Source organism: Eulemur rufifrons, chromosome 2, assembly GCF_041146395.1.
Source record: "Eulemur rufifrons isolate Redbay chromosome 2, OSU_ERuf_1, whole genome shotgun sequence".
NCBI classification, from domain to species: domain Eukaryota; kingdom Metazoa; phylum Chordata; class Mammalia; order Primates; family Lemuridae; genus Eulemur; species Eulemur rufifrons.
Window position 1 is genome coordinate 47,095,114 of NC_090984.1, and position 60,868 is coordinate 47,155,981.

The 60,868-nt window shown below is 45.0% G+C and overlaps 1 protein-coding gene across 1 annotated transcript; it reads right to left on the bottom strand.

The window, feature by feature from the left end:
* Positions 1 to 9,820: 9,820 nt before the first annotated feature.
* On the bottom strand, positions 9,821 to 48,950 carry SORD (sorbitol dehydrogenase). Its single transcript, XM_069483999.1, has 9 exons — positions 48,798 to 48,950; positions 36,859 to 36,892; positions 33,709 to 33,873; positions 23,255 to 23,414; positions 19,325 to 19,443; positions 16,451 to 16,516; positions 15,608 to 15,783; positions 12,550 to 12,671; positions 9,821 to 11,291 (listed from the first exon to the last, which is right to left on the bottom strand). The coding sequence occupies exons 1-9, from the start codon at positions 48,861 to 48,863 to the stop codon at positions 11,126 to 11,128; spliced, it is 1,074 nt and encodes a 357-aa protein (XP_069340100.1). The 5' UTR covers positions 48,864 to 48,950; the 3' UTR covers positions 9,821 to 11,125.
* Positions 48,951 to 60,868: the final 11,918 nt, after the last annotated feature.

Genomic DNA, 60,868 nt, shown 5'->3' on the forward strand with positions numbered 1-60,868 from the left:
ATTTTTAGTAGAGACGGGGTCTCGCTCAGGCTGGTCTCGAACTCCTGACCTTGAGCAATCCACCTGCCTCGGCCTCCCAGAGTGCTAGGATTACAGGCGTGAGCCACCGCGCCCGGCCAAGTTCAATTTTTTATTACTTTTTAATTATGGCTGATTGTGTCAAAATTTTTTTTTTTTTAAATTTATTTAGAGTCTGGCTCTGTTGACTGGGCTAGAGTGCTGTGGCATCAGCCTAACTCATGGTAACATCAAACTCCTGGGCTCAAATGATCCTCCTGCCTCAGCCTCCCCAGCAACTGGGACTCCAGGCACACACCACCACTCCTGGCTAATTTCTATTTTAAGTAGAGACGGGGTCGTCTCGCTCTTGCTGAGGCTGATCTTGAACTCCTGACATCAAGTGATCCTCCCGCCTCAGCCTCCCTGAGTGATAGGATTACAGGCATGAGCCACCACGCCAGCCAAAACTTTTAAAAATTAAAAAAAAATCAATATTTCACCACCAAAAGAGAAAAGGTGATTAAAAGGAACCCGAAGAAGGAAGAAACAATGGGAGAGATACTGAAGAATTACAAATGTCCATTGACTTAATAGCATTTACTCCGAATGAAAAAGAGAAAAATATATTTGGCCCCCCACCAAGAGATCATAGGAGTGATGCTGATAATTGTGTTAATAGCGCCTTCAGCATGGTATTCCTACTTCTAAGAATTCTACAGAAATATTTGCACTTATACAGAAAGATATATGTATAATCTTGTATTTATATTAATAAATACAATGAATTCTTCCAAAATATTGGAAGAAACCTAAACAATAACAGGAGAATGATAAATGATATATGATGATATGTGGTGCATCCATACAATGGATGATACGTTATGTGCAGTGGATGTTACATATATCCATTCAATGGATGTTATGATAATATGTCACCATTAAAAAGAATAAATATGACGTACATGCACTGACATGGAAATATGTGTAGTCATCCCTCAGTATCTGTGTGGGATTTGTTCTAGGACCCCTCAAGTTTAATAAAATCTGTCAATGCTCAAGTCCCTGGTATAAAATGGCATAATATTTGCATATAACCTGCACATATCCTCCAGTATACTTTACATTATCTCTAGATTACTTATAATATTTAACAAAATGCCTATGCATCACTTCATTTGCATGGATTCAATGTTGTACTTGGTGCATGGCAAATTCTAGTTTTGCTTTTTGGAATTTTGTGGAATTTTTTTTTCCTGACTATTTTCAATCCTCAGTTGGTTGAATCCATGGATGTGGAACCCACAGACATAGAGGGCTGACTGTGTAACTAGGATAGATCCCATTTTTGTAAAATTATATCTATGTGTATGTATATGTGTGTGTGTGTTGTGTGAGTGTGTGTGTGTATACACACACAGTGTTTGGTGTATATATCTGCACTCCAGATATATACTCCAGATATACTCCAGATTGTTAACAACGAGGCCTCTAGGAAAACGGCGGTTGAAGTAAGGTAGGGACGTTTTATTTTTCAGCTGAGTTAAAAACTCCATTAGAGGCCGGGCGCGGTGGCTCACGCCTGTAATCCTAGCACTCTGGGAGGCCGAGGCGGGTGGATCGCTCGAGGTCAGGAGTTCGAGACCAGCCTGAGCAAGAGCGAGACCCCGTCTCTACTAAAAATAGAAAGAAATTACATGAACAACTAAAATATATATATACAAAAAATTAGCCGGGCATGGTGGCGCATGCCTGTAGTCCCAGCTACTCGAGAGGCTGAGGCAGTAGGATCGCTTAAGCCCAGGAGTTTGAGGTTGCTGTGAGCTAGGCTGACGCCACGGCACTCACTCTAGCCCGGGCAACAGAGTGAGACTCTGTCTCAAAAAAAAAAAAAAAAACAAAAAAAAAAACTCCATTAGAGAGAAGAGCAAATAATTGGCAATGCCAAGAATACTAGTACAGAAGATCTAAATAGAGCCAAATTAAACAAAAAGTTGATCATAATGTAAAAAGAAAAAAGCCCTGATGGGTCCAGCAACTACATAAAGAGAATGACAAGGTACAAGGGCAACAGAGTGATGCCGAATATTGTGAAGAAAATACAGTGTCATCATGGCTGAGGGAATGGCCTTTGGAGCCACCAGCCTGGCGCTCAGATCCTGATGTGCCAGTTATCTTTATTTAGATTCCATTACTGCTCCGAGCCTCAATTTCCTGCCGAATGTGAGGGTAAAATGATGCAATGTTTGTAAAGCTCAGAGACCAGTATGATCCTTCGCGACACTTCTCTACATACCCACTTGCCAACTCTGTGAATTCAGAGGTGAGATCAAATAGTACCATGTAAATGTGAGAATTAGTACTTAGTGAGCAGTGACAGGGGCTGGAAAGAGACCTTTTAGAGGCTAGATTAAAATGTCTTTGGATATCACTTGTCAAGCCTTGAAGAAGAGAGTAGTGTGAAAGAAAAGCCCATAACCTGAAGGAAAAGAAATGAGCACCATAAGGTAAGTACCTGGGTTGATTTTCCCCCTTTGGAAGAATATTTGAAGAAATGGAAGCCTTGAAAGAATTCATCAACAAAAGTCCTCAGGTGCAAGAATCATCATTAGGAAAAGTGGGGCCAAGAACACAGAGGAGTGATTGGAAAGACGAGCTGAGGACTTGTCTGATGGCGTGAGGTCGAATTAAATGGTGGATCAGATATGAGGCTGTGACGACCACTACAGGAGCAAATAGGCAGCGCCCACGGGTCGTTAGACGGGTTAACACCAAAGGGTGAGTAAGGCTGGAGGAGGAAACGCTTAAATCCATATTTCCCTAAAACACGATTCAAAGATAATTGTGAGTAGAAATTCATAGTAGGAATGATTAAAGATATTCTGTTAAAGCTTCTTGTGGTAAAAACCAGTCTGAACACTAGAAAGAAAAAAAATCAATAAAAAATAAAAATTAAAAACTAGAAAGATGAGGTAATGTTTTCTTCTGACCTAATTTAAAAGGACCCAGAAAAGAAAGTCCTCTATAGAAATCACATATAGGGGAAAGAAGGCAAAATAAGAAGTAACAAAGCCCAGTCCAAGAGATGGTGGAGGTACAGATATCAGAATAACTGCCTTAAACGAGTACCAGCTCGGCCGGGCGCGGTGGCTCACGCCTGTAATCCTAGCACTCTGGGAGGCCGAGGTGGGCGGATCGTTTGAGCTCAGGAGTTCGAGACCAGCCTGAGCAAGAGCGAGACCCCACCTCTACTAAAAATAGAAAGAAACTATATGGACAGCTAAAAATATATATAGAAAAAATTAGCCGGGCATGGTGGCGCATGCCTGTAGTCCCAGCTACTCGGGAGGCTGAGACAGGAGGATCGCTTGAGCTCAGGAGTCTGAGGTTGCTGTGAGCTAAGCTGACGCCACGGCACTCACTCTAGCCTGGGCAACAAAGTGAGACTCTGTCTCAAAAAAAAAAAAAAAAAAACGAGTACCAGCTGAATTCCTCTGGCTTGATTCAAAAACAAAACTCACTGACACAGAGTCCATAAAACATGGCTAAGACCCACAGTGCAGACACACCTTGGGAGGTGCCAACGTCTTTCCTGCTGTGGGTATTAATAGTTTACCTGCTGGTCATCAGGTAAAGTGGAGGACTAGGTAAAAAGGTCAAGAGCCAGTGAGAGGATGCAGCTGACTTCTCGGAACCAGTGTTTACAGGGTCTGTTTTACTGTCCCCCCTCAGTCCTTGAGGCTTCACAAGGGACCTGTGAGGTCCATGATCTAACAGAGTGCCCTGTCCAGATGCTGTAATTGTAAGCATGTGGGTCCCTGCCTCCCGCTGTTCCTGGGAAGTGGCTACACCCAAAGTCTTTCTGGAAATGAAAAGTGTCCTCTGCCTTGGGAGCTGCTGTCACCACTCATAATGCTCTGCATTCGTGCCTGAAAGCCACAGTGAGTTGTGACTTCCTTATTAATTTTCCTAACTTATAAAAGTGATACATGATCATGGTAAAAAAATAGTTTTGAATGATAGAGAAATTTATATTATAAAAAATGAAAGTCCTCCTGCTCCCCTCCCCTCAAACAACACAAAACCTCCAGATCCTTTCCTCCAGAGTTAACCACCATTAACACTTTGGTGTCCATCCTTCTAGACATGATCTTCCACACATTTTCAAGCATATGTATGTTGGTGGGGTGGCATCTGGGGCACATTTTTAATCCCTCTGTACTTCAGTTTTCTCAGCCTTAAAATAGGAACAATGATATTACTGTCACAGGGTTACCGGGAGGGTCAAATGAGGTAGGATGTCTACATTCTCACAAGCATGTCCGGCCCATAGTAGGCACTTGGGGTTAGCTGTTATGACTGCTCCCTCATTCTGTACCACAGAATTTGGTATTCTGTTGTGTAGACAGACAACAATTCTGAGAGAGGTTTTACTGACTCCCATTGTGGATGCTCAAGAACATACACAAATGAAATGGCTCTCCTGAAACTAATGGAGTGGGATGGCCTGGCCTAAAACTCAGAACTCTGCCTCTGGCTGGCATTATTCTAACTACACCACAGGGTTCCCCACAATCTGCCTCACAAGCCAGAGAGGTGTGGGGGGAGCAGCTGGCCCCACTCCTTTCCCCTCAGGGAGATCCAGCTCTGTTGCCCCATCTTATTTGGTCTGGGCTGTCTCTGATGGGCTTCCGGGGAGGGGGGCTCTAGGCCCAGGTGACCCCTCCTCTTGCTGCCGTCTCTGGACATGCCCCTCCTGGTCCTTGAGGCTTGCCTTCCCCTTCCACACAGCAAGTCAACAGTATTGAGACAGCTCCCTGAGGACTCCCAGCCCCTCTGGGGTTAGCTCAGGCTGATGGACAGGATGGGAACGGTTCGGCTGAGAGCGAGGTCTGGTTGTTTATTGGGCTACAGATGCTTCCAGAGCTCCTTATATGTGTGCCAGGCACTGTGCCAGCCAGTGAGTGATATCTCCATAATGTAGGCATGAGGCTTGGCCATGGCTTCTGGGAGTTCCTGTCCAGGGGGAACCAACCAGCAGGGCTCCTAGGTCCAGGGGCCCCTCTGGGTGGCCGCAGGGGGCAGAGCAAAGCAGGCAGGTAAGAGGCAGCTCCTGAGTACGGTTACCTGGCTCCTCCCCTCCTACCCACCTGGCCTCCAGGTCCGGTGCCATCTCTCTTGCCCTGGTGGGGTTTGTGGAAGAGCTGGGATACTGGGTCATGGCCAGGCTGAGGCCTTTTCTGCCACCCTGGAAACTTCCCACATACTTTCAAAGCACCTTTGTAGAGTCAGGGCTCAAAGATGGAAAAGTCTTAGGGATCATCTATCCAACTTACTTAACAGGCAGAAAGATAAGATCTTAAGCACACTCAGAGTGCCATTTGCCAAACCAAGAACTTCAAAATTCTTTCATTCTGTCCCTATGACAACCCTGAGATAGGCATTATTTTTCCCATGTAAAGCACAAGGAATCCGGGGCTTGAAGGAGTCAAATGAGTTGCTCAAAGTTCTAGTGAAGTGGCGTAGCCTGATGTGGACCCACCTCTTTCTTACTATGGGGACCCCAGGACATCCAACATCCCACCGGCTGCCTCCTTTACAGAGCCTTTTCCAAATGCAGGCAAGCTTTTCCTCCAGTCAGCCACCGGCCATGGCAAGACACAAATTGATGAAACTTCCCCAGCCAACCACACCGGCAACGCCTGTCTTCCCCTTGGAAACATCACTGTCTCGGGAGCCCTGTGCTGGGAGAAAGCAGCATAGCCAGAGCAAGGGCCTTCTTCAGGTCCTAGGAGTTTTTTGTTTGTTTGTTTGTTTTTTTAATTTTTTAAATTTCAGAATATTACGGTGGTACAAACGCTTTGGTTATATATATTGCCTTTGCACCGCCCAAGGTGGAGCTACCAGGTCCTAGTTTTGCTGGGTGTGCAGTGAGGTGTGGGCATTTAGTATGTGGTACAGGGGAAGCCAAGCTGGGGTTGGCCGGAGAGCTCTGCCGAGATCCCATCTGTCCTTGTGGTGTGTTGAACGCCTGCCTCGCCGCTTCTCGCAACAAGCAGCCCCAGTCCCCAGAGGCCACGGCTGAGTCACTTTCTTTACTCTGCCCTAGATTACCAGTTTCTTGCCTCAGCTTTTTCCTCATTACTCTCCTTCTACTTACTGATAACAGTTTTTCGATAATAAAAGTTCCTGGGAACGACAATATGGGAACTATATACACTGACAGACGCATACCGTCACCAAGCAGATAGCACAAATATGCAAGCACATTCAAAAATCTATACAGTGCAGGGCTGGGCGTGGTGGCTCACCCCTGTAATCCCAGCACTTTGAGAGGCCCAGGCTGGAGGATAGCTTGAGCCCAGGAGTTTGAGACCAACCCGGGCCACATAGCCCAGGAAGTTGAGGCTACAGTGAACTATGGGCCACTGCATTCCAGCCTGAGCAACAGAGTGAGACCTGTCTCCCCTCCCAAAAAAGTATATGTGTGTGTGTGTGTGTATATATATATATATATATATATATAAATATATATAAAATATATACAGTATTGTTAGGCTATATAAGCACAGCAGTAAATATATGTATGTGGCAAGACAATAAAATAGCAACATGACAATTGCATTTGAATTGCTCAGAAGACAAAATTCCTTAAGGGTTGTATGAATTGCCAAGGGTCCTATAATTGCCTTGTCTCTTGGGGTCTGAGAATCCAAGATTTGCCTATTAATACCTGCTATGGTTCGAGTTTATCCCCACCACGTCTCATGTTGATATTTGATCCCTAGTGTGGCAATGTTGGGAGTGGGGCCTAATGGGATCCCTCATGAATGGCTTGGTGTCGTTCTCACAGCAGTGAGTTCTTGCTCTGACAAGACTGGCTCATTCTTGGGAATAGATCAGTTCCACAAGAGTGTGTTGTTATAAATCCAGGACGTCTCTTGAGTTTTACTCTTCCGCACGTGTCTGCTTCCCCTGTGACCTCTGCCATGTTATGGTGCAGCACAAAATCCCTCGCCAGAAGCCAGGGCCATGCTGTAGAACTTTCTAGTCTGCAGAACTGTCAGCTAAATTAATCTTTTTTCTTATAAATCACTCAGTCTCTGGTATTCTGTTATAGCAACACAAAAGGGACTAAGACAATATCTACTCCAATTCATTCTATATCACATGGATTTGCACCTATTTAAGAGAGGCCAGAGCCAAAAGGGCACATTCCACACACACCATCCTTACTTCTTCCTGGTGACTTACTAAAGTCTGGTGAAGAGTCCCAGGTCCCCTGGCACTGAAGTGCCGGGAGGTGTCCAGCACAAGTCCATCAATGGGGGCCCACTGGTTCCCAGGAGCTGGGCCACAGTGCCCTAGGAAGTCCATGCCAGCCCTTTACACGGGTGTTTTTTTGTCACGTCCTAGAAGTAGTCTCAGAGCTGAAAGGGACCACCAATTTTATTAATAAGGAAACTAAGGCCTGGAAAATTTGTGACCCGCTTTCCCAAGGTTAGTCTGAAGCCAGAGAGACAGTGGCTTCATGGCCTCATCCTCAGCAGCTGCTGAGAACCCCCCGGGCCCCAGGATCCTCCATGTCATATGTGACCTGGGGCACTCCCTGAGATTTTCTTGGTAGTAGATTTTCTCAATATCAATATTTGTCTCACCAGTCACCTTTAAAATGTGTCTACCCTTTAACCCAGTTATTTTCATTCTAAAACACAACTTCAGGAAATAAGTCAGGAGCACAAAAATGTATGCGCAAGGGTAGTCATCGCAACTTCATTTTAAGAGCAAAACCCTGTAAAGTACCCAAATACCCAAAATATTGTTATTTGCTTTATAAATGATAGTATACCCAAACAATGGGATATGGTGTTTTAAAATAATGATGTGCATAATCATTGACACAGAAAGACATTTAGCCACTTATTAAATGAAAACAAGCAGGATTGCAAAACATTATCTAGAAGACAAAGGACTCAGTTTCTTCAACATAACAAAGGCACTTAAACCAAAATGGAGTGGGGACCTATAATAGATTGAAAGAGGCTTAGGAAACATATCAATCACATGCAATGTGTTTAGATCCTGATTTCAGCAAACTGAGGGTAAAAGTAAACTTTCCTTTTTTTTTTTAGATAATTAAAGAAAATTTGATATAGATTGATTGGGTTTCAGATCATATGAAGGAATTATTAGTTTTGTTGGGTATAATGTGAATTATTTAATAATTGTGATTTTTTTTAAAAAGTCCCTATCTGGTCTGAGTGAAAATGAAAAAAAGTAGGTGAAGAGTATTCCCATTTATGTTTATTAATATACGTACATGTTTTCTATGTGTAGAAATGCATGGAAGGGGCTGCAGAAAGCCCAGGAATTCACTCCTACCACCCCACCACTTCCACTAGGAGCTCAATCAACATTGATTAATTCAATGAATCAGTCCCGGAACCAAGAATATGAATTCCCCACAGCTCCCCAACCTTGATAGGTCAGGGTGCCTGTGTGCTCTGTCACCAATTCCTGGCACCTGGTCCGCTTTTAGTCAACACTGAGAGACCCACCCAGCCAGTACTACCAGCACTAGGGAGGGGGTGCAAGGGCGAGAGCTGGGAAGGACCCCGCAGGAGACCTGGATGGTAGAAGGGGAAGGCTGCCCCATGCACCCCAAAGGACAAAGGAGGCACACTGGATCCTGCAATTTCCTCCTGTGGTCCACCTTTGGCCACAGCAGGTGGTGGTGTGAAATAACTTCTGGACTCAATCCCTGGTTCTCTGGCCATCTTCTCCTCCCAGACTCCCTTGCAAAGCACAGCTCTGCCTTTTCTCTCCTGTTTCCTATTTTGTGCAATGGAGACTTATCAGGGAGTTGGTGGAGCAAGAGGTCAGGAAAGGCGGAAGCAGACAGGGCGTATTGGATATTTGCCTTTCCCCAGAACTATCCTCTGCTCATGATGTCAGCCTAGGCTCAGGGCTCAGAGGCCAAATAACAGGGAAGCAATGCCCATCTAGCACTGCTCAGATAGCTAGGACCAAGGCTGGGCCTGGCTACAAATGGCAAAGTCTGGTCAAGGCTATCCCTGGGTGGCAGGCAGGTCTCTGCCATCCTCGTCACCCTCTACACACTGAATCATTCCGAGGGCTGAGGGAGGAGCAGGATGGAGAAGGGGCAGCAGTGAAGTGGCTTGGCGAGGAGCTCAATGCCCACTGAAGTGCCTCCAAGACATGAGATGTTCCCTGGTGTAGCTGCTGCCCCTTCCCTCTCCTCTACTGGCTCAGACACTGAACTCCTTCCCTGGGCACCTGAAAGCAGGTACATGGGTACAGGTGTGTGGATGGTGAATGGTGCTTCTGCCGAGACCGATCAGTGCACCTTCCGGTCAGGAAGAGCTGCTTGGTGGGGGTGGTGGGGTGGGAGCAGGCTCTGCCCTGTGTCTGGACTCATCAGGCCTGCCAGAGGCAGCACAGTGTAAAGGATCTGATGCCAGGATTCCTGGGTTCTACCTAATCCTGAGCCAGCCACTAATTTACTGTGTGATTTGCCAAGTCACTTCCCCAATCTGAGGCTTGGTTTCCTCCCTTGTTAACTGAAGGGTTGTGCTAGACAGTCTTAAGTTCTCTTCCAGCACTTACATTTTCCTTATCTGCAAAATAATCATATGTATTTGGTTTCCTAGGAGGATTAGAGATGATTCATGTAAATTTCCAATAGTCAATGAAATTATAGTTGGTGAAGAAAATGTGTCACCTTCAAAAATCCTGGGATCCTTCCCTTTATGAAACAGGTAACCTAAGTCTTTTCTTCCTTACATAGGGGCATAAATGCAGCAGGAGTCAGACACCACCGACAGAATTTATTACCCAAAGCAGTTTGAGAAATTCCAGGCACAGGTCTCATCCAGTTACAAGAAAACCAGAACCTCTTTAAGCTCACCCTCCACCCGCAGCTGAAGTGAGGGATTAAAGGCTACAGCCCAAGTTATGTCACGGCTGTTATATCCTCATTCTTCATTAATAATCTCAAAGTCGTAAGTGGGCATGATGTAATTTGGATCCAAATTTTACACAGAAAAACCCAACAATTAAAATAAGACAAGTTCAGAGATATCATTCCAACAACAGAAAGACACTGAGAGCCTTAACTGGCTACGAGAGGGGGAAAGATGTTCTGTTTATAATAACCAGAATTAAATGGAACTGTCTAATAATCAGAGAGTGTGAGCTTACCAGCGGATGCTAATCCTGTGGGGTGCGGGGGGAGTTTGTGAGCTGACCAAACCCTCCTGGGCTAGTCAGAGGCACTATTTAAGGTCTTCCCATAAATGTCCTCAGCTGGGAGATTCCTGGCTGCCTAGTGACAAGGGAAGGTGCCTAAGGGTAGGGGTGGGGGTGTTGGGTGGGCAGGTGGCTCTTCACCTGGCAAATGAAATAACAATTCTCAGCAGCTGAAGAGCAGGCAATCTTTAAGTGTTGAGGAGTCCACTCATTATTTCCACATTTGGGGAATACAAGCTGGTTTGATCTCACATGAAATTTTGGTTTTATTCATTTCATTGTTTTTAAAATTATCCCGGACCCAGGAAAGTTAGTACCTTTTCTTATTCTCCTTTTATCGTCAAACCAAACAGCACTTACCTCTAGAAACATTGCACTCTAAGCTAAAACTGCTGACAATCCCTCATCCCGGACACTGAGTGGCAGATTTTTACGAAAATCAGTTTCTGGGCCAGTTAAGTCTTGACAAAGTTGTCTCTTCATAACTCAGCCTCCATGTGCCTCCTGGCTGGTCGTGGTGGAACCAGGAACCCAAGAGCCTGATTCCTGCCTTTACTAAGGAAGGCACTCCAGGAACAAGGGCCTTTCCCAGCACCTGCCTGCCAGACACTGCTCTACTTGCTGACCTTTCCTCCGCATGAACAGGTCATTCAGGCTACAAGTTCCCCAAAACTATCCCTACTTGTGTCTTTAAGGAACACTAACTCCTCTGAGTAAGGCTTTCTGTTTATAAGCAATTATTTTAATTATTCCCACCATTCAAAAGAAACTTCCCCCACATCAAAACCCACACCTACCCCTGCCCAGCCTGTTAGCCCTGAGGTGCTGAGAGGTGAGATGAGGGCGAGTCCAATTAACATCAGGGATTCTGGTCATCGGGGTCACACTTGAGCATGACTTTCAACCCCAACCCCTTTTTGGATGTTTCAAAAGCCTCCAGAGCTTTCTCCAGAGGAAACCTATGGGTGACTAAGGGCTTTACATCCACAGACTTGGACGCCAGCATCGAAATCGCCATGGGCCACCTGGAAAAGATCACAAACATTACAAATTCAGCCTTCAAGATGACAAACCCAGGTTCCTCAAAACTACCAGGCACAAGATCAGCTTGGCCGTATTTATTTATAGCACTGTGGTTCTGCAAGGCCAATTGTACAGACCAACACTGGAGGAAAGGACCTCATGGCTTACAGGGGTACAAGCCTGTTTCCATTGCCCCCACATGTCTGCCGTGGCAACCACAATTTCTTTGGCATGAAGGCATATTCCAGAGGCCACTGAGAAAAGGCAGATAAGCTATGGGGAGGTGACACAGGATAATCCAGTCATACCCATTAGCAGCTCTGTTTGGCAGAGTTTGCTAGAAAACTGGCGCTCTGCTGAGGGCATGGAGATGCAGACTCTAACCCTGGGAATAAGGGACACTGCTGGGAGGGATGTCCCGGACAGAGGGCCCCAGCAGGGGAGAGGGTGGAGCTGCAGAACATGGGTGGGGTGAATTCAAACCCCCTGGCTCCCCTGGGTGGGCCCTGGGGCTCCGAAATGGGGGCCACAGGACTTCATTTCTTACTTTTGTCCTCCTTTCCCTCTTCCCTTTAAAGGGGGAAAATGGAGACCTGGCCACTTAAGGAAATGGAAAAGAGAGGGCCTGGGTGATGAGTGGCAGACACTCAATAAGAGCGTGCTTCAAAATCTTCCTCCCTCCCTGTCCTTTCCTCCATCCCTCTTTCCCTCCCTCTGTCCTTGTGTCCCTCCCTTCCCTTTTTTTTTTTTTTTTTTTTTTGAGACAGAGTCTCCCTTTGTTGCCCGGGCTAGAATGCCATGGAGTCAGCCTAGCTCACAGCAACCTCAAACTCCTGGGCTCAAGCAATCCTTCTGCCTCAGCCTCCCGAGTAGCTGGGACTACAGGCATGCGCCACCATGCCCGGCTAATTTTTTCTATATATTTTTAGCTGTCCAGATAATTTCTTTCTATTTTTTTAGTAGAGACGGGGTCTCGCTCTTGCTCAGGCTGGTCTCGAACTCCTGAGCTCAAACGATCCACCCGCCTCGGCCTCCCAGAGTGCTAGGCTTATAGGCGTGAGCCACCGCGCCCGGCCCCCTCCCTTTCTTTAACCAGGAGTGAAATGTTCTCTCTTTGGATCCCTATCATATCACACAACTGTCAGCGTGGCCAAGGAGTGAGTGACCCTCATGAATAAACAGGCAGGGACTCTTGGTCCCAGAGGCAGTGTGGGGTCTGACTGGAGGCTCTCCACGTGGGCTCACCCACAGCATACTCACGTGTTGCAGTATCGGAACACGCCCCTGATATCCACCTCCCGGATGGCTGCGTGCAAAAGGGGTACAGTGGCCATCTCAGAGCCCATCCCCACAAGCACCAGGGTCCCACCGGAATGAGTGGCCTGAAGGGGAGATCAGAACAAGAAAACTCAAAAGATAAGAAAACACAGACTTCCCGCTTACAATAGCACACTGTTGTCACACAGACTGTCTTCTGGCTGCGTCTGTTGGGTATCCAAAATTCCAGAGAATAGGATTCTTGCTGTACTGCTGAACTCATCAGCAGGTCAACCAAACCCACCAGAGCAGCAGAGTAAACATTACCTGCTTTAAAGATCCTGAAATAATACACTTGACCAATGGAGAACCAGGCACAGTGGGGGCACCTTCCAAAGCTTTATAAATTCAGTACCAGGTACCGGCTTCAGCCACTTCCACGTCTCAGCACCCGCTCCTCCTCCAGGGCGCCGCTCCACAAGGCAGGGCTTTCACCCACCTCTAAGGAGCCACCCTCTTAGCTCACCAGTGGGGAGAAACTATCCCGTGCCATATAAATGGGGAGGGCTACCAGAAGTCTGTGGTTTAAAAATGGCTTTATATGTGCAGGTTGGCAGTTAGAAATATTTTTATTCCAGAGATGTTCATCCCAAACATAATGGATTTTGTCTTCCTGGAATGTTTATCTGCCTTATCAGTTCCCGCAGGGGTGGCAGTGAAATTCCCCCTGATGATTTCCACATAACTCCATGTGACTGTTGTCCCAGCTCCAGAGCTCTCTGGGTATCACTGTGCTCAATGTTGTGAGAGACAGAAAAATGGGCAGTTCATTCATGCTGTTTTCATCATAGGCAGCAGCAGCAGCAAGCACTTAGCAGGACCATTCCAGGACTAAACGGTGGAGCTGTGAAAAGGTACCCGTCACAGACTCCCTCGCTGAGAGGAAGCATACGCCGTGGGGAGAGCCCTGCAGTGCAAGGCACAGAGGCAAAACTTGGGGCGTGACTAGTGTGGGGGGACTCCTGGCACTGCTCCTTTTGAGCTGTGGGACCCTGGGCTTGCCCTCTCTGCCAGTTTTCTGGGGGAACCGTTTCCCCATCAGCACTCCCTCTGTACCTGGGGATGAGGAGAAACACCACCAACTGGCCATCCCAAGCTGCCAGAAGGCCAGCAGCTTGCTAACCACAGGCCAAGGAGTGCTCAGGCTACCTGGCCATCATCCTGTGGGTGTGGCCTCTGCACCAAGGAGATGACATCAATTTGAGCCCAAGGCATCTGCCACGTCTCCTCGCAAACACTATTCTGTCATGACCTGGCAGGAAGGTGATGCTCAGATTTGTCCATATTTGGTGCTGCTGTCTGACCTGCCCACTGGTGGCCTGTAGCATTCTACAGCACCTGTCATGCATGGTGGCTCCACTCCCCACGTCAGGAGAGATGCTGCTTCAGACCCAGTGAGGCCCTTGGGTCATTCACTTCCACACCCACCTCAGGCAGCCTGGCAACGAGGCCCCCATCATCAACAGCTGGAGATGCCAACTGTTCCAAGTGCTCTAAGGAAGGGCAGAAGAGGAAGGAAAGCTTGTCCTTTAAGTCCTTCGGCTTATACTGCCTCTCTGTGGAATGGAGGTCACTGACCTACCAACCAACAACTTGAAGAAAGGAAGAACACCTCACTCGTTGCTGTAGCCCTCAAAGTGCCCAGTACAGAGCCTGGCACACTGCAGGTGCCTGTGACATGCCATGGGTAAATAAACCACGCATAGACCTACCATCCCTCTCTGAGTTTTGGGTTCTCTTTGCCCCTTCCCACAGGGTGGCCCCTGTCTGTGGCTCGAGCTGAAACTCAGGATGGGGCCAAAGTGTCAACTGCTCCCCAACCTCTACCACTTCCTCAGCCCCTAGTGCCACTGGACACCTTGGTAGGAGGAGGCCAGGCAGCTCTGCAGGTGCCAGGCCTGAGGGCGTGCTACACAGCTCGAGGGCTAGTGTGCCCAGACGGCCTCGAGTGCTGCAGAGTGTCCTCGAGCATGAGCCAGCTGTGACTCAGAAGGAAGGAGGAAGCCCATGCTGTTGTGGGATGCTGCCTGGGAGGCAGGGGCGGGAGTCCCTTGTGGTGGCAGCTGCCTGCTACCCCGCCCTGCCCAGCCCTTCCCACCCTTGCACAGTTGTGGTTGGGGCTCAACTCGTAAGCAGGAAGCTGGGGAAGCTCAGGCCCTGGGGCCAGGCAGGGCTGGGCTTCAGCCCAACTCAACTTATGGTGGTTTGCTCCGGGCAGAGGTTAAGGTCATGGTGACTCGCCTCCGGCAAACCACAATTCTCCTGGTGTAAAATGATAACTGATTTTCAGAGCTATTGTGCAGATTAGGCATCATGTTTACAAAGTGCCCAGCAGAGCACCTGACATACAGTAGGGCTCAGAACCTAGAAGTTATTCTTTTTCCCCTCTTTTCCTCATACCTTGACCTGTCAATGACACTCCCTCCTCCCACCCACATAACTCCCTGCCAACTTCCCATAAATTGCTGGTGAGCAGCTGAGGAGCAAATCGGGCACTGGCAGCCCTATCCTGAGCCATGGGAGGGAGCACAGCAGTAGCCAACTGTGACCCTGAAAATTCACCTCATCTTTGAGACTAACTGAATTGACAGCTGTCATTTTTGCATCAGGACTCAAAGACTGCAGTTTTCCCTAATAAAACAAGAAGGATTTCCCACATTTAAGGGAGGCAATGGTTTCCAGTTCTTCCTGTTGTCTTACCAAAAGGAACACACTTTTATGATCACAGATATAATCATGAAAGCAATCCCATCCCAAAGTTGTGGGCCACTTACCATTTTTCAAGGCCTATGTATATTTGTTATCTTGTTTGACAACATCAAGATAACCCGATAAGGATGTGAGGTACACAGAGATAAGAAAACAGGGCGCCAAGAGATGAATCAATTCTGCTTAAGACTTGCACAGCAAGTCAGTGGAGAAGCTTGATTGCGAAACTCCTTACTTCTGCCCTGCCCACTCCCCTACTCTGGCTCCCCAAAGCTGCCCTTGTCCCACTCACGTAGATGCCCGCCTGGATGGAGGCTTCCACCCCGGTACACTCAATGGTGACTTCCGGCTTGCACCCCAGCAGACTTTCCACTTTATTGGCGATGTCCTGAGGGTTCTCCTTGGAGATCTGGAGGACTAAATCAGCCCCGATTTCCTTGGCTTTGGACAACCGAGAAGCAGACAGATCTAAAAGTGAAAAAAAGTTTCTTTCAAACCAAGAAACTGATGACAGATTAGGAAGAAAATAAAATGGAGGTGCAAGATCTGATGGCAACAAAGCTCTGGTGCAGTGAGTGGTGTTGGTGAGTCCAACACACGTGCTCACACCCTCACATACTGCCATACATACCACACAGCCACAAACACACGCACACACACATGCTCACAGGTAATGACTCCTCACATGAAACGCACACTCATACCTTCCACAAACCGCACGACACTACTCACCTCCCACTTCTCACAGATAAGCTCTACTGACATGTACACACTCACATCCCTCTTGTGTCTCCCACTCATGCCACACAACACCCCACCTTCATCCATATCACACACGCCACCACCTCCACAAGGGCTGAGCCCCCTCTTAGGACCAGGGGGCAGTATGGGCACCTGAGGACCACCCAAAAAGAGCCACGGCCTTTTCTCCATAGCAGCCAGCCCCGCCCGTCACAAAAGAACCTCATCCTGAGCCCTGAGTTGGTCATCCCCTGGGTGGGCTTTACAACCCTGGGACCCAGGAGGGAGGAGGAGGAGCCCCTTTAGAAATCCAGTACCTCATGCCCCTGACTCAAACTGTAAGTCCCGCTGTTTCCCCCTCAAAGGAAATTTAAAAAGAAGAAAACCTTCTTACCAGTCACTACAACTTGAGCTGCTCCCATTGTTTTGGCCACAAGCAAACTGACCAGTCCTATTGGCCCTAAAGAAAGCAGAAAATGGGACATGTCTGTGAAATCTTAATCATCGGCTCTCTCCCTTGTCCAGGTTGCAGATAGGCACTGTATCTTTTGTATGTCACTGGCATCTATCCCAGGGTTTGACACACGGTAAGACCTTAACAACTGTTCATTGAGGCCGGGCGCGGTGGCTCACGCCTGTAATCTTAGCACTCTGGGAGGCCGAGGCGGGTGGATTGCTCAAGGTCAGGAGTTCGAGACCAGCCTGAGCGAGACCCCGTCTCTACTAAAAATAGAAAGACATTATATGGACAACTAAAAATCTATATAGAAAAAATTAGCCGGGCATAGTGGCGCATGCCTGTAGTCCCAGCTACTCGGGAGGCTGAGGCAGTAGGATCGTTTAAGCCGAGGAGTCTGAGGTTGCTGTGAGCTAAGCTGACGCCGCGGCACTCACTCTAGCCTGGGCAACAAAGTGAGACTCTGTCTCAACAAAAAAAAAAAAAAAAAACAACTGTTCATTGAATGCAGAAGAGAATGAATGCATGAGGAATTACTCTCTACATAAACTATGCTCCTAGTGCTGGGTTCTATTTAATCCTCTCAAACCTCAGAGCTAGAAATTTTCCACTTACTTTTGGGTACTGCTTGGAGATAATCTCAAAGAACCAGAGGATTCGAGGAAACATACTTATTCAGAGAATAAGAAGCTCAGAGGGTCTGGCCTCATTTTCCTGTTTTCTCTTTGAACCCCAACTTAGTGAGAACCCATCACACCTGCCTAAGGAGAGATACCTCCTTCCTGGGTGCCCTCTGAGGATCACCCTGGAGGGTGTCCTCAAGGCGGCTGGCCCCTTGGGTTGACCCAGCTGCTCAGGCAGCTCCGGGATACCCAGGTGTCCAGGAATTAGCCTGAGACCATCTACTTCCGCACAGCATCTGTGTTCTAGGTGACACTATGGTCTTAATATAAAACCCAGACCCACAAAATGAAGCAATGCAGAATATATTTAGGGATTTGCTTTTTGTACACACACCTTGAAAACAATTTTGTAAGTTCCCTCCAGAAAACAAAACACTGGAAAATAATATTTCAAATGTCCAAAAAGGGTGATTGGTTGAACAAACTACAGTGGGATACTACACAATTATTAAAAATTATGCCATAACTCTTTATCTCTTGGCATGAAAAAATGTTGACAGTATATTGATCTTTTTAAAAGAGTAGATAAAAAAGTAAGCATATTTAGCATGGTCTCATTAAAAAAAAAAAAACAACTAGGCTGGGCGCGGTGGCTCACACCTGTAATCCCAGCACTCTGGGAGGCTGAGGCTGGCGGATTGTTTGAACTCAGGAGTTCGAGACCAGCCTGAGCAAGAAGGAGACCCCGTCTCTACTAAAAACTAGAAAGAATTTATATGGACAACTAAAAATATATATAGAAAAAATTAGCCGGGCATGGTGGCACATGCCTGTAGTCCCAGCTCCCTGGGAGACTGAGGCAGGAGGATTGCTTGAGCCCAGGAGTTTGAGGTTGCTGTGAGCTAGTCTGATGCCACGGCACTCTAGCCTGGGCAACAGGGCGAGACTCCGTCTCAAAAAAAAAAAAAAACAAAAAAAAAAAACCCAACTAAAGGATTCTATATCTTTCTTTTCTTATTGGGGGAGGGCGGGGGGGGGGAGGGCGGGGAAGAAAAGGTCTCGCTCTGTTGCCTGGGCTGGAGTGCAGTGACGTAATCACAGCTCCCCGCAACTTCAAACTCCTGGGCTCAAGTGATCCTACTGCCTCAGCCTCCCAAGTAGCTGGGACTACAGGCGAGTGCCACGATACCTGGCTAATTTTTTTATTCTTTATAGAGATAGGATCTCACTATGTTGTCCAAGTTGGCCTTAAACACCCAGACTCAAGCAATCCTCCCACCTCCGCCTCCCGAAGTGCTGGGATTACAGGTGTGAGCCACTGCACTCAGCTCTGAACCAAAATATTAAAATACTAACAGTAGTTCTCTCAGGCTAATGGGTGATACGTGTGTGTGCGTGCACACGCATGCATGTGTATGGCATGTATGACTTATTTTCCTTTTCTATAGCAAAAAGGTACTACCTGTGCGTATTTTTAAAAGCATCTGTCACCTGAGTCCTGCAGTCTGCTGGCTCATTGAGGCAAGTCTACTCCACATCCAGGGCTCAGGAAGCCCTGTGATCACTTACTTGCCAAAGAAAATCACTCACAAACATGTATAGAAACACAGATCACACCCACAGGGCGTGTAAGCTACTGTCTGGGTCACCAGCAGTCGGAAGTCTAGAATGATTCGGTCTAGGGCTACCAGGGCTCGCTCCAGGTGGCTGGAAACAGGCAGAGAAGGCAGCTAGCCACAACCCTGCTGCAGGCAGAGTGATGGCTCGCGGTGGTCTGGACTGCACACCTCCCACTGGCCAGGAGCTGGGTCTACCTCATGATGGATGGACTAGACCATTCACTTCTTTAGTCTGATAGCAAAGCTCCGAAAGTTGCCCTTCCCTTTACTATAAAAAATATTTCCCTAGTTTCCTGTCAAGGGTTGACCAAAAAATCACAAGATTCATTCTTTAAATGAACAAAAGGGTTATGCTGCTCAGGAAATGTAATGTTAGTCACTATCATGTCTGCAGATATTCGTGTATTTAGCTAAGTGCTGGTTACTCAGGGAATGGGACATTGTAATCCTCCTCTACCCAGAGGGATTCTAGAACCAATCCTATCCCGTGGAGGGGGAATGAGCTGGGCAGAGGGATCCCCATATTCCCAGTCAAAGACCCCATAACCAGGATGTTGTCTGTTTCTTACCAGCTCCGCACACGAGGACCTTATTCCCCAGGGTGACTCCACCTCGCCTGCAGGCATGGATCCCCACAGACAGTGGCTCAATCAGGGCCCCCTCCTCAAAGGTGACATTGTCAGGAAGCCTGAGAGTCATTCAACACACACAGTTAGAGCCTGTGAGTTAACCATAATACTGACAATAGTATTATATTGTATATGCCCAAGGTTATTATAAATATTATAGCTAACATTTACTGAGCATTTATGTGCAGGGCAATGTGCTAAGCAATTTACATACATTCACTCTTTTAAATCCTTGGAACAGCTCTGTGGTAGGCACTATCATTCCCATTCTACTGATGAGGAAACTAAGGCTTGGAGGGTTACATTAACTTGTTGCAAACATTCAAAGCCAGTGAAGGGCCCAAAGGGTTCAAATTAGAAGCCAAGTATGTCGGATTCCAGAACGGATGCCACACTGCCCCCTCTGAAAATGGTTTTCTTTGGACAAATCCCTTCAGTGAATGTGAACACATTATGTTTCTTGAATGTGCTATCCAAGCTAAGGTATGGCGGTTGTCATTAATAAATGAAAAGTTCATTTAACAAGGAGTTAACATGGCCACATTCCAGCATCTCATCTGCTTCTCAAACTCACAGCCTTTCTGGTTGCTCTTTAGCAAACAAGCCTGACTACCAGCAGCTTTACACAACGGTGGTTTAGCAGCGGGCATCACTCCGTCCATTGTCCCCATATTACGCATTCCAGAAGAACCACATCTGATGATGGCAGCTGCCTAGCTGTCCCAGGACTGGTTAAGATGGGAAAAGGGCCTGTTCCACATAGCTGATTAAGTGCTGTGTCATCCTCACCACTGGGTAAAGATGGGTTTTCGCTTCCACTGGCATCTCGACCCTACCAACAATCCCACTGGTGATGACAGCCAATGTTTGCATAAGGCTTTACAGATTAGGGAGCATTCTCATCCATTATCTCATTTAATCCTCATGATAACCCTGTTAGGCAGGAAGGGCAGGCTTCATTTTTAACTTATTTTACAGAAGAGGAAACTCAGCTCAATGATATTAAGACATCTGCCCAAAGTTACAAGGGTGGGGAGTGGAACAGCAAGACTTGAACCCACATCTCCTAATTCTACATCCTCTGCCTGTCCCACATTAGCTGCCTCTTGGTACAGGCAGCTCTGTAGCTAACATCCAATTTCTGCTAGTTTCTCACTGCCCGGTGTTTACCCAGTGCCCCCAAAACTCCACACACAGGAACACGAAAGCCCTCAAGTTCCAGAGAGCAATAAAGGTGACAGCCAAGCCACGTGCTCATGCCCACAATCCTCTTGTCACTGTTCCCAGTCCTCGACGGAATAACTCACAGGGTCCACCTGTCATTGTCCCCAGCCAAGGCCTGCAGCAGCCTGGCGCCCACCACTCTCTTCTCCCCTCCCCTCTGCTTCTCTCCCATGATTTCCCCCCTCTCCAATCCACCCTGCAGGCACTGATTCTACATAACAGAAAAAGTTTAAAATGAAATAATGAAGACTCCCAAACTCTCTCCAGGACCCCCAGCACCGGCTCTCAGACACGCCTGCCCCTCCACACTGGGGTCTCCTGTGCAGCCTGCAGTGGCTGTAAGCTGAGGGTGGCATTTGAACTACCCCCAGGAGAGGTGGGACTGAGAAAGGGGATGAGAGAGGATTGGTATCTGGGAGAGTATTCTACGGATTAAGCAGATGCTGCCTCATCCCACCTGCACGCAACACAGCCAACCGTGTGGGAAAGCCGCCTGGCACAGAGGCAGGAAGGCGGCAGACAAGGAGTCCTGGGGCCTGGTCTCTCTGCCACTGACCTTCGGAGAGTCACTGGGTCCTCCCTCCCCAAACTTGTCCAGTAGGGGTGATGGGGATGAGAAGACTCTAAGTTCCCTCCCAGCCCCAAGCTTCCATGACTTTATAAACACCAGGAAATGACATGGCAACTTGGTGGACTTTACAATAGGGTTCAGGGAACAGGTAAAATGGAGTAAAGGATGCTTGAAAAGCCAAGGGGGAAGCAGGAAGGTAGAAAGAAAATAGGTGGGGCTGGACATGGTGGCTCACGCCTGTAATCCAGTGCTCTGGGAGGCAGAGCCAAGCCAGGGGATGGCTTGAGGCCAGTTCAAGGTTACAGTGAGCTACGATGACACCATTGCACTCCAGCCTGGGTGACAGAGTGAGACCCTGCCTCTTAAAAAAAAAAAAAAAAGACAGAGAAAGAAAATAGGACAGCTAGATAAAGAGGCTGTGATAGTGTAGAGAAATCAGAGAGGAGGGATTAGGTCCAGGGCTGGTCTGGGGACATAGGCATAAAGTACCCCAGGAAGAGAGGAGGCGGGGCTGCATGGCCCCCAGAGACCCTCCTTGGCCATCATCAGCCCTCCCACTGCCACTGCCAACCAGAACATCCCCCCAACCCCACTCCCGCCACTGTTCCCTACAAACTGCCTGCACAGGCTCCCTTTCAGGCCTAATCCTGTACCCCCACCCCCAGGCCACAAGACCATGGCTATGACACAGCTTGGTACCATTTACTGAGCACCTAGTGTGTGCCAGATGTCATGCTGACTATTTGATATGTCTTCCTCTTTGAATCTCATCAATAATTCTGTGAGGGAGGTGCTGTTATTATTTCCATTTCACAGGCAAGGATATTGAGGTTACAAAATTTAAGTAACTTGCATAAGGTCACACAGTTATAAATGGCAGAGACCAGTGGTCAGTCTTGGGCTTTACCACGATGCTCTTGTGCCTTCCATGAAAATGTCAGTTGGTGCCTTGACTTGGAAATGGGCCAGAAAAAGATGGGCTGATTCAGGAACCACTAGCTGAAAGGTGGGCTCTGCCCTCGTAACTTGCTCTCTTCTAGAACAGGTTCACATGTTGACTTAAACACATCACAAGGTCTCTGGCCCGTGACTCCTCTCAAGGCTTCCAGGGGGCACTAGAAAAACTCAGATCTGTCAGACTGCTCCTATGACTGGCACCTGGCCTCATCCTGGCTGACAGCCACCACCAGGCCAGGCTGGGGTGGGAGGAAAGCACACCAGGGTGTGGTCAGAGGGAGCACAGCACATCAGCATCCCCAAAACCATTTCGGGGGGACAGTTGGGTAGGGTAGGGTAGTGGGCACAGGGCAGGAGCTTTAGAATCACAGATAACCCAGTTTGACTCCTGGTTCTTCTCTGTACCTGAGTCAATTAGCCATCTTCTGCCTCAGTTAACCCTTTCATAAAAGTACAAGAATGGTGCCCACCTCCCCACTTTTCGTGTGAAGGTTAAATAAGACATGCAAAGCACTTATTAGCATAAGGGCAGGCATGTGATAATAATCATCATGACTTTGCCTGCATTGCTGTATTTAATATTGTGGCAGTTAAATGAAATGGAAGCAGAGGAAGGTTAGATCTGTTCCCCAAAGTCATGCATTAGGAGGGAGTGGATCCAGGGTCCCAGAGCTCATGCCCTGGCAGCACACCGTGCCTCCTCAGTAATCGGCAGCCGTTGCTGTCATTGTGTGTTATTACTGTTGAGGCCACTGTTGTTATGGATCCCCTCTCTGGTGGCTGCAGTGGAAACCAATAATGGAGGATGAACCATGGTGATGTCTCTCCAGGATGGCTGGAAAGGGTGAGTGACTTCAGCAACAACTTTCTATTGTTGCTCTAAGTGAGGGAAAGTTAGACTGAAAGACCAATATCAACCCCTGTGAGTCAGTCTTATCCCTAGTGAGGCTACCCTCCCTCCATCAATGCCACTAAGAAGGGTAGCCTGCCAGGGGGATGCCTTGAGTTTGGAATTACGAGCTAAAAAGACAAATGAAATCACTATGGGAAATTAGAAGAAAGTTCCCCAACCAAACGGAGGGAAAGAGGTCCCAGGTGGCACAGCCACGGGTACTAACTTGTAGCAGAAGTCTGCATTGTGCTTGTAGAACCGGCAGAGGTTCCCGTCATCGGGGGGTGTAGCACAGAAGAAGATGGACGGTGACAGATTGTACCGGCCAATCTTGCAGAATTCATCGGTTTCTCGGGGAGCCCCAGGCTCAATGGCAACGCGATCACCTGGAGCGGAAAACAAAGAGCTATGTCTGAGGGCGGAAGCCAAGTCTGCCCCCTCCTTGGCCTGATTCTGGTTTTTTGTTTTCCAACCTTTGAAAACAAGAGCAGAGGCAAAGATGTTGTGAAGGCATGCATGCTCACGGGCACGTGCCAGATGGGAGAATCTAGTGGCTAGATTCTAGCCCAATGAGCCACCCTCCTTCTTGGGGACTCAGGGTGCCCCAGGCAAGCAAGGAAGCTCAGGATGCAGCACAGACTCCCACTCTGGGAGAAAAGGACCAGCCCACTTCACAGTCAGGTTTGGACTGTCCTTTTTCCAACTGAGTGACAAGCCAGCCCACCCCTCGAGCTCCACAGTCACTTCCCAGCTTGTGAAACACAGAACCAGCCCCGTCTCGAAGGCAAGCCAGCTCTAGTTCCCATCTCACACTGCTGCGAGAGGGAGCTAGTGCACAGAGTTTGCAGACATCTTTTCTTCACCCGTTTTAAAAATACGGGGCAAGGCCCTTACAAAAACAAGAGCTATGGCCACGCATGGTGGCTCACGCCTGTAATCCTAGCACTCTGAGAGGCCAAGGCGGGAGGATCATTTAAGCTCAGGAGTTCGAGACCAGCCTGAGCAAGAGGATAAACTCAAGCAAGAGGGAGAATGCGTATCTAAAAATAGAAAAATTAGCTGGGCGTCATGGCACACCTGTAGTCCCAGCTACTTGGGAGGCTGAGGCAGGAGGATCAGTTGAGCCCAGGAGTGTGAGGTTGCAGTGAGCTCCGACAATGCCACCTCTACCCAGGGCAACAGAAAACTCTGTCTCAAAATAAATAAATAAAGTAAATGAGAATTTAAAAATTCATAAATTAAAAAAACCCTAAGAGTTATGATTATTTATTTCTTTATGTTCAGTCTGGTTGTGTTTAGACAATAACTAGGAGTCAGCTGATTACTAGTTAGCAAAGCCATGAAGGCCAATGACCTGAGGAGGCCGCTGGGGCCCGTGCAAAGCCAGCTCCATTGTAGTTCTACGCTATGCCTCACGGCTCCTGCTTGGAAACCTAGCCTGAGAACTACTCTCTGTTTCTTTTCCTACCTTTTATTATGAAAATTTTCAAGCACACAACAAAGTGCAAAGAATTATACAGTGAACACCAGACATCCTTCACCTAGATTCTTCAAGGACCATTTAGCAATGTTTGCTCTATCACATATCTACGCATCTACCCTTCCTCCCCATCTCTCCATCCATCAGTCCAACTTCTTTTCTGATGCATTTCAAAGGAGGCTGCAGACATCAGCATACTTCACCCTTAAATACATCATCCTGCATACCATTAACTAGAGTTCAATATTTGTTTATGGTTCTTTCTTTTTTTTTTTTTTTTTTTGAGACAGAGTCTCACTCTGTTGCCCAGGCTAGAGTGAGTGCCGTGGCGTCAGCCTAGCTCACAGCAACCTCAAACTCCTGAGCTCAAGCGATCCTCTTGTCGCAGCCTCCCGAGTAGCTGGGACTACAGGCATGCACCACCATGCCCAGCTAATTTTTTTTCTATATATATTTTTTAGCTGTCCATATAATTTCTTTCTATTTTTAGTAGAGATGGGGTCTCGCTCTTGCTCAGGCTGGTCTCGAACTCCTGAGCTCAAACGATCTGCCTACCTCGGCCTCCCAGAGTGCTAGGATTACAGGCATGAGCCACCGCGCCCGGCCTATGGTTCTTTCTTAAGGTAAAAATGAAATGCACAGATTCTTTTTTTTTTTTTTTTTTTTGAGACAGAGTCTCACTCTGTTGCCTGGGCTAGAGTGAGTGCCGTGGCGTCAGCCTAGCTCACAGCAACCTCAAATTCCTGGGCTTAAGCGATCCTACTGCCTCAGCCTCCAGGGTAGCTGGGACTACAGGCATGCGCCACCATGCCCGGCTAATTTTTTCTATATATATTTTAGTTGTCCATATAATTTCTTTCTATTTTTAGTAGAGACGGGGGTCTCGCTCTTGCTCAGGCTGGTCTCGAACTCCTGACCTTGAGCGATCCACCCGCCTCGGCCTCCCAGAGTGCTAGGATTACAGGCGTGAGCCACCGTGCCCGGCCTGAAATGCACAGATTCTTAAGTGAGCTGTTAGGTAAATTTTAATAAATCCATTCATCTTTGTAATATAAACCCCTATCAAAACACAGAACATTACCACTGTCTCAGGAATCCCATTGCTTTGTGTCCCTTCCCAGGCAATTCCCACCCCCACCCCAAGAGGGTGGGAATGTTTTGATCTTTTTCACCACAGATTAGTATTACCTGTTCTAGCACATCACAAAAATGGGTTCATATGGTATGTACTCTTTTGAATTTGGCATCTTTTAGTTAGCATAATGCTTTTCAGATTGATCTATGTTATTGTGGTATCAACAGTCTGTTCCTTTCGTATGGAAGAATAGTGTCCATTGTAGGAGTATACCATACTCAGTTTAGCCATTCTCCTGTTGAAGGACACCTGGGTGCTTCCAGCAGTCTAGCTGTTTTTATGAGTGCCTTGCCCGCCTCCTCATCTAGGAAGGGAGTGCCTCAGGATTGCTTCGTCTTCTGCTTTGTATTTATTTCTCCATAGTGCCTAGCATTGTGCTAGACACATTTTTAAACATAAAATTTGTGAATCTGGGGAAAAGAAACCATGGGACATGCAAATGTCACTAATATCTAGAAGGACATTACTGTTTGGCAAAAATTTCCCCTGCAAAGTGACAAGTAAAAGCTGTTGGTTAAAGACAAAGTAGCATTTTTCTCTTGTAAAAGAAAGGGAGAAAGATATGAACAATTTAAGGCAAACAGTTAGCTGAGGTTTGGAGATGGTTCAGATGGTTCATCCTCATGTTGGTACCCAGCCCTGCATAGGAGAGTTCCACTTACACTGTCAGCACAGTGGACGGCCTCCATGTTTGCAGAAAACAGAAAACAGAATTACATGAGGTTTTTTGGTTTTTTTTTTTTTTGAGACAGAGTCTCACTCTGTTGTCCAGGCTAGAGTGCCATGGCATCAGCCTAGCTCACAGCAACCTCAAACTCCTGGGCTCAAGCAATTCTCCTGCCTCAGCCTCCCGAGTAGCTGGGACTACAGGCATGTGGCACCACACCCAGCTAAGTTTTTCTATATATATTTTTAGTTGTCTATATAATTTCTTTCTATTTTTAGTAGAGACAGGACCTTGCTCTTGCTCAGGCTGGTCTCGAACTCCTGAGCTCAAACGATCTACCCGCCTCAGCCTCCCAGAGTGCTAGGATTACAGGCCACCCTGAGCCACCGTGCCCGGCCTACATGAGGTTTTTAATACCACAGAGGTGTTGTTGCTACACATCAAAGAAAGTCACAACTAGATTTAAACCCTATCTGAACTTGCAGAGCTAATCAGAGACTAGCCTAGAAACCCTGACAGACCCTCCTGCTTGAGCCAACTCCACAGGGAGGAGCAGAAATCTCCCCTTCTGGGGTCCAAGAACTGAGCTGGAGACCAACAAGGCTGGATGCCAGCAGGGCAGGAGGCCATGAGGCACAAGCCCAGGGAATCACCTCCAGGCCTTATCCTGCCACAGTACCTGACTGTTCAGGTACAGCCTGACTGACAGACTCCCTTGGGAATAAACATTTTAACCTGCTACATAGAATAGATTGTACTAATGGTGGCAGGATCAAGACTTGCCATTTATCGAGTGCCCACAGCGTGCCAGGCACTAGGCAAAGCACATCACAAAATTTCCCTTCTTTCTCACCACAAACCAGTGTGGTAGTATTATCTTGGCTTTAGAGATGAGGAAACAGAAGCTCTCAGGTGGTCACACGGTCATAAGCTGTGGCGGTTCGACTGTGCATTCTCTTCTGCACTAGTGTTAGGGGCCCTCTGAGCCTGGGGAGGTGTTAGCAGCCTGGAAAGGCCTAGTGAGGCCATGGCAGGTCTGGCCTGTAACCAGCAGAGACATGTTAAGCTATTTTAAATGTCTTTTTGTGTTGAAAGTACTCACAGACCAGTGTAGAGTCCTGGCACATAGTTAGTGCTCATTAAAAGTAGTGGTGGTAATGGTGATATAACAGTAGTAATATATAATAATAATACTTTTTTATTGTATTTATCATTATTATAATTATCTGAACTCATTATTGTAGAGGAAGTTCAAACTATAAGACAGCCAGCCAGACAGTATATAAACTAGACCCAGACTGTATATAAACTAGGAAATTTCTGTGCCTTAGACGTATTGATTTATATGTTTAAATTATGTAAACGAATATTAAGAAATACTCAATGAGTTTTCTTTCTACCTTAGTTGATCAGAACTTTAAGTCAAAGTTCACATATGACACACTTTAAACAAAAATTTTGTAATCTAAAAAAAGTACCCACAGAAATCCCTGTGACCACTAAAATGTGTCTGTATATGTCTCTTCCTTCTGTCTCCTCTGACTCCCTCTACTTTCTCTGCTGCCCAGTGAACTTTCTGAAAATTATACCCATACGAGGGGTGGGGAACCTGTGTGGCCTTCTAGGTCGTTAAATGCAGCCTTTTGACTGAATCCAAATTTTACAGAACAAATCCTTTTATTTTTATTGATACATTTTTGTTCATCTTTTATATTTTTATTTTTAAAACGAACATATTTAAAATACCGAAGAATAAAATAAGTTTCAGTGAAATAATCCTCCCAGATTGACTGGCACAATTAGAACATTAGTAAGCCATAAGAGCTAAATTGACGGCTGCTATGTGCATGACTTAGTTCTAACTTCCCCCACCTGACTGGCGCCACTACCACATGCGGCTGACTGGTGAGGGTTTGTGGGCGTTGAATATGCCAGTCTGTTATCAGCTTTTGCCAATGGTACAGTGTGTTTCTTTTTGAAGTGTGAAGAACAGGAATTGATAGTAGGAAAATGTGTGCTCTCTTTGATTCTAACCGATGCTTTCGCTTCTGTGACTATGCTTGCTTTTAGTTGTTTAATAAATATAGTTAATCAGAATGAAAAACAGAGATAAGAACAAAGGTAACTCAATGATAGGCTAGGCTTCCTGGATGTGAGAAGCCTAGTTCTGCTTCTGTATATATGGCTTGCTGGCTTGGTGCTTAGCATATGGCAGGCTTCACTAAAGTAAAGGAAAACAAAGCCCCGGGAAGGTAATCGCAAGTTACTTCCTGATAAAGGGCTGGAGAGTCCAGGGGCCCTCCAACCAACTAAGTAGATAAGAAGAGCAAGACATGATCAGCGCATGAACGGCTTGTGCAGGGCGTGTGTTCCCAGTATCTCTTGTAACCAAAAACTAGAAGGTATGCAACAACAGCCCCTCTCCCCCGTCGGAGACCCTCCTCTTCCCCTGGATGACAACTGGCGCCAGCGCGAAAAGCCCGAAGTTTAGAGTCAACAAACCAGAAGCCAACGCGATCAGCCACTTCTAAAAAAAGAACAAATAAACTGAAGGGGGATGAAGTGCAGACTAGTGTGTCGTGTGCAGACTAGTGTGTCATGTGCAGACTAACGTGTTGTGTGCAGAATAACGTGTCGTGTGCAGACTAACGTGTCGTGTGAAAACTAGCATACAGAAAAGTATAAAAGCTTAACCTTTACCGCAGGGCGGGGTCCTAGTTCCTGGAGAGGCCACTGCGTTGGTGCTCTGGAATTTGGACCCTGGCCCGGGGCTAGTCAATAAACTCCTTTGCCTTTTTGCAGCCTCAGTGACTCTGCCTCTCTGTTCCTGGGGCCAAGGGGAACCGGATCTAACAAGTGGAATTAGTGAGTAGTTGCACAGCTCGACAGTATTTTTTAATTCTGTCTGCTTAATAGCCCATCATGTCAGAGAAGACCAGGAGAATGCTGAAGGAAGAAAACAGATTTTAATGAGGATCGGGAATTGCAATATTATTTTGTTTCTGCTAAAGATAAGATGATTTGCTTGCTTTGTGATACTGCAATATCAACATTAAAGAAATTCAATGCTCATCAGCATTATAACACTCATAAGGACCACAAATATTTTAAATTAGAGGGAGAGGTGCAAAAGGTTATATTGCAGAAATTAAAAGGTGTAAAGCAAAAGCAAAGACAATTCTTTCAAGCAGCAATAAGATCTGGAAATAATGCCACTGAAGCAACTTATAAAGTAGCTTATGTACTCAGAAAAAAAGGGAAGCCATTCAGTGATGTAGAAATTGTGAAAGAATGCATTGTCGAAGTTGTAGAATGCTTAGACCCAGATAACATTTCAAAGTACAAACAACTGCCTCTTTCAAGGAGAACTGTAACTGATTGGTAGCATGAATTAGCCTTCAACTGAACAGAGCAACTCCATGCAATACTTCAAAAGGAAAATATATATTATTCAATCGCTTTGGATGAATTAACTGATACTACTGACTCAGTGCAGGTTTTATACTTCATTCAAGTCATAACAGAAGATTTGCTTTGTTACGAAGAGTTACCTGCTTTGGGCAATCTTGTGAACAGAACACAGGGAATAGATATCTTCAACAACTTTCAAGACAAATGTTGTGAAGTTGGGCTTAATTTGGTAAATTTAGTGAGTGTATGTACAGATGGTATGCCTTCCATGAAAGTGAAGGGTTTATTGCATAGTTAAAAAAATTATTAACAGATCCAGATGCTCTCATTTCTTTTCATTGTATCTTGCATCAGCAAAATCTTTGTGCTAAAGCTACTATTTTAAGTGACACTTTGCAACAAGTTACAAGTATTGTTAACCATATTGGTGTAAATGTAACACAGCATTGTCAGTTTTGTCACATGTTAAAGTTGAACAATGAGGTATTCATTGTAGATTTGCCGGTATTGTGTTGGCAGGGATAAGTGTTAGCCAAAATTTTATCTCTGCAAGGACAGATACTTAAATTTTATAAAGAACAAAATCAGCAATGTGAATTATTGAAAGAAGATTTCTATAGGAATACAGCATTTCTGCGTGATATGTCAAATCAAAACAGCTTGAATATTTCTTTGCAAGGTAAAACTAAGTCTATATATAATATGTGGCAAAAAATCCAAGCATTTCCAAAAAAGCTATTTTCTTCAAAACACTTTGTCTTCAAAAGGAAATTGCAATGAACATTTTCCCCCATTAGCAAAGGTCATTGATGAGCAGGATTATATGTGCAAATCATTTGAAGAGGCCAGGCATGGTGGCTCATGCCTATAATCCTAGCACTCTGGGAGGCCCAGGTGGGCGGACGGTTTGAGCTTAGGAGTTCAAGACCAGCCTGAGCAAGAGCAAGATCCCGTCTCTACTAAAAATAGAAAGAAATTATATGCACAGATAAAAATATATACAGAAAAATTAGCTCGGCATGGTGGCGCATGTCTGTAGTCCCAGCTGCTCGGGAGGCTGAGGCAGGAGGATTGCTTGAGCCCAGGAGTTTGAGGTTGCTGTGAGCTAGGCTGATGCCATGGCACTCTAGCCTGGGCAACAGAGTGAGACTCTGTCTCAAAAAAAAAAAAAAAAAACAAATAAAAAATCATTTGAAGAATACATGGCTGTTATAGACTTATTAATTGGAGAATACAATGAAAGGTTCACTGACTTTAAGAATCATGACATCACACACATATTAACATTTCAGCCTCACCTAGCTGATATCACCAAGGCACCTAAGAACTACAGATGGAATTGATTGAGCTCGCAGTAGATGACATTTTAAAGTCATTGTTTCATGCTAAGAATGATCCAACTGAAATATGGAAAAACACAGTAGAATACCCACACCTTCAGCAACATGCCTCAAAAAATGCTTTCTTGCTTTTCAACCACTTATTGCTGCAAATCTACATTCTCCTACCTAACCCAAATCAAGATGCTCTTAAGGTCACAAATGACTGATGCCCATCTAGAGGATCAACTGAAACTGAGGACCACCATGCCGCAACCAAATATTCAAATGCTTTCCAACAAAAAACAGACCCAAAAAAGTCATTAGAAGGTTAGTTAACTTTAAAATTAACAAATGGTTTTCAGTTTTTGAAATTATTAAGTACATAGTTACATTTTTACAAAATAATGTACATTTTTAAGTATATCTAATTGAAGTTTCTTGAATGCAGCCTCGATTATAGCTTTTTTTTTTTTTTTTTTTGGTTTTTGGTTTTTTTTGAGACAGAGTCTCACTCTGTTGCCTGGGCTAGAGTGCTGTGGTGTCAGCCTAGCTCACAGAAATCTCAAACTCCTGGGCTCAAGCGATCCTCCTGCCTCAGCCTCCCAAGTAGCTGGGACTACAGGCATGCGCCACCATGCCGGCTAATTTTTTCTATATATATATTTTTAGCTGTCCATATAATTTCTTTCTATTTTTAGTAGAGACGGGGTCTCACTCTTGCTCAGGCTGGTCTCGAACTCCTGAGCTCAAACCATCTGCCAGCCTGGGCCTCCTAGAGTGCTAGGATTACAGGCATGAGCCACCGTGCCCGGCCTGATTACAGCTAAATTAATGTGCCCTTCCGACATGAAAAGGTTCCCCACCCCTGACCTATACCATTAAGGATGAATTCTTCAACCTGGCATTCAAGATCCTCCTTAATTGGGAAAGTTTTATATTATTCAGTTTTATCTTTGAATTATTACATTAAATAACATAACAATTCACAGCTGTACAGTGCTTTTTAAAGAGGGACTTTTATACAGATTATGCATTTTTATCATCTCCTCTAACTACCTAACACAAAACCTCTGCTCCAAGCAACATAGACTAATTAGCAAACCAGAATGTTATTACCACCTCTGTAATTTTATATTTCTATTCCTCTTAACTAGAATAGTAATAGCTTTTGACCTTTTCACTAACTCATGTACGAAACCTTTCTAAAGTATGAAGGTGATGGGAAGTCCACTTGCTTTAGAGTCCAAAAGCCCAGTGTGGGCATCCCAGCTCTGAGACTAACTGGTGTGTGAGCCCGGGCAATTACCAAGCTTTAATGTCTTCATCAAGGAATGAGGATAAAAATGCGATCTCAAGAGTTGTTTCAAGAATGAAATAATCATACCTGAAAATTTTTAACATGGAGACTAACATAGTAAATCAATAAACATTAGCTGCCTTCTTCTTCTTATATTATTACTCTTAAATGTCAGCTCAAAGACTTATCTCCTCCATGAACCGTCTTTAACCACCTCAGTCCACAATGAATGCCCTTTCTTCGAAGTCCTAAAGCCTATTTTTTCCCACACCTGCTTGCACCCTATGGTCCTGTTCTCTAACTGTTGGTATTTATGTAGGTCCTGATGTCTGGTCTCCCCAATTAGATCTAAGCATCTAGGAATCATCTCATTTTTTTTAAAGCCCTCAAAGCACCTGGCACAAGACTGGACTCACTGTAGACAACTGAATAAGCACTTGTTAAAACTTACATTTAGAAAACCCACACCTTGTTATAATTTCTATTTAGAGACTTTGTTCCACAGGTAAGAACCAATCATCAGTGACTGTTGGAAGCTACAAACCTTCCTCTTTGGGATAACCCTGCAACACTATAGGAGCTTTCTCGATTTCACTAATGATGAATGGAGGTCCTGACTTAACATTCCTAAACAAGACATATGTCCAAATTCTCCAGAGCTGGTCAATCCCTCTCCATGTGGCTGGGCTCAGAGAGCCTTATAACTAAGATGGTGCCGCCTGTCACCCCTCACCTTCCCCCAAATAATCTGAGACATGATCTCCAGGCTATACAATGGCGTCTTTGGCAAAGGAAGGTTAAAGCCAACAGCTAGCTATGCCAAGACAGCTTGGATTTAATTCATTGTGTCAGGGAATAACATAGTCTGCCATAGATGAGAATTCCCCTCTCCAGGAAAATGAATTAAGCAAATGTACGAAAAATATTGGTGGTTTTCCAGGTATCTAATAAAAATCAAACACTGCATCCAGGGCCCCCTCATGATGGTTCTCAGCAGGTGAAGGCAGTTTGTGGTTCTGTGCCTAGGATGTTTTCTCCACCCCTTTACCTGGCTTATTCCTTACTTGCTTTCAAATGTTGGCTTAATCATCCCTTCCTCAAATGAGCCAGGGGGTCTGGGTAAAACACACCAATAACACCCTGCATTCTCCTCCATGGCCCTTAACACATGTGACTAAGTAACTGCCTGTCTGCCCCAGGTCTGTCATCCCCTGTGGAAGGTAAGACCCATGCATGTAGGGACCATGACTGTCTTGTTCACTGCTGTACCCCAGATCTTCACAGAGGGCCTGGCCTGGAGAAAGCATGCACCAATATGTATGTTGTTGAATGAATACATAAATCAGCTAGCTGAAGCACTTTGCTGACCTGGTTTGAGGTGCTTTACCAACGATCCCACTTTTTCGACTGTTCCCGAAGCTTCATGCCCCAGCACCATGGGCTTTTTCACGATAAAATTCCCAATTCGACCATGCTGCCAGTAGTGGACATCGGAGCCACAGATTCCAACAGAATGCATCTTCAGTAGTACTTCTGATAAGAGAAAACAGGAGAAAACCAGTGAGGGAGGGAGCAACTCCTCTATCACTCTGAGGTACCCCTGTGATTTCCCTCTGGACAGGGGAGAAGGCTGGGTTTTCAAGACCAGGTACAAAATTTATAGCGCAGAGGAAAACAAGCTGTACAGCAACCCTGATTAAGTCTAACAAGGGGCAGGGCACGGTGGTGGCTCAGGCCTGTAATCACAGCACTTTGGAAGGCCACGATGGGAGGATCACTTAAGCCCAGGAGTTTGAGACCAGCCTGGGCTACATAGCAAGACTCCTTCTCTACAAAAAATTAAAAAATATACATTAGCCAGGTGTGGTGGCACTTGCCTGTAGTCCCAGCTACTTGGGAGGCTGAGGTAGGAGGATTTCCTGAGCCCAGGAGTTCAAGGTTGCAGTGGGCTTTGATCATCCCACTGCACTCCAGCCTGGGCAACAGAGCCAAGACCCTGTCAGGCAAGAGCTTCCACATAGCAAATTAACTTCATGTGATCGTTAATTTTATGTGTCAACTTGGCTAGGCTATAGTGCCCAACTGTTTAGTCTGACACTAGTGTAGATGTTTCTGTGAAGGTATTTTTTAGGTGTGAGTCACATTTAAACCAGTAGACACTAAGTAAAGCAGATTACCCTCCATAATATGAGTAGGCCTCAACCAATCAGTTTGAAGGCCTTAAAAGCAAAGACTGAGGTGTCCTGAAGGAGAAGGAATTCTCCTCAAGACTGCAACATCAACTCTTACCGGAATCCTGCCGGCCTGCCCTACAAACCTCACACTTGCCAGCCCCCACATCCCCATGATCACATGAGCCAATTCCTTAAAATAAATCTCTCTCTCTCTCTGTCTCTCCCTCTCTCCATACACACACTCCCTACTGGTTCTGCTTCTCTGGAAAACCCTCACCAATACACTGGGTACACAAGATATGGCTAGTAGGATGAAATGTACCAATCAATTAAGAGAATGAACTGTTTTCCAGGATATGGATGTTTCCAGACAATTAATATGCTCTGCCTGATAAGAGAACGAACTGTTTTCCAGGAGATAAACATTTCCGGACAATTAATATGCTCTGCCTGATTCTTAACTATTCATGAGAATGAGTCTAGCAGAATCTCAGCTTGACAACACTTTGTGAACTATCAGGCTGGGTTCTTCATGCCTGTTGTTTTCTAAAAAGGTACAGCTTTATTTAAACCATCCAGATTTCAACTGGTATCTTCCCTTCAATGGTTTAAAGAAAGTGAGATTTGGTGGTACTATTGTCAGTTTTCCAAGTTTGAAATAACGCTACTGAGCCCCTTTGCTGAAATAAGTACTAAAGGATTACAGGCCTGGTCTGACTGAGATGACCACATTACAAATATCTCCCTGAGAAAGCACCCTGCCTCAGAAAGACAAAGAGACCCAAAAGCTCTGCTATGCATTCAGATGTCTTACATGCTGCCCTTGCCACAGACCACCAGCAATCCACCAGGTGTGGCTCTGTAGAACATCCTTCCTCCTTGGTTTTTGTGAACAGAGTGAGAAGTGGCAGGTGAATTCTGAGATCAAAGGTAGGGAAAGTCATTTGAATTAGGAAAATTGTTTCAGAGTTTCCTCTCTTGAAGTTACCAATTTGTAGTAAAAGATTAGATTTGACTTGTTAGAACACTCGTGGAAATGTACTCTTTTCCCCTTCTAATTCAAGTGTAGCAAGTGAAAAGAAAGTGAGAGCAGAATGCTGCTTCAGAGAGAGAAGCTGTACCAGGATCCTTTGGGTCGAAGATAGCCTGTATTTGGCCACTTCTGGAATCAACAAACAACTTTTCAGGACATGGTGAGTCTCTTTCACTTCTCTGAACATCATCATGATTATCTTGGTGCAAGTGTGTAAACCCTGAACATACATTACTTGCTAAACACTGATAGAACAGCTATATTCTATCTAGTCTATATTTTTGTCACTTATAAGTCAATAATCCAACTGAACTTTGAGTAGCAAAGCTCTGGGAGCCACCAGGAAAGTTGCCTTCATCTGACGTTCATACAGAAGCTACAGTTCTGGGGTGAGGTAGGGCAGAGTGGGAAAGGACAACCCCAACTTCTCAAGGTCAGAAAGGGGACCTGAGTGGCTGGGTGCAGGATGGGGAAGATGAACTCTGTCCAGTGCCCCCAGCCTCACTTCAGGGTCCTGTGGATTATGAAGTGGGATTCCAGGGAACGAGGGATTGAAAAACTGTCAGCAGAGATCTGCCCTAGCTAAAAGGGTGGTGTGTCCTTCCTGGGAACAGATGCCACCCCAGGCATCAGCATGTCAGCTGAATCTGGAGGGCTCACCCAGCGAGAGTCCTGGAAGGAGTGGAGCACAGGTGTTAGGAACCCTGCCCCAGTGTGCTCGCTCACTTTCTGTGCTTGGCTGATTAGAGCAGGAGGCAGGGCTCCATGCAGCGCCCCCACCTCTACTGGATGGAAGGACCTGGGCTGCCCCAGTCTTTGGTCTCTGGCCTTCCTAGGGAGTGGGGGAAGGCTGGCACTATGCTCCCTTTGCTAATTAAAAGATTATGTTCTATAGACTCACTCCTTTTCAAAATTTGGGTTAGGGTTAACACATATTTGGCAACTCCAATAGCAGTTTATAGTAGATGGGGTACTCTGTCATTAGGCCCAAAGAAGAATAATTCTGCTTTTGCTCCTTACACTTTACATCAAAAATTCTTTGGGACAAGTCAGCATTCTGTTATGGTAATTTTTCTGGTTCTATCACTATTTCTTTTACTTCATGTAGCAGCCAAGATAAACCTACCCACCCAGTCATGCTGTGGAAAATGGACTAAGACTAGGTTCTCAGCCTAAAAAAAAGCATAGTTGTTTAAGGGAGGAAAATGTAATAAACAATAGGAAAAGAGGGATAAGAGAACAATACCCACATGTCTCCAGGGAAAACAATAGGAAACAATAAAATATAAATCAAGTTTCCTAAGGACCTACCATTTGGGCCTGGTTCAGGGATAGGATAGTTCTCCTAAAAGAAACAAAATAGAAAAAGACATTTAGAATGCATAGTAACTTTGCCTTAGTAACATTTTCCATTTTTAAACAATTCAAATGGAGTTTCATTTAAATATTTCTTCTTAGAATTAACACAAGCTCAGACCATACTGCTGCTGGGTGCATTCCTGAGGGGGTACACTAAATGCACGCTGGAAAACCTGCCTAGCCCTCAACACTTTTCTGTATAACAGAGCAACTGACACAAACAACACATACACACTCACAAAGTGCACAGAGGACCTCACTGGTTGTCGCTAGTGATGTGTCACAGGGTGAGAGAATTTCTGAAGCTGGGTTCTCTCCCTGGGAAACCGCTAACTGCCCTACAAGCCAAAGGCCCAATCCTAGCCCAGGAAGGGCTGACTCTAATTGCTGACCTCATCCCACCACTGGTGCAACTTGCCCAGGACAAAGAAAAAAGTATGCTCCATGTACCCCCAGGCAGAAAAGGTATTTGGGTCTCTAGATTTGCCATCCATATCAGATCCTTCCCTCCTGGAAAAACACATTCTTAGATACAGATTTGTTTGGTCTGCCAAACTCCTCTAGGGAAAGGATGAGGGCTTTTCTCTCTAGACAGGTGGAAGATGTATTGGTACTGCCGACCTTTTCCCTTTCTATCAGCACAAAGACTGATACCTGGTCCTCTCTTCCAAAACCTCCCATGTGGAGTTTTAGGGGCCCCTTGGGAACACATAAGACCTGCATTTTGGCTCCTGTCCTCATGCCACCCAGGCTCCCATCCACTGGCTGTATGACCTCAGAGTTGTTACATAAACTCTCTGTTCCCTCAATGTCCTCCTCAGTATAATGAAGATAATCATAAAAGGCAGTACTGACTCATACAAGTAAGTTGTTACACGTTCAAAAAGCAATCTGAGCCATTCTGGTGTTTACATCTAGCAGTAGTAGCAGTGGCCACAGTAGTAGCATTGGGTTAGTAAGATTTTTTTTCCTGGTTGCCAACTGGCTAGGAAAGTCCTGGTAATAAGGAGGAAGGCCACTGAGTGGCCAAAGCCAAGTGGCTGTTTCATCCTTTGAAGGTAGTCAAGAAGAAGAGAGAGAAGGACATAAATGCCCACGGCGCCTGCTGTGTGCCAGAGAGTAGGCTGGGCTTTATCACCACAGCCCTCGGTTTGCACATGGGAAATCTGAGGCTGGAAGTTCAATAACTGGTCAAGGTCGTACCACCAGCAAGTGGATGAACCCGGGCTCAACCCAGGTGTGTCTGACTCCCAAGCCTGCTTCCATGGTACCCCACTGCTCCCCCAAGGTGGAATGTGTCTTTTCTCCTTCAGGAGTGATGCAAAGAGCAGAGGATCAGGTGATGAGAATATCAGAGCTGGGCCCCCTGAGGAGAGCTCCAGGAGGGGGCACTGCTCAAAGCTTGCCTCCTTCCCGAAAGGGCTTCTCCAGCTGCTTTTATGAGCAGCCTCACAGCATTAAACAACACTGCAGAGCACTAGACAAATGCTGCTCATTACTATCACTATGCTGAGTAATCAGTGGCTTTTTTGTTAACAAGATAAGAAAAACGTGATGCCAAAGACGATGCCTTCTCTCTCTTCAGCACCAGATACAGTGCTCGGCCCTCAACCAAGTGTTTGTACTTGTTACATAACCACCCTTCAAAACAGTGCTTCCACAGAAGGTCTGAGGTTCTCACTCAAGTTACCAGGCCTTTCTGTTGAGGCTCAGTGCTAATTTGAACTCCTCCTCTCCAGAGAAACAAAGCCCAAAGTGCTAATGCTAGCGCCAGCTAGCTGACACTGATCTACGGCTTCTTTGTGTCAGGTACTGTGTGCTACAGTACTAAGTGCTTTACAGGCATCACCTCACTTAATCCTCACAAAAATCCTAAGTGGTACATTCTATTATTACCCCTCTGTTATTCATCATTCTCCATATAATGAGACTGAGGAATCTGGAGATTTAGCAACCCGCCCACGGTAACACTAAGGTAGTAAATGGCAGGGCTGGCCGGGCGCGGTGGCTCACGCCTGTAATCCTAGCTCTCTGGGAGGCCGAGGTGGGCGGATCGTTTGAGCTCAGGAGTTCGAGACCAGCCTGAGCAAGAGCGAGACCCCATCTCTACTAAAAATAGAAAGAATTATATGGACAGCTAAAAATATATATAGAAAAAAAAATTAGCCGGGCCTGGTGGCGCATGCCTGTAGTCCCAGCTACTCGGGAGGCTGAGACAGGAGGATCGCTTGAGCTCAGGAGTTTGAGGTTGCTGTGAGCTAGGCTGACGCCACGGCACTCACTCTAGCCTGGGCAACAGAGTGAGACTCTGTCTCAAAAAAAAAAAAAAAAAAAAAAAAAAAAGTAAATGGCAGGGCTGCATCAGAAGAAGCAGCCTGATGTGGGGGAAGGGGCTTAAGGCAGTTTTCACCTCTTAATAATCTAAACTGGCTACATCTGGGAGGAAAGAAGGACAGGAGAAAGGGAGGAAGGCAGGAAGGGAGGGAATCCATCCACCTCAGGATAGCTGGCTGTCACCAAAACCTTCCTCAAAGAAGTTTCTGGTCCCACATCTGACATTATACAACATCAGGGATTGCTGTGTAAGGTTATGTTTCTGTTATACCAGGGAAAATTTTAAACCGCAGGTTAAATTGAAACTAAAAGCGAAGGCCTTTATTTCAAACACAGAACAGTAACCCATCCTCCCTACTGAAGGTGCTAGTAGGCAAATTCCCAGGCACTGAGAGGCAATTCCAGAGTATACTAGCCATACGCTTGCCTCCAGCCAGGCCAGCCCTGAACACCCCATTTGGGGATGGAGGTGTGGTAAAATTGAAGTTCAGGACAACAGTCGGGTACACCAAGTAGTCCCTGGGTCACTAGAGATTGCTATTGTAAATGTTTGCTCAAGTTAACAGACCAGAACAACTTTGCGTAAGAGCAGGCAAAGCTGCAGTGACTCTTCCGGACACTAGAGGGTGCTGTGCCAACAGCCTGGTTTTTCCTTAGCAGCAGAACACACTTTGTGGAGAACTTAAAATACCTCTCCCTGCACACCAACTTTCCTTTTCCCTTCTTTTTCTTGCTGACTCTAGTCACCCTTACAACTCAGGCTCATCTCCTGCCTCCCCTCTCTGCAGGAGACATGCCACTTGAGCACAAGACCATTTTAAGATTAGCCCGTACTTTGTAAATATTGTCCTAAGCACGGCTGTGGCGCCCACAATGGTTTAGAAAGTTGTTACAGAATGGTTTCTAAAAAACCTTGCTTTTTACTTGTGGTTCCTTGATATGATGTTGGCTACAATCCTCTGTTTACTTAATCTTCTTTGCCGTCTCAGATTTCAATGATCTTATTTCATTTATCCTATTTCTCATTTATCAAAGTTCCTTAGCTCCTCTGAGATCCCAAACTTTCACTTGTATCCCTACAGCCCGTTTCTTCAATCCCAAAAGTTTCATCATCTGAGTCATAATCAAGGTTTCCTAAACAGAATTTCTTATCTTTTTTTTTTTTTTTTTTTTGAGACAGAGTCTCACTTTGTTGCCCAGGCTAGAGTGCCGTGGCATCAGCCTCGCTCACAGCAACCTCAAACTCCTGGGCTCAAGCGATCCTCCTGCCTCAGCCTCCTGAGCAGCTGGGATTACAGGCATTCGCCACCATGCCCAGCTATTTTTTTTCTCTCTCTATATATTTTTATCTGTCCATATAATTTCTTTCTATTTTTAGTAGAGACAGGGTCTCGCTCTTGCTCAGGCTGGTCTCAAACTCCTGAGCTCAAACGATCTACCCGCCTCGGCCTCCCAGAGTGCTCGGATTACAGGCGTGAGCTACCGCGCCCTGCCAGAATTTCTTATCTTTTTATAAGTGACAGTAACAAGAGGGTAGAGGAATGAAGTAACTCTCTTCTTTACTGTAGTTATGTCAATTGTCTTGCATTTTTCACTTAAAGTCAGACAGACACATCTGAATCATATACATACTTTCCCTTCTTCAGCCCTCCCACTTTCCTGCCCACCCCTGAAGTAACTAGTGGAAATACTTCAGAAAGTACTCTCCGTGGGAACATGGAATCATCTCACGTACTTCTCACATACTAAATGTTATCTTGCCTTTCCAAAATATATTTTCTTAAATTAGCCTAAATATATATTTCCTAAATATTTCCTCATTGGCCCCCTTCCCTCACTTCTACCTGCACAACTGAGTTCATGCCCTCAACATGTCTTGCCTGGGTTACAGCAGCAGCCTCAACACAAAGAGAAATCAGAGGAAGATGCCTCTTTCCCTCCTCCAGCCAACCTGAGTGGTACAGCGAAGAACTCAGACTCTGCAATCGCCTGTCTTCATGCCACCCAGGATCCTGTCCACTGGCTGTATGACCTCAGAGTTGTTACATAAACTGTAACCTCAATGTCCTCCTCAGTATAATGAAGATAATCATAAAAGGCAGTACCGACTCATACAAATAAGTTATTACAAAATGAATAAAATCAAAGTTCTTTTTCCATAATTAGTTCATACTATGGTTGAACCAGCTCTAGACAACCTTGTCCTTTTGAAAAGAGTAAAGTATGTTAAATAAAAATTATAGGAGGCCATTGTTATGGACTAAGCTCCTGGCCAAGGCCCCAACAGACCAGAATAAAAACCAAAATGGAGTCATTCGCGCTAAGTTCCACCTTACCAAACCACAACTAAGTTGTTATCTGGCCTTCTGAGAAACCAGGAGAGAGAAAATAGCCAAATTTCCCAAACTGGCCAGTTTTGGCATAATAAAGTTCCCTTTGCTTTAATCCTTACCCCAAAAAGTAACTTGAAGTAACCTGATATTAACCAATCGGTTATTTTTCTATTGTTCTACTTCCCTGTTTCTGCCCTTACAAGAAAAGTAACCTTGAAATGACTGATACGCTTTTTTTTGTTTCTGCTTTCTTCAGTCCTTTTCTATCTATAAAACCAAACTTCTCTGCTCAGCTCAACACTTATTCTATTTTCTGTAATAGAAAAATAAAATCACAAATAAAGCCAATGAAGAACTTCAAACTAAATTGTTGTAATTTGTCTTTTGACAAATATTTTAAATAGTTTTGTGGGAAAGTTTGTATAGTTGGCCCTCCGTATCTCATGTTCTTCATCCATGGATTCAAAATATTTAAAAAAAAAACCAATAAAAATAACAATATAACAATAAAAATACAAATTAAAACAATACATACGCAATTACTTACATAGCATTTACATTGTATTAGGCATAAGTAATCTAGAGATGATTTAAAGTATACTAGAGGATGTGCATGAGTTATATGCAAATACTATGCCATTTTATATAAGGGACTTGAGTGTCCAAGGATTTTGGCATCCATGGGGTTCCTGGAACCAATCCCACTCAGATATTGAAGGACAACTATATTCCCATTGTTTTCATGTCAATATTACAAAATCTTACTACTCTTTGAAAGGCTGGGGTTTGGAAGAAAGTGAAGTAAGATTCCAGCAGTGTTTTCAAGCCTGATTATGTCAGTTTAGGAAAGGGTGTAAAGCTGTCTAGCTGTCCCACTGCCTCAGGGTGAGGGACTGCTGGCAGTGTGTGGGGAAGGTGGCTGGCCCCACTCCAGGTCCTCAGCAGGCACCTGCTCCTGCCTGCCAGGCCTCCTATGAACCTGAGGGGGTCTGCCTTGCACATCTACAGAGAACAGAAGACCCTATTTTTGCTTCTTTCCCCTCCATTTTCCCTTCCCTTTCCCTTGTGTATTTGAAGGGTGTTTTGAGGATGGGAGGAAAATCCAAAACTTTCCTAATTGGCCACTTTGTCCTAAGAGACTTTGTTCTAGCCGAGTTGGTACTGGCAAACTCCAGGCCAAAGTACGAGGTTCAAAGCTCTTCCAAAGTCCACCGAGCTGGTCTCCAGCCCAGGCTTTCCTGGCTCCATCCAGCCTTTGTTCTGTTGGTAACAATCTTTCCATGATGCAAATCTGTTTAAAGTCCCCAGTGGCCCTGGAAAATCCTAACCGGCCTCAGGTGGTGGCCACCATGCCTCCATCTCACCACCAGACTCATCCTGCACTCACTCATCTCACCACATGGGGGCCATTTTTTTCCTGGCTAATCCCCCTCCTTCAAGATCCCACATGAGGTGGGAAATGAGGCATCTGGGTTGACTTCCTAATTCTTGTGGGAACTTGGGGAGATTTAGGTTTGGACATGTTGGGACAGAGGTGTCTGGGGACATCCAGGTGGGCTGTCCAATAGGCAGCTGTATTCCTGGGACTGGTGCTGAGGCATCACCTCCTGCAAAAAGCCTTCCCTGCCCTCACCAGGCTGGAGAGGTGACTCCTTTCTCTCCTTTGAACTCCCCTAGCATCTAACACTGAATCCACACAGGATAGTTAAAGGACTATTTAATTCTCACCAGTAATAAATATATACAAATTTCCTCCTAATTCAAAATATATGACTATAAGCATACATGATCTTATTCAATGGTTCTTTATATTAAGCAAAAATATGAAGTCTCTGATCCTTGTGGGGTGCTTGTCTGTGAGTAATCTTAAGTGCTCGCCGTGTTCAGGTCTATGTAATTGAATATTTACATGTTTCTTTAATTGTTGAGCTGAATATCACTTTGCAAAATTTGAACGTATTTTCCCCAGTAATTAATGTTGTTAGTGTAAATCTTGTTTTGGGAAAACTGCCAACTTTAACAGCCACACTAAAGACTTCTAAATTGGATCCCAATACTATATATGTGCACATATTTCCCTTCCTTCTTGACTCGTCTGTCATGAAATTTTAAAAGAGAAATTTCCCCACACCCATAATTTTAGTTTCTCCCCTCAGAATAGGGCAACTTTTACAGAATGTTAAAACCCTATTGGTGATATCATTTACTGCTCCTACTGCCCTGAAGGGAAAATATTAGCTTTGTACCTCTTGGCCTTTCACAGACAATGGCAATACTTGTCAGATGGCAATATTTGCTGGATTTAATTTCCTGTTTTGAATCTGAAGTGGTTTATCTGGTTTGGGTTTTGTTTTGTTGTTGAAACATAATTAAGATAAAGGCAAGGGAGGTATTTCTTTGGGCTATTTGCTCCTCCCTAATTCCCCTTTTTCTGAAGGAGTTTTAGAGTCTATTTTTAGTCTCAGGTGCCTCTGACTGGTAAATCCAGTTCTGATATTAAAGAGTTAAGTAACCCGCATCTTCTATCAGGGTAATCTCCCTGGTGTAATCCAGCTGCTCCTTCAAGATTGTCAGTGCCCTTTAATCTGATCATATAGAAGCAGCTGGCTCTGCCACCTGGTGGCAAAACTAACCAGGGAAAGAAACATGATGCCTAGGACAACTTGAGCTGCTGGTGTTCATGCTACCTCCTTGTACAATCCTCTTCTCTTCACCCAAAAATCTTTACAGTGAAGTATGTATGGCAAGGAGGGGACATTTTGAATATGTTGTATTACAGATAAAGAATTACCTTATTTTTAAAAATATTACTATCAAAGCAATTCTTTTGACCTAAGGTATAAAACATTGACTCAAAGAGCAAAACCTCAAGAAATATCTTCATTAAACCCTGATTAATGTTTTTTGGGTTTTGGGTTTTGTTTAGAGACAGAGTCTCAATCTGTCACCCAGGCTGAAGTGCAGTGGTGTGATCATAACTCACTGCAACCTCAAGCACCTGGGCTAAAGCACCTCCAGAGTAGCTGGGACTACAGGCACACACCACCATGCCCAATAATTTTTTTTTTTTTTTTTTTTTTTTTTTGAGAAACAACATTTCGCTATGTTGCCCAGGCTGGTCTTGAACTCCTGGCAATCTTCCTGCTTTGGCCTCTCATCAAAGTGCTGGGATTACAGACGTGTGCCACCATGCTCAGCCCCTGACTAAATTAAACATCAACCCACTATTCAAAATTGATTATTTTTCCTTTATCTTATCTCCTTGTTGGCTAATCATAAAACAAAAATCTGACAACATCCTCTCCTCCCTGGTGTTTAGTTCCCTGGAAGTAGAGGCTGTTTGGTCCCTGTTCAAATGCTCATGCCTGAAATCTCAAAGAGCTGGCTTTCAGAAATAAGGGAGATAAAGTGCACTCAGAGGATGGTCGAAGAAGCATTACTTATTTGTGATACAATAAGTAAAGAAATTGAGAGGAGCATTCAGAATTGTTTATAGCGTTTCGACACCACCACCACATCCACATGTAGCGATGCAAACATATCCGTCCAAGGCCAATTGGAAATAAAAATAAAATTGGTCCTTCATGATGGATAGTTAAGTACCCAGCACGTGCCTGGAATGCAGTAGGCACTCATATTAATTCCTCTCATTTCTTTACCATTCAAGTGAACCCTAGAGTGCTAACAAAATAAGCTGCTCCCACCCCTACCCCCCCAACCAAATATAGCTTCTGTGCAGAAAAACTAATTTGACTGTTTTATATCCCAAATTCATGACTAGCAATTCATTCCCCAGTCTAGAGACTGACCAAAGAGGCATAAAGTAATTAAACTGGCAATACAGTCGAATACAAGATTATTGCCAGGGCCACGTTATAATAGTTTGGTTAAGAAAGTCTCGGTCTTTACCCATCTTTTTCTATCCTGAGATGGTTTAAGTGTTCAATTCTCATGGGCTCTGGCCTCCTGCGTCACTGTACAGTTAGCACGTATCACTAGCGGTGTGCTGGGCCTCTTACACGCATGATCCCATCGAATCCTCATGCCGCCAAAAGATGAATACTACTATTGTCCCCATTTCGTGAGGAAATCGAAGCAGAAAATAATACGTTGAGTTATACAACTAGCAGCAGTAGAACTGGGACTAAACTCCACTCTGGCCTCCCCAACTTGGCTTCTGACCTTATTACTATTGTCATTTAAAGAGGACCTCAGCAAGCTGACAATATTTGTGGATGGGATGTTTGCTTCTTTATGCATCAACTTGGTCACTTCTCCCTCTTGCTCCCTCAAACTCCCAGACTTTCTCTATATAAAATGAGGGGGGAAAGCAGAAGTTCTGAAGGCTCAGATTTTTTGTTTTGTTTTCCTCATTATAGAATAAAACTGCCAGTCTCTCAGTGTATGTGTGTGTCTGATTTACCACCCAATTTATAAGTGCTCCCTCTCTTGCTGTGGTATAGGTGATCACTAATTACCTAGCAGGGGAGAAGCTTAATTTTTTGTTCCCTGTAGCCAGAGCATCAAGAAAGCAAAGAATCATGCCTTCTCTGTGGGCAGGAGGGAGGCTGGGTATTAGGTTCCCTTCCTGCCAGGTAGGGGACAAGCGAAGTGAACCAGTTCACATTTTCCCACAGAACCACGGCCCTGGATGCTGGCTGGTAACTGGCCTCCCCTGAAGAGGGAAGGCAGTTCTAAGAAGGGCTGAGCCCTTGTTTTCCAATTCAGAAGCCTTCAGAATCTTGGTTCAGATTTTAGGAATGGGAGTTTCCCCAAACAGCTCCCTTCACAGTAGTTCCTAAGGCAATGACCATTTTAACCAGCAGAGCCTGCCTCTGGTCCACCTTTAATGGGCCACAGCCTGCTGGGCATCCACAATTCCCAAAAGGGCACTATTTGGGGCAGGACAACTCTTTGTTGTCCAGGATAATGCTAGGAACTGAAAAGTCTGCAGTTATGTCCTTTAGTCATTGTGACAACCAAACCTCCCGGACACACTGTCAATGTCCCCTGGGGAGGAGATGCAGTGCTGCTCAGGAGAGAAACAAAGAACTACTGAATCTACATCTCCAGCCTACATAGCCTCCCTGTACTCCACACCCCTGTACCCAAGAGAATCTCCCAAAGCCACCATGTGCTCTGTCTCAGAGACATCTTAAACTCAGATTTTAAAATCTGATCTCATTTTAATCTACCCTGTCTAGTAAATGATCCCCCACCTCCCACTCTACAACTGAACCTAGGAGTCCTCCTGAATTCACCCCTGAACACTTTTACCCAGTTAGTGTACCAGTCCCACAAGCACAGGTGAAATTCTCTAGCCCACAATATTTTCTAGACCCTTTAGCATACAGCCACTCCATCCCAGCCCCTGACCCAGCCAGAGAGTGGCTTCTAATACAAAGCTGAGGAGATCAATTTTAAGGTGAGCTCCTCCCATCCAATCTTCAAGGCTTTGTTCTACAGAGGCACTATAAAGAGAGGTAGTGTGTCTGAGCAGTGGGAGGACATGAGTTTAGGAGTTAAGGCAGAGCAGAATTTAATTCTAGTTCTCCCACTTATTAGGAACATGACCTGAAGCAGGCCCTGAGCATATGGAGGGCCAAGGGCCCCTCCCAGTGAGGCCTTTACTCTTTGAGGCCTATGTCAAAGCCCTCATGCTGTGTCTTAATTGTTTACTTCATCTGTCTGTCCCCATTGGGAAGCTTGGGGGCAGGGGCTTTGTCCGCTTTCTCGCTAGGCCCCAATCCCCGAGCCCAGAGCTTGGCATATAATGGGCACCCTCTCCTCTAGTGAGTATTTATGGAATGAAGGATTGAGTTGGAAATCACTTTGTAAGCTGTGTAGAGCTATACCACTTTCTCTTCCTCATAATACCATCTGGCGTTCATAGCAATAAACAGTAATAGCACCACTTTAGTTCAGGACCTTGGGTGGAGGCCCCAATTGAGCAGAAAAAGCACTATGATGGGAGTCTGAACTTCTGAGTTCTTGTCTTGGCTCTGTTAGCTAACCAAGTCTATCACCTTGGGTATGGCACTTTCTTCAACTGAGGAAACGGAGCTTTGGCTTGGGACAAGGGTTTTTAGGCTGGGGTCTCCAGACCCCTAGAGGGTCTATAGAGGGGCTTAAGGGGAGTCCTTGAACAAACTGAACTGCAAACTCAGTCTGTTTGTATTCTATGAGGAGACCACAGATTCTCAAACACTCAAGAACTGCTAATCTGGGTAACCTGAGTTCCTCTATTTTAGATCCTGTTGCATGTTCTCTGAGGGGACAGAGGGTCAGGGGAGCAGCAGAGGTGGCTGGCATTGGTCCCACATATCCACGACCGCCTCAGGACTATGTGAGACGGACTTTGTCAAGGGAGCCCTGGCATGACAACAGGGCTGACTCTGCAGCTCCCTAAACCTTGGCTCCATGAGCCAGCGACCAAAATGCAGGGTCGGAGGTGAGGCAGAGGAGACATATACAGAATGCTCCTAAAGTCCTAAAGGGACAGGGCCATGGAATCAGAAAGGAAAATGGCTGGAAAGTGAACCTGATGTGGGCTAAGCGAGATAAGAAGATAAGCAGCATTAGAGACTTAGGGGCTGTCAAGATCCAGAAGTCTGGCGCAGGCAAGGGGGACGCCAGGAGTTCTGGAGAGGGAGGCCTGGACTGGAAGGAAAGGAGGAGCTGGCACTTTCTGAGTACTTCCTAAATGCTGAGTACTCTTGTGATCATAATAATCCTGCAAGGGAGGTTTTATCAGTCCCAAGCAAGGGAGATTAAATTCCACAGTTTTTCAGTGTCTTCTATACCCTCCCGCCTACCTCCCACCTCCACCCCTGTGCTGTCTGCCCAGAGGTCAGGGCAGGTCCTAATTCAGGCAGTCTCCCTAGTATCTTTTCTGAAAGGCACAATGACAAGAGGCTGGACTGTGAATCTGCAGCTTGCAAAGGAGAGAGAAGGCTTCAGTTAGTTTGCAAATACTGTCCTGGGCGCCACCCACGTGCCAGCCACGGGCTAGGTTCCAAGAGGCACGCCACAAGATCCCAGCCGTTAGCAACAACCACCCACCGCCACCCCCAACCCCTCAGGGCAAACAGCTCGGATCCCGGGAGCCAGGGCGCTTAAGGTGCGGGCTGGCGCCGGGCAGGAAGAGGGAAGCCGGACCGTGGCTGGGCTCTGAGCGGAGCGACGCGGGGTCGGGTAGGCTTCCCACCCTCCTTCGCGTTTTACCAGGCGCAGGTCCCCGGGGCCGTGCACCACCAGGGACAGGTTCTCGGGCTTGGCTTTCGCCGCCATGTCGCTCTTTCGCTCCTGGGTGCAGTCTGGAGGCTGTGGACCCGCGGTGGCTCTGGTGGCAGCCCCGCCGAGGGTCCCTGGTTAACGAGTGGGAGGCGGGGCCTGGGCTGGGCGGCGCGCGCGAGGCTGGGCCGGAGCGTACCGGTTCTGACAGCCGGGGCGGGGCCCGCGCGGCGCGGGGCTGCCCGCCCGCTCCGGTGCCGGCGCGCGCTGAGGAGGCCGCGGGCGGGGGGCTGCGGGGGGCCAAGCCCGTCCCGCTCCCTCTGCAGCGCAGTGTTTTTGTCTGCCTCACATTCAAGCAGGCATAGCTGCCCTGAAAGTAGCCTGTAGAGGCAAAAGCTACCAGACCGGCGTTGTCAGACTCGAGCTGCAGAAGCATGGGGTTGCCCAGGACCAGCGCCCACAGTCCGATACAGTAAGTCTAGTCTGCAGCGCGGCCCGAGGGTCTATATTACTATATTACTAGCAGTGAGAATGCCACAACGATGCAGCGTCCGTGTTGCCCCGCGACCCCAGCATCCAGCAAAGGGCCTGGCCCCGGCACGAGTAGGAGTGAGTGAATTCGCGCATCATCCCATGGGCCCGATGCGTCGGTATAAAGAAGCTGTGAAACGGAATTTGTCAACCCCTTTCTCTTAACCGCCTCTGCTCCTTCTATTAGAAGCAGAGTTTCTGCCCAAACTCGTCCTTCAAGCCTCTCTCTACCCTCTGACAAACACTATGAGATTTTACTCTCGGGGAAGGAGCCGCTTCTCTACAGGCCCAGCCTATAAGGGCCCCTCCCTCCCTTGAGGGCCGTGCTCAAGGTTTCGTTCCCTATAGCCTCTGCCCCTCCCCCAGCCACACTGCTGATCCTCCTAGCTCCTCCAGGAGATGTCTCCCTGTGGCACTGCATGCCCAACATATGGGACACAGCCTGTACTTTCGCTAGTGATCACCCCTCCGCCAAATGCACTGGAAGACCTCTGAGGGCAAGGCCTCATTTCTTAACCAGAACCCGGTAAATCTGTACAGTATAGGAGCTCAAAAAAATATTTGATGGTAAAGGTGGACCAAGTTCTGGAGCCCCAATCATGACAAAAAGGGAAGAATGTGTGTGGGGGTGGGTGTGGATGCAGGGTAAGAGGGTGTTACCAGGTGCAACAATACAAATGAGATGGATTTTTGCAGGGGGCAGTTATAGAGTCAGTCAGGTTCTTTGCGTTTAGACACCACCCACAGCACTTAGCTGTGCACGGCCTGTTCTTCCAGTAGCTCTTGCACTTGGCTGCAGAGCAGACCTTGGGTGAAGAGATGAAGCACTGAATTTAAAACCTAGTTCCCCCTCCTTGCCCTGTGGGGTTTCCTCATGATCTCCCAAGCATGCTGAAGGAGAAGGCGCCAGGAATGGCTTAAGAGCTGAGGACCACTTGAGGTAGACACTTCTTGACTTTTAAATTATAAAAACAGATAGACAGAATGGCTCAGGGTTAAAATAAATATAAAAAAAAAAAAGAAAATTATAAAAACAGAGCTACTGGAACCAAAGCAAAGGTCACTGAAGTAATGACATAATGGCCACGTGGAGTGGTATTTGTTTCCTCCGGAGCAGTAATACTTTGAAACTGTTTTAAAGGTTGTTGGCTGGGGGCAAAGATATTTGGAGGGGTGGGAGAAAAATTTAGAAATATACTCTACGACTAGGGCTCTCTATAGAAAAGGTAAAAGAATGAGTCAAGAAGGATTCTTAAGAAACTTACATTTTTAAAATAAAGAAAGCAAGTTGTTGTGCTAGTATTTAAACAACTTGTGATACTTCCACATAATTTCCTAACAAAGACCAGCATTCGCAGTGGTGAGGAGCAGACTTTTCTAGGCATTTTACTTAATAAGCAGTAAAATGCTGCCTTTGCCTTTGTTGGTGACCTGCTTGGCACAGCTTCTCTGGGCCTCTGCTCAACTTTCCCACACAGCACAGCACTTTGAGATACCCTCTTCACTGAATACAACTTTAACAAGTTGTCAATAAATTTCTGCTATGAAAATTTATTTGGAATTTAAAAATTAAATCACAGGATACATAGCTTCTCAGGCCACGTATCTAGAAGGGAGACTTTAACCCATCACAGATACCAGGTTACTATAGGTCTGGATTGCAAAGTGTACTAACAAGAAAAATCAGTGTGTCACAGGTCTTTGGTGTTCCAAATTTCAGAGCAGTTGTAAAATTCTATTGCTGGCTTTCTCTATCAGGTCATCAATTGTTCAATTACTGAAACCTAGTTATTCACTACAGCAACAACAAAAAAAGAAAGAAGCAACAAAAAACAAAAACCATGAGGATTCTTGAACAACTTGGAAATAAGGTTATCAATGAAAGTTAAACTAGTAAAATCCATATGCAAGGGTGAGATTAATAGAGACCACCCTGAGGAACTACTTACATATCTTCCAGTATGAAAGCACTAGAAGAAAGCATTGGAGTGGTTAGGAAACCAAAAGAAAACACTAGAAAGGGTTAGAAAAAGAGTCAGAAAGCAGGAATTTTAGTTTAGAACTACCCAGGGGAGAGAGGCATTTGGCAGTAGTGGTGGCAATGCTGGTGACACAGGAAGAGTGGAAGCAAGGAGACCAGTTACGGGTTACTGCTATATGCCAGCTGAGGACAGTGACTTGGACTTGGATAAATGGTGGAAGTAGAGTTGGAGTGAAGTGGACAAATCTAAGATTTAATTGAGAGGTAGGTTCCATGGGACTTGGTAAGAGATAGGTTTATGGGAGTTGAGAAGGTAGTGGAAAGGTTGACTCCCAGATTTCTGACACAACTAACTGGATGGATGAAGATGCTATTATCTGATATGGGCAAGACTGGGGGAGGAGGAGCAAATTTTTGGGAAAAGATCTTGCATGTAATTTTGAATAGCCCAAATTTGAGATGCTGTCTTTGTCTATTTTGTGTTGCTGTAAAGGAATACCTGGCCAAGCGAGGTGGCTCACTCCTATAATCCTAGCACTCTGGGAGGCCAAGGTGGGAGGATCACTTGAGGTCAGGAGTTCAAGACCAGCCTGAACAAGAGTGAGACCCCATCTCTACTAAAAATAGAAAAATTAGCCGGGTATGGTGGCGTACACCTGTAGTCCCAGCTACTCGGGAGACTGAGGCAGAAGGATCGCTTAAGCCCAGGAGTTTGAGGTTGCTGTGAGCTAGGCTGATGCCATGGCACTCTGGTCTGGGCAACAGAATGAGACTCTGTCTCAAAAAAAAAAAAAAGAAAAAAAAAGAATTTTATTTTAATAAATTTAAGAAGAAAAAAAAAGAATTCCTGGGGCTGGGTAATTTATAAAGAAAAGAGGTTTGTTTGACTCATGGTTCTGTAGGCTGTACAAGAAGCATGGCTCTGGCATTTGCTGGGCTTCTAATGAAGACCTCAGGCTGCTTCCACTCGTGGCAGAAGGGCCTGTGTGTGGAGAGATCACATGACAAGAGAGGATGCAAGATGTGTGGGGAAGTTGTCAAGCTCTTTTGGGAACTAACAGAGTGAGAACTCACCCACTCCCCCCCACAAATTTCAATATGAGATTTTGGGGGACAAACACCAAACTATATTAGATGCCTATGAAACATCCAGGTGAAATGACCAAGTAATATAAGGCATACTTGATATCAGAGTCAGGGACAGTCTAGGCTTGAAAGGTCTAGATTAAATTAAGACTATTTAAAGCAATAAGTGAGAATGAGATAATCTAGGGAGACAGCATATGATAAAAAAAGGAGACAGCTCAGGTCCAGGCTCTGACCATCTAACATTGAAGAACTAGGAAAAGCAAAGAGGGACCAGTGAAGGATCTGGAGAATAAGTGAAGCCATGACAGGAAAAGGCAGTGTTTTGAAAAGGAAGTGGCCAAGTATTGAATACTGATAAGAAGTCAAGATAAAAACTAAAGAGTGTTTAATGGAATTAACAACAAGGGTAATTGGTGTTCATGGAAAAGAGTTTTGGTGGAAAGATGGGAGCAGGAGCCATATTGGATGGGATCAGTCATCTATTCATTCAACAAATATGTAATAAATGTCTATGACATGCCAGGTATAAGGTGCTGGAGATACAGTCTCCACTTCAGAGGGGAGGAAGCCATTAAACAGATAATCACAGAAGTAATGACTCAACCATAATTATGGTAATGGCTATGAAGGAAAAGGAAAGGGACTGTGAAAATGTATAGCAGGGGAACCTCATCTAGCTTGAGAGCAAAGGAAGTGTGCCCCAAAGAAGTGAAGCCTTAGCTGTGCTTAAAAGACTTGAATAGTCACAACAGGGAAGTGAGGAAGGGAGAGGGTGTGTTCCAGGCTGAAGGAGCCACAGACTTGGAGTCCAACATGGGGAGGAGACCGTCATCAGAAGTCATCAGTGTAACAGGATCCCAGGGAACAGGGGAGAGTTGCACAAAACAACGAAAGCAACAGATCTAGAGCCTAGCAGGTGACCCAACACAGGGGTTCGCATAGGTCCTCCAGTGTTTACATTGTAGGAAATGTTGGGGTACAAGAAGACATGTAGTAAGACTGTCTGTGGCTGAAGATCTTAAGGAAAAAGCTGGAAAATTATACTTCTCTGAGGTGAGGAGTTCATTCTGGGGTGCAAAGTCCACTTTTGCAACAAGAACGGGGTACATAGCTTAGCGGTGGAAGCTCCCATGGAACTGTTTTGGTTCTGAGACTCAGAGGAGATAGAGATTGAGTAAGGAATCCCATTGACAAGCCTTATTTTCAGGAGGCAGTGGGCTGTGTTATGAACGGCCCCATAGCTGCCTATCTTTGTGGCTAGGAAAAGTAGCAGCTAAAAGAGCTTTTATAGACAGCCTGGGTTATAGGGGAAATTCTTGTTAGCCTAGAACTCAACCTTATCCTCTTCCCTTCATTGTCATGTCTGCAAATAGCTGGTCCAGAAATAACTCACCTCATTCAGAAATTAGTTATCGAAATAGGAACTGTACACACACATTACAGGAAAAGGAAGAAAGGAAAAGGAAAAGAAAATGCAGATAAAAAACATTCACCAGAAAAATTTTGCTGAGAAACAAATGAATCTTGTGATGGAAGATTCATAAACCTGAAGAAGGCATCCAAGTGTCTAGGCAATTCAGCAGAGCGGGTAAGGAGGGGTGTATATGGAGGTGGGGTGGGTAACCCAGGTGTGGTGGGATTCTGAGTGGGATGAGAAGGGCATCCTTGCAGGGAAGTGGTTGTAAGTGGAGTGTCAAAGCCCTAGAAGGGTGAGGAGTCCACATTGAGGGGGATGGGGATGGAGCACAGCCCAGTGTGGGGTGAAGGATGGTGAGTGTGATGAAGAAGATGACCATGGGTGCTGCCTGTGTGGGGTATTGGAGACTAGGTATGTTGGGGAGGGCATTTGCTCAGGTGAGGAGACAGCCACAGAGATGGGAGATTGGCACATAGAGCGGGATTGATAAAATAAGTGAAACTCAGGGGTTAATTTTATCAGGTCTGCCTGCCCTTCTTGCTTTAGGTGGCTTGCTTTTTGTTATTTTATTCCCTTTTTCCATAAAGCTAAAAGCCACAGTAGCTGAAGGCCATCACTGGAAGCAGAAATTTAACCTTCATTGGCTACTTTATAAATAACATTCGTAAGTCACCATCCTAATGGTCACTTCAGTTGTTTTTCCAGAACTTGGGCCAGCTCCTGTCCATTTCAAACTGGTTGAGACCACCCACCCTTCAACTAGGCCTATGCAAGTGCCCAACAGGTGGCCTTTTGACATCTGAAGGCCAAAAACTCCACCCTCAGATCATGCTAATGCTGCCATTTTCTGGACATACGTCCTATGAAATGCCACGAACCCTGACTACACTTGTGCAGAATGAACCTGTTACTTCATTTTCCCCTACTGTCAATCACCTTTCCCCATGCCTTAGACCACCCCACTTCCCTAATCCATAAATCTCCCTAAGCCTTATCTTCAGGGAGGTGGAGTAGAGAGCTATTCTCCCACCTCCTCACTCAGAGCCCTTGAGATGAAATCTTTTCTCTTTTGAAAAATCCATGTCACAGTAATTGATTTACTGGGTGTGGGTAGAACAGACCTGGACCTGGCCAATAACATCAAGGATAATGGAAACCAGGTTTCTCACTGTTGGAGAGGAAGGAGCAAATATGGAAAGAGAGAAAAACAGAATGAACCCTGCGTGGTGTTGGATAAAATTGGAGGGATCAGTGTGAACTCATGATTTTCAGTATAAATAGATATAGAAATAAATATGGATATAAATATCTGTATATGTACACACACACACACACACACACACACACACACACACTGTTATGGTCTGAATGTTTGTGTTCCCCAAAAATTCATATGTTGAAATCCTAACCCCTGATGGTATTAGGAGGTGGGGCCTTTGGGAGGTGATTAGATCATGAGAGCTGAACCCTCATATATGGGATTAATACTCTTCTAAAAGAGGCCCAAGGACGCTGTTTGCCCCTTTCGCCATGTGAGGATGCAACATGACAAGTGCCATTTATGAAGAACTGGTCATCATGAGACACCGAATCTGCCAGTGCCTTGATCTTGGACTTCCCAGCCTCCAGAACTGTTAGAAACATTAGAAATAAATGTTTATTGTTTATAAGCTACCCAGTTTATGGTACTTTTATTATAGTGGCCCAAACAGACTAAAACACACACATATGCACATGCCCACACACATATATACTGCATAGCTCTGCTATGCAAAGAGCGTAGGAACAGTAACACTGATAGAAAAGAGCACGTCTAGTACCAAATTTTGGTTTCTAAATACCGTTCTCCACGGAAAAGAACCAGGGCTTCGTGAGGAAATCATGAATCTAGGGCTGAGGCAGGAAAAGTACAAGATGAACCTGGAGTATCTTGTTGTACCAGAAAGTAAAGACGTGTCCCAAGAATGATGGAGCATCTCAAAGGACACAGAAGCCAGCTTGAAGAGGCTTCTACTGGCCAAATCAGAGGTAATTTGAGCATAAAAATGATAGTAGCATAATAACCCATTGAATAAAATGGGAAACCATAAATCCATATTGATAAAAATAAATTATTTAGTAAATTGAAAGTTTGAGAGAGAATGGGTAGTTACATAATCTAAAAGCACCTCTCCCCAAAATTTGTATTATTTGTGCAGGGAAAAAGACTAACTTTATGATGGAGAAACCTGGCATATTCTACTTTAATCAAGTGATCAAAGTTATTGCTGTGATTAAACTGAAATTATACACCACTTGTTAGGATGTACTGAGAAGAAAACAGCATTACTACTGAGATATCCATGCCAAAAATGCATATACGAATCTAAGCATGAGAAAACATTAGACAAGCCCAAACTGAGGAGTATCCTACAATTATTGGTCTGTAATATGTCAATGTATGTACACATGTCAATATCATGGAAGTCAGGAAATCCTAAGAAACTGTTTGAGATTAAAGGAAACTAAAAAGACATGACAAGTAAATGCAACATGTAATTCTGAATTGGAGCTTTTTGCTATAAAGAACATTATTAGGGATATTGGTAAAACTTGAATTAGATCTGAGGATTGGCTGATAGTAATTATATATATCAATGTTAATTTCCTTATTTTTTTCCTTATCTTGTTCTGTTAAAGGGGAAATTTCCTGATTTAGATGGGCCATCATATTGTTAACTTATTCTCAGTGGATTAGGAAATAAAGTTCTTTATATTGTATTTATGACTTTTCTGTAAATTTTGAAAATAAATATAAAGGAAAATTTGATAATGCATTTGCCTTTATAAAAAATTTCATAAAGCATAGATTTAAAAAGCTCAGGGAAGCAATGATGAGCTATTAGAAAGAAATGAAATGTAAATTGGAAAACCTCAGGAAAGGAAGTAGAGTAAAACAAAACCAATGAAGAAATGAGAGAAAAACTGGAAGATTCACAAAGGAGTACAGACACTCCCAAAAACACAACAAAGGACACAGAGCAACAGTCCCCAACCTTTTTTGCACCAAGGACCAGTTTCATGGAAGACAATTTTTCCACAGACCGGGGGTGGGAGGATGGTTTCGGATGATTCAAGTGCATTACATTTATTGTGCACTTTGTTTCTATTATTACATTGTAATATATAATGAAATAATTATACAACTCAACATGATGCAGCATCTACTGCCACTGCTAATCTGACAGGAGGAGAAGCTCAGGTGGTGATGCCAGCAATGGGGACCGGCTGTAAATACAGAGGAAGCTTTGCTGGCTTGCCCTGCCGCTCATCTCCTGCTGTGCTGCCTGGTTCCTACCAGACCATGGACCAGTACCAGTCCACGGACCACGGGTTGGGGACTGCAAACATAGAGGACAGGATTAAGAAAAGTGGGCAACATTAAATGGAAATGAACAAGTTTAAAAGGACTAAAGAGAAATTGATATATATGGAAGACAGAAAAAAGAGACCTAATATTTGCATAATGAATTCCCTGATGAAAAAACAAAATAATAGAAAATAACTTCAATATATAACTCAAGAAGAATTTCCAGAAAAAAAAAGAATATGTGAATTCACAAATTGAGGGTCACACTATATCCAAGGAAAATTTAATATGGATAGGTCAACACAGAAGCAGTTACTTGATTTCAAAGATAAAAGAAGACTCCTTTGGGCAGCTAGGCAAATGATCAAGTCACTTAGAAGGGGAAAAGGGGAAAAAAACATTCAGACTTATCTCAGATTTCTCCATAGTAACATTCAGTGCTGGTAACAATGCCTAGGAAGTCCTCAAGGAAAGGAAGTGCCACCCACACCTTTTATACCCCAACTGTGATTTATATAAAAAGACACAGTGAGACTCCTTTTTTTTTTTTTTGATACAGAGTCTTGCTCTGTTGCCCAGGCTAGCATGCCGTGGCATCAGCCTAGCTCACAGCAACCTCAAACTCCTGGGCTCAAGCGATCCTCCTGCCTCAGCCTCCCATGCAGCTGGGACTACAAGCACATGCCACCATGCCTGGCTAATTTTTTCTATTTTTAGTAGAGACAGTGTCTTGCTCTTGCTCAGGCTAGTCTTGAACTCCTGACCTCAAGCAATCCTCCCACCTTTGCCTCCCAGAGTGCTAGGATTACAGGTGTGAGCTGCCCAGCCACACAGTGAGACATTTTTAAACAAGAAAGAACTCGAGAAATATTGTTTCCATGAGTCTTCCTTGAAGAAGCTCCTAGATGATTAACTTATATGTCAGCCAAGAGGTGCATGTGAAAACTATGAAAAAAAAAAAAAGGGTCAATACAGAGCAGGAGAGAGAGAAGAGAAAGTACATTAATTTCATTATTTGTTCACATTAGGGGATTGATAAGATAATGTCTAAGAAATAAAGATTAAGTGTGTAACTTATAACGACACCCACTAAAACAAAAATATAAATCCTCCAAATTTTCAGAAAAAACAAAAACAATTACATACCATATTTTCAGAGTTTTTAAAGAATCTATGAAAAATAGAAAGCATCATATAAAATCATTTGAGATATTATAACTAAGTATGTCAATATGGTAAGTACAAATGGGCTAAACTAAGTTATTAAAATGAAAGAAATTTGGATTGAATCATAAAGCAAAATCCAACACTATGTTGTATACAGGGTACCCAGAACAAAATGATTTTAGAAATCTTTACAAAAGAAGAAAGCAGTGGTTGTAATTTTAACATCAGGCAAGGTTAACATTAGGACAAGTGTTAAGAGGCACAAGGAAATAACTTATAACAATAAAGAATGCAATTCCTGGGCCGGGCACGGTGGCTCATACCTGTAATCCTAGCACTCTGGGAGGCCAAGGCGGGAGGATCGCTCGAGGTCATGAGTTCGAGACCAACCTGAGCAAGAGCGAGACCCCAGTCTCTAGTAAAAATAGAAAGAAATGATCTAGACAGCTAAAAATATATGTAGAAAAAAATTAGCAGGGCATGGTGGTGCATACCTATAGTCCCAGATACTCGGGAGGCTGAGGCAGGGGGATCACTTGAGCCCAGGAGTCTGAGGTTGCTGTGATCTAGGCTGACGCCATGGCACTCTAACCCGGGCAACAGAGTGAGACTCTGTCTCAAAAAAAAAAAAAAAAAAAAAAAGAAAAGTATGCAATTCCCAATGAAGTTACAAAGTTTTATGAATAAGCACCAAATAACTTAGCACCAACATGAATATTAATTAAAACATAAAACCACAAGACATATAAGGAGAAATGGAAACACAGTAGTAGGAGCCTTAAAGACCTACAAGAGCTAAATATAATAGAATGATTTAATAACACAGATAAAACTTGGTGCTCTAAAAAGAAAATACACCTTCTTTTTAGATATCCATGGATAATTCACAAAAATTGACCATATATTAGGCCACAAAGAAAATCTCTGTAAAGTACAGGTGGTACAAACAGTACAGATAACATCTTCTAAACATGAGACAATAAAAAAGAAGAAAACACTTTATAACTTGTTTTGTGAGGCAGCATAACCTTGATACCCAAACAAGACAAGGACATTACAAGAAAGGAAAATTATAGACTGATCTCTCTCATCAATATAGATGGAAAAATCTTAAAATGTTAGCAGATCCTAATTGCATTAATATATTAAAAGCATGTGTAGTTTTTAAAAGCTCAACAGCATGATTTGATGAGTAGTCCAATTTCAACTACTGTTGTACATGGTATGTCATCATCAGAGAACATGAGTAAATTCCCAATTGAAACGTCAGTTTGGAAGCTTGATTTTTTTTCATAGTCATTTCAGCATTATTTAGGAGGAGACTGAACTTTAAAATCAGACTGATCAGGGATAAAATAACAATTCTTATAATTCACCAGCTATGTGATTTTGAACAAGTTACCAAACCTCTTAGTGTCAGTTTTTTCAGCTTTAAAATAACAACAACACTACTCCGTGATGTCCATTTGTGGATTTAGTGAGAAGTATTTATACAGGCAATATGTTTGGATGACATCCCAAAGTATCCCCAAAACTTAGAATAAAATCAATAAGACCCAAATAAAAAGGTCAGACACCACCAGTGGAAAGGACATAGCCAAAGGGATCCTTTGTACATATGAAATGTAGTCTCAGGAACACTCAGATCAAATAAAGATGGCCTTGGCATTTTGTCATCTCTGGAAAATATGAACTGGACTGCACTGGATTGGGTTAAGTTTAAACCTAACCAATTGCACAATAACGTGGGAAGGAAAAAATGTCCTAGCGGAAGAGGTACTTGGTGTTCAAAACTATCCTGGAAAGACAGTTTTCTGATTAAAAGAATAAGGAGCTCAGAGTGGGGACACCCCAATAACAGACATGGAGGCAACAGACCACCAAAGCAGGGTGGCATTGGCCATTGGAACCAACTAGCATCCCCTCCTCCTCCTCCAAGGTTTCGAGGTTTCATGCTCACTGGGCAATATTCCGATGACATTTTGACCTCTGCACAGATCTGCCCACAGGAAGGGGAGGCACTGATGAACCAACAGGCACATGCATCTAATCCCTATTGGTGGAAATCTAAAAGCCCTAGGACTGGAACCATGGCCACTTCACTTCCCTTAGTGCCTTGGAGATGCTGGGTGAGGATATTTGGAGCTTCCACCTTTTTTTCCCACCCCAATCTAGTCAGTTTATATGACTATAGGAGAGGAGGGAATGGAAGGGGAAAGGAAGCTTTGGTGATTCAGGTTTCTGAGGTGGCTGCCACATGATTCATCAATGACAAGACCATGATGATGATTTCTCAGACTTACCAAATACTAGCACTTATCCCTTCTGAAGAAAAACGGGTGCTTTATGAGATGCCTTAATTTTTATATGGCCACTTCTGGCTCTTTCTCTCATGATTTAGAGAAAATCTTATGTGAATAAAACTCCTCCTTCTCCTTGCCTAAGGCTGTGCCCCTCCCTTCTTCCCTTTCATTGTGTTTCATTATCTCCCAGGAATGCAGTCCCAACTTCACATTCTTCCACCACCT

Coding starts and splice junctions, on each gene's coding strand:
- SORD (XM_069483999.1), bottom strand. CDS start 48,863: ATGGCGGCGAAAGCCAAGCCCGAGAACCTGTCCCTGGTGGTGCACGGC. Junction 36,893..48,797: donor GCCCCGGGGACCTGCGCCTG/GTAAAACGCGAA, acceptor TGTTTCTTTTAG/GAGAACTATCCTATCCCTGA. Junction 33,874..36,858: donor CCCTGAACCAGGCCCAAATG/GTAGGTCCTTAG, acceptor TTCTCTTATCAG/AAGTACTACTGAAGATGCAT.